General features: G+C 32.8%; 3 protein-coding genes across 3 annotated transcripts; all 3 read left to right on the forward strand.

Moving 5' to 3' along the window:
* Positions 1-20,944: 20,944 nt before the first annotated feature.
* On the forward strand, positions 20,945-21,912 carry LOC138355121 (death-associated inhibitor of apoptosis 2-like). The gene has a single exon (XM_069309843.1). It carries the CDS (start codon positions 20,970-20,972, stop codon positions 21,888-21,890), a length of 921 nt encoding a protein of 306 aa, XP_069165944.1. The 5' UTR covers positions 20,945-20,969; the 3' UTR covers positions 21,891-21,912.
* Positions 21,913-22,061: 149 nt separating this feature from the next.
* Positions 22,062-25,030, forward strand: LOC138356151 (putative leucine-rich repeat-containing protein DDB_G0290503). Its single transcript, XM_069311902.1, has 3 exons — positions 22,062-22,328; positions 22,515-22,707; positions 24,555-25,030. The coding sequence occupies exons 1-3, from the start codon at positions 22,062-22,064 to the stop codon at positions 25,028-25,030; spliced, it is 936 nt and encodes a 311-aa protein (XP_069168003.1).
* Positions 25,031-50,799: 25,769 nt separating this feature from the next.
* Positions 50,800-51,966, forward strand: LOC138356162 (S-adenosylmethionine synthase-like). The gene has a single exon (XM_069311907.1). The coding sequence runs from the start codon at positions 50,800-50,802 to the stop codon at positions 51,964-51,966; it is 1,167 nt and encodes a 388-aa protein (XP_069168008.1).
* Positions 51,967-72,089: the final 20,123 nt, after the last annotated feature.

The following is a 72,089-nucleotide window of genomic DNA, read 5'->3' on the forward strand; positions in this document are numbered from 1 at the left end:
TCAGCACATATATATTCCTATTCATTACTATTCCTCTAATACACATATACTTACCCCCTCTAATATAAAATTTTTGGTAAATATATAAAAAAATGGATGAACATGTTATTGATCAAATATTTAGTAAATACCTAAACCAAAGTGATTTGGAATGTATAAAACAGGAATTCAATCGTCCTATTTTTAATCCACGTACGCAACGAGAAATTATAACATATGTCGAAAATGAAGATGAAGAAACCAATAAACAACAATCTTCTCCTCCTATATCCACACTACAAAGGCGCAAAAAAAGTTTATTACTTAACCCATCTAATTTGAAGAATTACAAGTGTACGTTTGAAATAATTGGCCGTTTTAAGCTTCAGCAAGTCGGTCGGGAGGCACCGGTTACACCAGATTTGATAAATATATATAATGTATATTTAAATCGGGATGCCAATTTAAAATATATGACGCTGACGCGTCTAACCAACGTTCGAACACTAAACAAGTACATCGTAGGTCCCATTCTTGGACAAGAAATGCGTCTTCCTCGTACATCTGTTAATTTACGCGGTAACAATAAGCCTATTTTAGATAGCCGATTGATCTCTCAGACGGTTGCTAGAATATGGAATTTTTTTCAGTCTGAACATGCTTACAAAATTTTACTTATATACCATACAGGTCTTCGAGCCAAAGAAGCCAACATTGTAACTTATCGTAATGTAGATGCATATTACCCAGCCACTCAGACTGTCGTTTTGCCAGTAGTATACAGTAAACACGGTAAGGATCGCAACATTCCCTTATTAAAAGGAGGGGCTTCCACTTTTTTTATTCAATACCTCATTCCCTATGCAAATAAGAAGATGTTACGATTAACTCTACTGAAATATCCTGGGACAAATATAGCTGATCATTTGGATAAACCTATTTTTGATTCTAGTTACCAGAGTACACATAAAGTTTTTAAAAGTTATCTTTGGAAAGTTGCTAAAGAAAGAAATCAGAAATTATCTCCTAATGAAGAATATAGTGTTCAAGAAGATTTAAAAGGGGGCAGGTCTCCATTCACTCCGAGCTGATTTTGCTACACGTACTTTTAACAGTCTTTCAAGACAATTAGGTAAGAATCATATTTTACCTTTTAAAATTATTAGTGAAATTTTAGGACATTCAAACGTTACGGAATTTTTAAAAAGTTATATTAATCAAGGTGAAATAATAATGGAAGGTGGAAATGAAGAAGATGAAGAATTTAGTGGTGAGGGTGGCGTTGGTGAAGTTAACCAATTGCTTACAAATGATGAAAGTATTCACTGGGGTAGCAATGCACGAATGGCCCTACGACACCGTTATCGTCATATGAATGTAAATACAATCTCTAATTTGGAAGATCACACTTACCCATTGGCATCTAAAGAAGCTTCATCAACCATAAATAATAATTCTCTATCAATATCTAATAATAATAATAATAATAATATACTTACTAATACAATTACAAATAACCCTATTGAAAATATTGGTACAACTATTACTATTGACACTGCTACGACTAATGCTGCAGTTAATAATATTAATAATAATATTATTAATAATAATAATAATGATAATAATAATAATAATAATCGAATCGTATATATATAAATAAAAAAATATGTAAATAAATAATTAAATATATATTATACTATATATAACATGCAATCTTCTAACATTTATAATATATATATATATAAAAAATGGACAATAATTGTTTATTGTTAGCTTTCAACTACATTCAAAAAACATCTTATGAACCAAATGATAGTTACTATAATCCCCGTCTTTATAAAAATCATATTCTTTATGAAGCTTCTGTTTTAGTAGTAAATATGTCTAATGGTTTTTGTAATGTAGATAAATCAGCTTTTCATTTCCCTCTTAAAAATATTTATACATCTCTACATTTAAAGGCAGATGAAGATGAAATGATTAGTGATGATGACGATGATGATTTGAATAAGTGCCTAGAATTGTTAGTAACCAAGTTTAATGTAAAATATGCCTGGGTTTATGGAATTAATAAAATCCTTTTTAAATTACCGGTATTGCAGTATCTTACTATCTTTAATATAAGGAGTTCAACTATCTATAAATTTGGAGAAGAAATTAAATTAGATGAATATTCCATACCAAGACCTATACAAGTTTATAATAAACGTAATAATTTTCCACCACCTTCACATAGTATAACTAATCTTTGTCAAATGCTCTCCAAAAATTTAATTAGAGGATATCAAGATTCTTTGAAGACTATTAATTTTTATGCAGATAGTAAAAAGAACCCAGATTGTAGACATTTACATTGTTCTTTACATTTCAAAGCCACCAAGAGTAATTCAACGTGTGCATGTTTATTAAATGAAATAAATCGCCTCATTCTCATGTTTTTATCCGCCAGTCAAGATCTATATTTAACCGAATACAAAGAATATATTAAATGCAATCCAAATCACAATGAACGCTTTTGTCAATTCATGGCTGGACGTGAAGTTGAATTCAAACTACAAACGCTACTACTCAGTATGATTTATCCCGAAAAATTTCATTGGGACTGTTATAGAAATGAAAATGGGATTTATGTGTCAGTAAAACTAATAGATTATCCAAGGAAAAATATAGATAAATATAAATTAATTAAATGGCAAACTAGTCAATTTTCTAAGCTTATTATGACGGAAAAATCAATCAATCATCGAGATTCTAATTTCATTCAAAATATTATGATATTTTTGGGGTTTGATGAAATATATAATGTACATTTATTACCTTAGTAAATAAAAATGGAATCTATTATTAATAGTAATTTATATTTACCTACATCATCTGATGATTACTCAAGAATACTATCTTCAGATTCAATATCGTCATTACCTTTATTTTCACAAATTTCTTTACAACCCGAACCCGAATCCATACTTGAACCTGAACCCATACTTGAACCTGAACCCATACTTGAACTTGAACCCGATCCCATACTTGAACCTGAACCCATACTTGAACTTGAACCAAGACCTAAACCTAAAATGGAACCAGAATCAAAACTAGAACAACAAAAACAACCAGAACTAACAGATTTGCCATCTCCTAGACCACATTTCCCAAAAAAAGATAGAGGTAGTTTATATAGTCATGTATTTGATTATAAAGTGAAAAAGAATAATAAAGAATTACGACGATATCTATTGAAAATATACATTCAACAAAAATGTTCTCCTAAAAACAATGATGATGAAATGTCTAAATTTATTTATGAATTTGGTAATCAAAATCTAGAGGATATGGACGATGAAGAATTGAGAAATATTATAAATATGATAACTGGTACAAAATATATTATCAGATCACTCTTATGTTAAAGACTTCTTTCAATTATTTAAAAATGTTTCTGAACAAATTAAAGACATTGCTCTCCAGAAATATCCTCAGTATTTATCGTCAATAAACCTGATTTTTAAGCAGATTATAATTAGTTTACAACGAATTGAAAATAACAAGAATGAACATGTTGACAAATTATTAATGCTTCTTTCATTAGACATGAAAGATATGAAACACTATCAACCAACTTCTTCTAGTACAATAATAATACATGCCTTGGTTCAAACTGGAATAAGTTTAATTATGTCTGGTATAATAGAATTTATTAATAATCGGGGTAAGGTTCAGGCAGAATACGATGCCAATCAATTCTTTAATTTAAAAGAACATGATGAAGAATTAATGGAAAATGTTGAAGACAATGATGATAATCCAATAAGAAAAAGATTCAAACCTTCTTCATAAAAAAAATATTTAAACATCATATGTGTTCAAACATCAGGTACCTTAGAAAAATCTTACAATACATTATGCCTACTATACAGTCCATCTTGGATACATCAGTGACAATGAAACAGAAGTGAAGTGCATGTTGTATGATTATATAAAAGGAGTTGAATATCATCTGAGCCTTCAGTTTATTAGCAGTCAGGATGCCCTCCGCATCCTCTCCTTAAAGACAAACTGACATAATGGGAAATTACTTGGAGAAAGCTGAAACGAACCCCAAATCTAGAAGTCCAAGTCCCTTTTTAGAAGAGGAAACAATGGATGGTAGGTAATAATATGAATATATAGATGTTTATATACATTTTTTACAATATACCTTTTTTTTTCTTATTTTAATATGTTTATGTTTTTTTTTTTTATTTTTTTTTTAGAACAATCTACACAGCAGTTAATGTTGCCCCCCCCTCCCGCCTGAAATGGTTATAATAGAGGAAGATGATGAACAAGAGACGAATGATTTTGGGATATTGGAAATGGAACTCTGTATTATTAAAGAGAAGAATGTCGAAGGTGAAGAGAAGACTCACATAGTGTTCCAGATGCCAGCTAAAGTACCAGATTTATTATTAACGGGAGCGGATCCAAAGAATAATGTGTCTCATCAAGCAAGTACCTACAATATTCTCATGGCAGATGTGTCAGGATCCATGTTCATTTACTGGAATGGTGTAATGACAGGGTGGAACGAATATGTGGCACCTCATTTGGTAGGGAGAACGAATCTGTTCGTGTTTGTCAGTAAAGTTGAATTAAAACGATCAGAAACAAACCTAATAAATAGTGATTTTGCTTATGGTCAAACAGATTTCACTGGTGCCCTACAAACTATTGTACATGAAGTTTACCAATGTAAGGAGAGGTATATCAAAGTGTTTCTTATTACTGACGGCCATCATAATACAACATTGATTCAGCCAAGTCATGTTATTGACAAAATGAATGAGGTTGAGAATAAGATTTGTGAGGTTTTTGTGTTAGGTGTGGGATGTGACTTTCCCGTTCAGTATAGTCTGAATATAAGGTCGCGTTTGCACAATGGTAGTACCAATATGCCTTCACTTTTCTGGGCGAAAACGTCAGATGAATTAGAGGAAGAGATGAAGAAAATTGGTGGATACATATCTGATGGAACTTCACCGATCCTGAAGTTGTCAGTGAAAGGTTTCTTACTGCCAGGGGGTATAGCCAAGGACAAATTCTACCTGAATGAGTGGGTATATTTTCCCTGTGAACAAGAACAAGTGAAACAACTTAGATTAATATATGGTAATAATGGATGTCACATTTCACCCCAGTTTCGTCGTATATCATTATTTGAGTTGAATGAAGTATTTCGACAATGGAATTCTGTTATTATTCAAATTAATAATAAGAAAGAACCAGTTCCTTCAGATGTATTACCTTTAATGGAAAGAATTTTGAAATCAATTCAAGCTAGTGAGGAACTCAGTAGTAGATCTATTCGAGATCGGTTAGAACAAAAAGAATTTAAAAAATATGAATTAGAGTTACGATCCTTGCTTAATAAAATAAGAGTAATATTAACCACTGAAAAATTCCAAAATGAAAAAGATCTGGCTGAAACTATTCTGAGTACAACAGTAAGAGGTGGAAAATATGAAACTAAATGTCTTCAGATGAAAGGTCATTCAGATGAAGATTATAGAAATGATTGTAAAATGTTCATGGAGATTTATGAAGAACAAAAAAAGTTGATAATGCGCATTAAAAATGATCCAGATGATTATTGTCAAGTAACAATGACCTCCACTATATCTGACTTGCAAGGTCGAGATTTCCCCACGATGTTTAATAGTAATAATAAATATGAATTTTTAAAACTGTTTACGATCTCTGGCATTCCCGTGTATGCTCCACATAGTGACTCTGTAACAATCAATCCATGGTCATATAGTGTTAGAAGTATACTGAAATGGCCATATACTATCATGAGCCAGGTTGCCATAGAAAAGAGCAAAGTAGTGGAGTTGGTATCTGATAATAACTTTAATGCCTTAATCCCGATCTTTTCTCAAGATGCTTCCCAAATTATGGCCCCATTAATGGGTACAAGACTCTATGCGATGTGTGCGACTTATGCAATCACAAAAAATCCACACATTATTGATTTTGACATTCACATGGCAGCTTTAGGAGTGACCTGGATGAGGATTCTGTTTGAAAACCCAACTCAGCCTAGGCCCGAGTTTGTGCGATTGCGTATTGCACACATAGAAGCAACAGCAACATCGGGGTATCTCCACCGACCAAGTTTTAAGAAATATTGGCAAGTGCTTATCAATGACACGGCCCAAGCACTCATGACAGAGAGTTTTGAAAGAAATTTGGGGGAAAAACCCATAAAATGTGAGTCACTAATTAAACCTATGTTTATACTTTACTTACATCAACGAAGTGATGAGACTCCTCTAGAGGATAAAGTTGTTATCAAAGTTGTGAGGATGATTCTCTTAGAATACATTGCTCGTTGCCTTTCTAAATATAAGAAACAGGAAAAGAATTCCACACCCTTCACTGATTTCTTTGCCAAAACACTTGTTGATGAAAAGCTTAAAGAAGAATGGGTGAAGAACTACATTGCGACCTCAGAAAACCTAACCCTTAAGGATTTTTATACCTTAGAAGAGGTTGAGAAGACAGCCAGAAAACATTTTAAAGACGAGGACATGCAAAATATTAAGGAAAAGTTAATTGAACAGATCCCCATAGCTGTGGATATGAAAAAGGTAGAGAAGCTACGGGATGTTTTTCTGGCTGGAGATATATCTTGGTTTTCATTGCGAATTTTTGCTAAAGAAGTTGGTCTAAAGGAAGACGTTATTGACAATATGTTTAATGAATTAGTGATAACGTCCAAGCTTTAGTGACTCAGCGGGTTCACTAGGAGAATTGTCTCAATATTTACAAGGAGTTTGAAAATATAATTGTTCAACATAAAAAGGATTTGTGGTTGCAGGAATATTTATCAACACAGAGAAATTGTGCGCCCCATGACAAGGTCACAAATCCTAATAGAGGCTTCTGGACGAGGAGTTCAGGTAACAAATGATACTTTTGAAGAAGTGTATAAGAAATACCGACCAAATGTAGGGCTGTTGGGTAATGCTTGTCAGTGTCGAAATTGTCCTTTTTACCTGATACCCAGTAAAAGGTATAATCAACACTTACATGTAGCACGTCATTATTCTTCAAATTATCCTCATCATTTGCACTCGGCAGCCTATTTTTGCAGGCATGAAGACATACCAGATGCTATCTTGTGCCAAGAGTCTATTAGTAAGTCTCAATTAGATAATGCTTTCATTGAGGACCTTACATTTTTACTAAATATATATCGAGAAATGGCCCCCTACTGATGATTAATTATTTAATAATTCATCCAGGGCCACCCGATGTGGGTGGGCCAACTCAATTGTTATTATTTCTGTGACCACCTCTGTTGATTTTCCCCTACCTAAGCTTTATTAATTAAACTTGGCTCGTGCCATATTTAAGGTTAGTAGTAGTATCTATCATTCATGCCCTATTGTACTCACTACACAATTTTATGATATTAAATTGGGTGGTACTGTTTTTTTTATAATATAATTATTGTATTTATGTATGTAGTTAGAAAAATATATTTATTGGAATGGTTGATTTCCTTCATTTTCCCAGAGCATCTTCACACAAACTTTATAGCATATTAACACAAACAAGATTAAATCTGGCACACACACACACACACACACACACACACACAAACAAACAAACATTAAGGCATTCAAATAAACAATGTTTATTTATTATAAACACTTTAATAATAGTGGATATTCTATTTTCTAGTTCACTCTCTTGTTGGTTGGTGGAATCTTCTGTGTTAACATCTTACGCTCGTTCTTGAGGTACTAGATCACTCTCTTGTTGGTTGGTGGAAACTTCATTCTTCTGTGTTAACATCTTATTCTCGTTCTTGAGGTAAAACAACTCTTTCTTTTTCTTCCTCCCTTATATATTCTATTTTCTAGTTCACTCTCTTGTTGGTTGGTGGAAACTTCTGGTAGATAACAACATTCTTCTGTGTTAACATCTTATTCTCATTCTTGAGGTAAATCAACTCTTTCTTTTTCTTCTTCAAGTGTGTTTCCATTCTTTTCAATTTTTTAATCAACTCAGCTTGTCTCTGCCTAGGGTTAATCTGGGAAAGCATCTTCGTACAACTTTTTCTTGGAAGGGCAGCAAAGCGTGTGTGGTGGGCTGGCTGGATGGCCGTCCGTTAGTGGATGTAGTGAGAGTGGCCACGGATATTTATATATGTGGCTCAGCTAACACAGTGCTTCCGGCAACCAGCTATTAGTCAGAACCGGGACTTTTATGTGGTACTTATTACTATCTAGCTTATCTAGGCAATTCACAAACACAACGAAAACAACATATGTCCCATACAGTCCTGCCCTTTCGATAACCTACACTGAATACACTGAATAATAATTACCAAGGCAAAATTTAAAAAAATAAAAACATGCACACTTTTATTTAATGAAAATTACAATGGAATTAATATGGAATGAAACATGTCAACCCTTTGTGACCATTGAAAAAAAAAATCCTTATTCTTGCATCTTTCATATTGTTAAGCTAAACAATGTCCCAGGTTCTTTCCTAAGTCATGCATTTGAAAATAATTTAGTTTTATTATCTTCTTAGCATGAAATGTTTCAGGATTGTTGTTATGGTAGTTTACATATATTATGTGTTTCTTCATACCCTAAAAAGATCAGAATATTTGCTATGATATATGAATCTTGATAATTCACCCTTGTTTGCTTCATTATGTGTTTGTTAAAATTCCTAACCTCCCATTGAATCCAGTTATATTTATTTTTAACTAGAGAGTTTAGAATTGTTATGCCTAAATCCATTCCATTTATGTTTCTCCTACATTGCCAATGTATTTTCTCGGGCCAAACCATACTGAGCAACAGCGCTTGCAGTTTGTATTCGACTTCACGTTCAGCCATATATTGGCACATTCGTTCCTTATCCCTATGATTACTATTAATGTAATCTTTATATTCTGTCGTATATAGCTCTTGACTAGCCGATATGAACATAAGACTAAGGCGGTTTATTTCATTCAACAGACAAGCACACGTTGAACTACTCTCACCTTCTAAATGAAAATTACACTGTAGATCATTATTGCTGTTTTTATTTGTGGTATAGAAGGTAATACTCTTTGTGGAATCCTGGTATCCATTAATCAAATTTTGGGCGAGTAAATGACAAAGATTTGTAATACTATTTAAAACTGGTGGAAATGTATAAATATTACCCCGACGGTATAATACATTTCGAGATTCATTAAAAGATTTATTTATTGTTACTTTGTCTCCAAATGTGTGGATGTTCTTATTTCGGATATCGAAGACTGACAGATTTTGTAAAACAGGTAATTGGAATAAGATTTGATTATTTCCATAGACCCAGACATATTTTATATCATATTCTGACACCAAAGTTTCTAGACATTCGCTTAAGTTATTTCATTCTTCTTGATTTTGGTTTAATTCTTCATCTGTTATTTCATCTTTGTTCGTTTTTGTATTTATATCTAGATACCTATTAATGCATTTGAAGGGGAAATGAAAGACCGATTTATCTACATAACAATAACCATTAGCCATATTTACTACTGAAGCAGAGGCTTCGTATAGGATATGTCGTTTATGGACATATCCATTCGATTCAGAAAAAGTTTGTATATAATTAAAAGCCAATAAAAAACAATTTTCCATTATTATCAAACCTCTATTTTTTTAAAGAAACAAATGTATATAAGTATAGTTTAATATTATCAGATGATATAGTTTAGTTTATTGTTCATAGCGTTGTTTATAATAACAATACCTGTTGGTCTAATTGTAAAACTTATTGTTCAAAAATTATAAGTATAACCGTTAATCAATGCTTTTGGGGGTTCAAACCAGCATATGTTTGATATTCTGTTAAAATAAATTTTTTTATGAATTTATTATAACTAAAAAACAATAGGAAAAAAAGAAAAAAGTAGCAATGGGGTTAATACGAATTTTAGTTGCTATAATCCTAATTATAGTCGTTATAATAATTATTTATTTACGCGGAAAACGTATCAATGTCAGTAAGGCTATCAGACATGATCCGATTCATGAAACAACATTACAATCCACCATCAGTCCAACAACAACAAAATTCTCTGAAACATTACAAACCACCATCAGTCCAACAACAACAACAACAACAGCAACATCCTCTGAAGTACTTCAAGAAACAACATTACCATCCACCATCAGTTCAACAACAACAACAACAGAGTCCTCTGAAGAATCTAATATAATCATCTCAAAGTTGGAATCATTATTCTCCCCGTTTATCAGAGATATAAATACCTATAAAGGTCTCGTAATTATTCCTAAACCACCAATTTCGTATAATCCTAAGAATAGAATCGAAAGTGAGAATACAATCATTAAGCCTTTTAATAGCTTCCTTTTAAATTACAATAAAATCCACAGATATTTAGATAATAATATTGTCTCAAATAACACAAATTATGTATGGCAAAATTCTAGTTACGACAAGGGATATTACACCAAAAATCCAATTATTTTAATATTTCCTTGGAATATTAATGATTTGAAACCTAATGTTTATACAGATCAAAGTGAAATACAGGATGTTAAATTACAAAACCATATAAATGCAGTACGGACCAAATCACATAATAAAAGAAAAAAATTCGACATGGACAAATTGTGGATATCATGTACGCATGCGGCAAGTCAAGATATATTTATTCAGGGATTCTCTAAGTATGATTTTCCAATTAAAGAAAATTCATTACCACCTTTTGTGGTAATGAAACTTGAACTTCAAGATGGTAATAATGAGGAGGAATGTAAAATGGTGGCTAAGAACATTAATTCCTCAGAAACCTTTGCTAGCATTAAATTTAATATCTATGTGGAAATCTCGGAAGAAGAACAAGAAACAGGAGGAAGATCAGGACTCCTCCCTGATATGGTTTCCGATTATGAGTCCAGAAACGTAATATTCGAGAGAATGTAAAATTATGGTATCGTGTATTCAATGCAAGAAATAATTATTTTGAATGCTGAAAAATCAACATTGAATGTCCTATTCAAAATAATGTGCGTTTCATTTCATTTCAATAAGATAAAATTAACATTGGACTTCAAAATAGGTATTTTTTTCTCACCCCATAAAAAATGAGTGAAATTGTTAAACAATCTTGAGTATGGTACATTTCCCTGAGGATGGGACCTCAGGTTTAAGAGAACGTATAAATATAAAAACTTATTTAAACAATGTTTCTGCTAAAGATGATGATGAAACACGAACAATCATATTACTAAATAAATTGTTTCATTTATTTGATCTATCTGATCGATACATAAAATTAATAACTAAAACATATCCTCTTATTAAAAGTCAATATCAACAAAAGGAAACCATAGCTTTATTAAATAAACAATATGATGAGTGTAATATGGAAAAAAAATTCCTAGAGACTGCGATAGCAGAAAAAGAACGCAAAATACTCGATTTAAATAAACAAGTTGACAAGTTTACAACTGAAATAGAAAAACAAAAAAATATAATAAACAATTTAGAAATTGAAAACAATAAATATGAAGAAGAATTGAAAACCCAAATATTTAATTTAGATCAATTAAATGAATGTGAAGATAAAATTGAGGAAAAAGACAAACAAATAAAAGAATTTGATAATAGAAATATAGAAAAAGATAAACAACTAACTGAAAAAGACAAACAAATAACAGAATTAGATAATCAAATTAAACAGTTAAATATTCTAATTAATTCAAATAATACTGAAATAAAATCTAAAAACGTTGAACTTAATAAAAACCTACAACTATGTACCACACAATTATCTGAACAAAAACAAGAAATAAATAGAATAAATGAAGAATTAACTCAAAGTTATAGACATATTAATGAAAAACATCAACTAGAAGAAACTTACAAAAATGAACTTGAGAAATGTAACTATGAAAAACATGAACTAGAAAAAACCTATATGAAACAACTTGAGGAACAAAAACAAGCCCATCAGTGGCAATATGAGGAGTTATTATCACTCAAAACAAAAGAACTTGAGAAACATCAAAAAGAAGAAGAAACTTATAAACAACTTCAGGACCAAATGCTAAATAAATATAAGGAATTATTGGCGAATATAAACACAATAAATAATTTTAATAATACATTATTTAATAATTTAAAAAAAAATCTATATTATCAAATGATGATATAACTGAATGTTTTTCAAATATATTGTTTATAAATAATAGTTATTCAAGTGAAAAAAATAAACTAATTGAAGAAATAATAATAAAGATTATTGATCATTTTAATACAGAACACAAGAATTATATTCAACAAGAACACACAAATAGAATGGCTAAGTTAAATGACATTATTAACAATAGTAATTATAATAATAATGATCTACAACCGGAAAATATAGCAAATATATTATTTACTAATGAGGAAGAAAGAGGGTTATTTAATCATATACTAAATAGTTTCAAAACTAATATTACTGATGAAATAGTAGAAAAACACAAAAAAGAATTAATGCCTTATGTTGATTTAAATGTTGTTTTAAAGCGTCAGTTACAAGAACCAAATTATTTGGCTAAAATGTTAGTAGATGAACTTGCATCTATGGATTTAGTTAAAGAAAAGATAATAGAACAACTTGCGGATTTATACAAATATACAAAAGAAACAAATTATGAAGTTATAAAGGTATATACTTTTATTACAATTATATATACAATTTATCAGAACGAACTTAAAAAAGATTTTAGCATACGAAATATAAAACACTTTTATGTAATTATCTTGCAAGTGATTCACAAATCATATGGTGATACTTCTAAAATATTAGCCATTCAACAAATGCAGGAATCAGAAAATTCGATATTAAAACAAACAAATAAAGAAATGAATTCTAAAATGTTAGTCATGACTTCTGAATTAAAAGAATCGAAAATACATTTGTCGATGATTAATACAATTGACGTTTCTTCAGACTATGATGAAACTGTAGTAGAAAAGTTCACTTCTATTTTTAGAACTATTATTAATGAACTCGATGCTTACCTATCAGAGAAGTGCCGAAAAAAATATTTGTTATTAGCATTCGATCAGATTAAAGTAAAAGAAATATTTTGTAGGAATAGTGTTGCCAAAAATGAAATGAAACAATTATTCTATTCTCTTTCGAATCATATTTCTAAATTTATATTCTGCGCCCAGTTCTATAAAAATCTTGTTACGGTAATAAACGATAAAATTCTTATGCCTTCTATTCAATTAAACCTATATTTTTCACAAAACCTATATGACATCGATACTATGAAAACAGCTTTATTAAACTCCCAAAATATAAAGAAAGCTATTAAAACCCCTTCTGTTTTTCCCATTATATATAATATTAAGGGTTTAACACTGATTGGAGAAAAAATTAACATTAACGACGATGAAATTTACAAAAACCAAATAGTGTCTATTGATAACAAGGATAACAATTTAAAATTACTTACATTATTGAACAGTGATGATATTGAACAAGAAAAGAAATGGTTTATTGAAACACAAATAATAAAGAAGTATTTAAATGTAATCGGCGATGAAATCATTTTAAAAACAATTTCCTCTCAGAAAGTTTCATCACAGGAAACAACAAAAACATATAAAACAACAGATTCGGGGACAAAACAAAAAGATGCCAAACAACGATCAAAATTAAATACCCAAGACAGACGAAAAAATTAAATATTGACTCTGAAAAAGAATCAAAGAGGAAAACAGTTCATGAATAGGAGAGGAACAGATGGAAAGCAATTGGAAGAGGAAGTTGATATTAATCCAATAAATGACACCAGTTCATCAGTTGAAGGTAAAGAATGAGGATATTAAACCAATAAATGACACTAGTTCAATAGTGCTAGAAGAAAAGAAGGAGGTTGAAAAGGAAATAGAAGAGGATGTAATAATGCTAGACGAAAAAGACGAAAAGAAGGATGATAAAAAGGACTTTTTTTGTGGGGAGGGGGGGGATAATAATAAAAAAATTAAAAAAAGGAGTAGCAGGTCGGAGAGTAGGCAAATTAACTCAACTCCAAACAAAGAGGGAAAGAGAATAGAAAGATTTTAAGAAAACATTCAGCCTTTGATTATATACTACTTATCCATTAAATTATGTGTTTATGATCTAACAAAATAATCAGAATTAGAATTTAGTAATCGGCCTATATTAATAAAAATATAGAAAATATTAATGAAAATAACTTGTATTGATTCAGCAACCTATGGTGGAGGGAGGGGGATGGGATAGTGGTATAAAAGGAGAATTTCTGCCTATTTAAGAGTCACAAACCCTTGCTCTCTCTCCAGCTCCAGTGTCAGGTGTACAGTCTACTGAAATTAAGCAGTTTATCATTCAGTAGGGTAGTGGCAGGCGTCATTACAGTTTAACTGTTGATCCATATGCAGTCATCTAGTCCATCAAGAATTACATAACAACAAGCTTCAATAATCAATTCCTTACCAGTTCAGTTTATGAATCAAATCATAAAAAAACCACACACTCTATTTCTTATTGTTATAGTACCTACATTAACTACTTATGTGCGCAATGATCAGGTACAGCCGAAGCTGAAGGAACAAGTCAGAATATACCACTTCCTAAGCCATTTGGAAACATATAAAGAGAGTATAGTGTAAAATGATTGACTTGTAATTATTTGTCTCTTTCAGGTAAATTAACATTTAGAGATTGATTTTTTATTCATTATACTACAGTAAAACACAATTATAATAGTAATTTTAATTTATTGTTATTCGTTCTTTCCTCCCTCTATCCTCCCCCACCCCTTGTTTCCGAACTGATGAAGGGTTTCGAGATAACTACTAACTCTTCTGGGGAAGCAAAAGAACAAGCTGAAAGAGGCCAAGCTGCATCTGTCTTACTTGAGCAAATGTCTTGTTTGGTTGAATCAACGGTAAAAGCAAGGTCATCTTCTTCATCTTCTTCCTCATTATCGTCTTTATCGTCGTCCTCATCGTCGTCCTTATCGTCGTCCTCAGACGCATTCGAAAGTGACCGGTTGATTGACAAACTAAAGGGCTTGGTACTAAATAAGGCCATAAAGAGAAAGATGAAGAAGAAAGAAAAGGCACTAAGGAAGCTTGATTCTAGAAAAATCAAATGGCCATGGTCTTCAGATGGAGATGATGACACCAAGTCAGGGGAGGAATGGGAGAAGCAGGAGAATGTGGAGGAACGTGTCTTCGGTCAAGAAACAACAACAGGCACAGGTATGTATTTGTAATTAACTTTACTAATAAGAGGATTAATTTCAGTTGTACGTTATTTATTTTTTTGTGATTAAAAGTTTTTTTTTTTAATCTGTGAATTCCTATGCTCTGTTAAAATTTATTCGGTAGAGAATATATTAATGTCTTTCTTATTTGCTACTACACAGCTCCGCAACTTCCCAAAAAGAGATGGCGAAGTGACAGACACTAAATGGAAGATAGAAGTTGTTCAGACCATTCGGAATTTACTTTTTTTTTTTTTTTACCGAAGCCATCATGGATAAAATCACACAGACTGGAGAAAAAAATGAGGAATGCCTGTATAGCAGAACCTTGAAACCGGTTTCTGAATGTTGTTGGCTGCATTGTGGTGGCTTATTTCCCCAAGAAAATACTTTTACAAAATAAGCATGAATGGACAGTTCAATCAGAAAATAGTAGTAGTTGTTAGTCATTCTAAATAAATAATTGGGATAAAAAAAGGTAAAAGAATGAGATACTGAATATATTATATTATTTCCACAAATTAATTTATTTTATTATCCTACCCCAACCCAAATTTTACCAAAAGGACAACAGATTATTATTATATATATATATATTTTTTTTTTGTATTCATGAGATGTCTTTGTGGTCAATTTCAATTTGGCAGTTTTAATATCATTAATATACATGAAATAATTTTTCCGGCTCCCAGGCCCCCACCTTTTTCTAGTATTTGGGTAATTTTTAATTCAAATTCACTTTTTTACGTAACTTCTTCAACCCAGCAGCCAAAAGCACCCGTGTCGAGCAATAGTGGGATCGCATCCGTGAGTGGGCGTCCCGTAGCAGTCATACTCCCCAATTGTCGCCCACAAGTTAAGGTAAAGAAGCTGCACTGAAAAAAAAATTGAAACAATGCTTATTGATGTCACAGAGAGAACATCAATACACCTCAATCAAAAGAATATTGATTAGAAAAAACGATGAACACCACCAACCTCAAGCAGAAGAATACTGATTTAATAAAAAATTTTGGACCGTTGAAGGTTGAAGTCAACATTTTTAAAAGTGATATTTTAGATAAAGTGTTGAAAACCTTGTGATCAAACTCATGGCGGCGAAGTCCACCTAGTAATGTAATAGCTGGTTGCCCGGAGCAGTACTGTGTCAGTTGAGCCATATATATAAATATTCGTTGCCGCCGACCACACTCACTCTTATATTACATCCACTGATGGCCAGCTTCGCTGCTCTTCCAAAGAAAAAGTTGTCCGAGATGCTCTCTCCTCAGATGAACCCCAGGATGGAGAATTGGACACAAGATACGCTGAAAAAAACCTTGAAACTATGCTGGGAAGAGGAAGAGGAGACACTAATATTGAATATAGAGAAAGAGTTGTTACAAATAATCCACGACATCAAGCTGAACAACACCAACCTCAAGCAGAACAATACCGACATCATCAAGCAGAATGAGACAATACTTTTGAAGACAGACCAAGAGTTGTTACAATTAATCAGCAAAATAATCACCAACATCAAGCAGAACAACACCGACATCAATCAGAACAACACACTATTGAAGATGATAGAGCAAGAGTTATTAAAAATAATCACTTACCTGAAGCAGAACTATACCGACCTCAAGCAGGAGATTGATGATTTAAAAAATGAAATTAAAGAGTTGGAAGGCTGAAACAACCCGCCTTTCTTTTGAGGAATTGATATGTGCAACCACTTGGAAGTCATATTAATTTATAATGGGACCAAAGAGCCAATGTTATTCAAAACTTCCGCACAGTGACTGACATAGTGACTGACGTGGGTACATCACCGACCTGAAGAAGAAGAATACAAACCTCTGGCAGGAGATTGCTGATTTAAACAAAAAAAACTTTCGAACAGTTGAAGGCTGCCTCATTTCATTTTTAATTCCACTGTAATTTTCACTAAATAAAAGTGTGTTTGAATTATAAAATATATTGCTTTATTTTTTTTTTAATTTTGCCTTTATTATTCTAGTGTACATAGGTAGGGGAATGGGGGCACCTTTAAATTTCACTGTAATTTTTCACTAAATAAAAAGTGAGCCCAGAATGGGAACAGATGTAGTATAATTAAAAAGTAAGATGATAATGTCAGTATGGCTGGCACTAGTTCCGGTGAGTGTCAGTACAAGTTGTCATATGTCAGTATTGTGAAGACTGTCTAGATACGTGAAGGTGGGTTTGGAGTGAATGAGGACGACGCCTTGCACCCACCTCCTCCAAATAGAGGGGAGGGGGGACAGGAGACATTTATAGCTTTTTGGAGACATGATATTTAAGCTATCTCATTGATATATCAAGTGATTCTTCCATTGAAGTTGGGGAGGAGGAAAACATCTATTTGAAGCCGAGGAAATAATCATTAAATTTTGTGTGTAAAGTTACTTCACCCGATTATCCCACGCTGGGCTGGATGCCCATTCATCTTTAAAAATTCGTATGTACAAAGTAGTGGGTAATTTTTCTTCATATTTAAGAAAACTACGGATAGTTAATTGGATGAGGGTATACTCACACACAACATATTTGTGTTTTTTCAGGTGGTAACTTAAGTTGTCATCACACCCATTAAACAAAACCAATTCATCATCTTGAAATACTACTTTAATATGGTCTATTTCAATTTTTTCCTGTGATGAGGCCTTCGACATCAAAATCACTTGATAGGTATTTTCAAGCTTGACTCCATTATTTTGTCTCATGAATAATTCATATTTTATTCCCCACTTTAGTAGTATTTCTTCAAGTTTTATTAACATAATCTTTACAGATTCAGCTTCCCATATTTCATTGGGGTTCATTGCTTTGCCTGTAGGATTGGGTTCACTCGAAGTCTTATCATTTTCAAAATTTGCTGTTGTCTCGTTAATATCAGTCATAATGGTGATCTATTTCAAATCTGTGAATGTAAAAAAAAAAAAAAAAATATGTTAAGGCATATGTAACGTAACTGATCAATCAACATTTTTATCTAAGATAGTATAAGGTGATGCAGGACTAATAATTAGAGTAAGACCAAACAAGACCCTACCTTACCCAAACTAAGTCAATATAATTATATTATCTTATTATATTATAATATTATCAAAGTGGACTCACTAGATACAGCACAGGACTAGGGTTGTAACTGACAGTTGAATTCTTTTATATCTATCTTTTCAATTCTGACTTGAGGAGGAGGAGGAGGGGTAGGGGTGAGTTAAATCGCCTTCAAGTATATAAAAGCGTTATGCCCAGTATTATTACCTGTGTTAAGTGGTCTGATGCAGCATGCATATGTCCATAGTGATAACTATTTAATATTATTTCATTGTTGACATATACAACAACTATGGATTCACCACTTTCAATAAATATGTTAATGATGACCCTTGATAACATATACCAAAAAAAGATGAAAGAAAAACTTCCAGATACATTTGGAGCATCATTTCAGAAGATGATTTGTTATGCTGAAAACAGTTTAAAGTCTTCGGAATTGTAAGTATCATTATTATAATATGTTAATAATATATATCATATATATATTTTTATAATATCCATACCCCAATAAATTATTACTTCTTATTTTTTTTTCTTTTGTTTGTAGGTATGAAAATCTTTTAAAAACATTGAAAGAAATAAAGAAGATAAAAAGAATAAGTGCAAATGTCCCACATGGAATCCTATCCCCTGAAGACGACCCTGCTATTCTTCATGACATAAAGGTCAACTGCTATGGCCCTGATGACACAATCTACAACAATGATCCGGAAGTTCGAAAAAAAGTTCCTCGTGGTGTAACACTCTTGGAGTTTAAGGGACAGTTTGATTTAGTGATCTTTGCCAATAAAAAATTTACTGGTGGTATTGGTGATGAGGATGATAAACAACCGGAAACAAATGATCTATGGAAACAATATTGCTTAGAAGATCCCAGTACTACTACTTCTAAAGTAGTTTGTATGACTAAAGTGAATGGTGAATCAGCTCATTTCAGTGGCAGATACATTAATGGTAAATTTTTTTTAATTACTGGGAGTAAAACTGTTCATATGTTAATTGGAGAAAGGGAAGACATTGAGCGGTATGATGGAGAACGTTATGTTGTTGCTAAAGTTGTGGCCAGATCACTGTGGGATACATTGAATAATATGGATATTATGAATCGACATTTGGTATATAGTATCTTACACTATACTAAATGTACAGCTGTGTGTGAGCTTCTTCAACCTGACAACCAACATATTGTTAACCTCAGTCACTTGGATAAGCATCAACTCAACGTTATCTGTTTTACTCCATTGTACAACGAATATGAAGAGACTAGCCTTCTTGCATTACCTCCACACTACACACTCAACCTGTTTACGGCATTAGGCTTTACATCTCCTGCCTATTCAATAATTGAAGCTAAAGATGTAGTGAAACACCAGAATAAGGTAGGCAAACAAAAAGTCTATTGTACAAGGAAGTGCCAATTTATATTGTCACATTTTTCAATACAATTTCTTTTATGAAACTATATTATTAAATTATTTTTACAGGTGCGAAGTGATCTTTACAAAGAAGGTGAAGTTTTTTATTTTCTAAATGAGAATGAAGAAACAATTGGAATGATAAAAGTAAAAACAAGATGGTATGTAATACTTAGAGCCTTGAGGGAAAAAGCAGTTTATTGTTTTTTATCCAAGAAAAAAAACAAGCAAAATTGGAGTTTAGAGAATAATATTCACTTAACTCAATTACGACTAAATGAAATTCAGAAATGGCTCAAGTTCTCGATTTATATTTTACAAAGATGTAAGGTGAGTATGATGGGTAAAGCACCTACCTACTTTGTTTTCATAAAAAGACTCTCTTAAGAAATTAATTATTTGAAAAATTAGGTTGAAAAATAAGGGATTTATAACACTAATAAATAATTATCATTACTTTCAGGAAATGGGGACAAGTTTTCTACAGTGGCTAAATGAAAAAGTAGAAAAAAAACATATTGCTGTGGAAGATATTAGGCCCCAATTTCCAACAATATGGAGCAAGTTTCTTTTTGAAAAAAATTTGACCGACAATTTTGAAGATGATGAAGAAGAAGAATTAGGTGGTTAGTTACCATTAACTTTATTATACAGTGGAAGGCATTGGGAAAACAACCAACTCAGTTACACATTTTCATCTTGATCATCTTTAGAAGTCTATAGAGACAAATTACCGTCTTCATTACTGTCGAGAAGTGGACTAGGGACAATTAATAAAATATGTTTTCTAGTAACATCTGTGGTAGGGATGACATCTTTTAGACTGGAGTTTGTATTGATTTACACATGATATATAAAGTGTTCATCAATAAAAATAAGTAAGTAGTTAGGTAGTAGTGTAAAAAATGTAGTAAAATTTCCACAATTAAAATTTCTATTTTTATCACAGAATTTCCACTTGGTTCCCTATATTTTTCTTACCATTATTTCAGCTTTTTAAGGGATCTGGTAAAGGATTTCAGCTGATAAACTCTATAGTCCCAATTTTAAGTCTATGAGTCAACAGGAAGAGGAGGAGGAGGAGGAGGAGGGGGAGGAGGGGGGAGGGAGATTGTGTATTATATAAAGAGAGAGAGAGAGAGATGCCTCTCTCAGTCACTAACTAGTCAGTCTAATACAACACTCACATTTTGTTTTCATAGCAATGAGAGAAGAAAAAAATCGTTTGGAGACTTTTAAGGACTGTAACTTCAGTGTAAACAGTCATGTACTTGCAAAGGCGGGTTTCTATTATACTCATAAAGCAAATATTTTAGAATGTTCAATGTGCCATTTTCAAATTGATGCCACGAACGTAAACAAAGATGAAAATAGAATCATTGCTTTACATAAGAAAGAGAAACCAGAATGCACATTTAATCAGAACGTGAAAAGATCTATTTCTAAGAAGTTTGATTCATATGACAGTTTACGGTTTGAAAAGGAACGTTTGGATACCTACATAGATTGGCCACTTGAATGGTTAGAACCATCTGATTTGGCTCGTGATGGCTTTTACTATCTTCGAACAAATGACCACGTTGCTTGTGTCTTTTGTCGAGGCATTCTTGGTTCCTGGGAAAGAGGAGACACTCCCAGAGGCGAACATCAGTATCACTTTCCCCATTGTCCATTCATTCGAAACCAACCAGTGGGAAATTTTCCACTGATATTTAATGAAAAATTCGAGGGTTATTCCGTTCCACTGAGAAATAGTAAAAATTCGTCCTATAGACAAGGAATAGATGTCTGTGGTCTAAGTCCTATGACAGACAATGGAGTTCACCAACATACCATTGCCAAGCGAAAAGACTACTTAACACTTGAAAGTCGCCTAGCAAGCTTTAACAATTGGCCTGAACGTGTAACACAGAAACCAACTGAATTGTCAGAAGCTGGATTCTTCTATTGTGGTTTAAGTGATCATGTGCACTGTTATCATTGTGGGAATGGACTTCGAAACTGGGAAACTGATGATATACCTTGGGATGAACATGCTCGCTGGTACCCAGAGTGTACCTTCCTCTTCTTGATGAAAGGAAAAGAATTCATTGATCAGGTATGTCAGCTAAGTAACTTGAAATGAAGGTTGACTATTATTATTGTAATCTTTATAAAAGCCATTTGTAACATTAACTTTTTTTTTCAGGTTCAAGGGGAAAGGCCACCTTATGAGACAAACCCTTCAATAACCCATATCAATGAAGATCAACACAAACTTATTAAGGAACTAGACATAACTAAGCACCTTATTTCAATGGGTTTCCAGGAAGATCATGTGATGACAACGTATCATAATCAACTCAAAGAGAAGGGGTTACCTTTCTTTGACATTGCGTCATTTATTGAAGCAGTCTTACAGTACATAGAAGACGAAGTTAGAAAACTTCTAGTAAATAAATTGGCATTGGCTGAAGTTGATGTTGTCCCAAGCCCACCCATGTCTGATAGAAATGAGTTGGCTTCTGACACAAACCAACAAGTAGAATCATCTACAACTTTAATGGAATTAGCATTGGCTGAAGTTGATGTTGTCCCAAGCCAACCAATGTCTGATGGAACTGAGTTGGCTTCTGACCAAAACCAACAAGTAGAATCATCTACAACTTTAATACAGCCTATAGTAGATGAATTGGCATTAGCTGAAGTTGATGTTGTCCCAAGCCAACCAATGTCTGATGGAACTGAGTTGGCGTCTTACCCCAATCAGCAAGTAGAATCTACAATAGTTGATGAATTGACATTGACTGAAGTTGATGTTGTCCCAAGCCCACCAATGTCTGGTGATTCTAACCCACAACCATTATTTGGTAGAATAAGTGATCAAGTTGCCGCTCTCCCAAAATCAGAAGGTAAAATTAGACACAGAGTGATTGAGTGTAAGATTTGTATGGAGAATGAGAGTGAGTTAATGTTTTTTCCTTGTAATCACATGTGCACTTGTTTCAAATGTGCATCAAACATATCCACATGTCCAATTTGCAGAGCTGAGATAAAATATACTATTAAAGTAATTATATCATAGTAAAGAATGTTTTAGATGTGTGATAATGATATGATATGTACGATTTGAGAGCAACACTGCAAAACCTAACATGTTGGAATTTATGGAAATGAACGTGCAGATGTGCTGGCGGCTGAAGGTGCTGAGGGAGACCATATTGAAAATACTTCATACCCAAGACTCTTCTAAGAAATTAGAAAACATCATTGTCAAGAAAGTTGTGTTGGATACAAAAATATGTCCACACCTACAGTAATAAGGATGAGTTTAGACCATTTGCATAACATAATGTATCCTATCTATCAACCTGGCTGGAAATATATGAATTTCAAATCTTATTATTCCTATAATAAATACCTTATAATTATTATTGACGAAATATTATTCCTCTCCCCAGATATAATCTCAGATGAGGAAAAGTTGTAGTTTAGTTATACCAATGTGTGTGTGTGTATCCTTTCAAAATAGATATTTCTATTTTTTTTGTATTTAAGGTAGTATAAAAGTGTCACTAAGGTAGCCTGCAGCAGAACACAGTTTATGGATTAATTAGTGGTAGAGTCGCAATCCAAGCACTACATACTACCTCTTGATATAACTTTCTAGACAGTGAAAGTGAACAAACAAGCAGTGGTAGTTGCAGTACTACTCAATCTCTGGCGGAACTGAAGAAGCAAACAACCATTCCACATACTAGTCAAGCCAATCAACCAACTTGTCTGTCAACTGATCTACAACCACCCAACCAATCTGTCCATCAACTGGTCTACAACCACCCTTTTTCTGTTGGAAGTTTCTTTCTACGGAAGTGGATAACAATTGATCATATAAAATAAGAGAGCACATACTGTTTTTCATAATGGTTGCACCATATGAATTTGATGACATGCAATTGTCAAGGTCTTTAGTACGTGTCTCAGGCAGTGCCTATAACACAGGAGTCATTTTAGACTTAAGCAGAACATCCACTTTCGCTGCTACAGTTCCACTGGACCCATTGCCTCCGAAATTAGCAGGACCCAGAACACAACAGCAACTATTGCTGAATATTAATAAGCTGAAACATGAAAACCATATTATTCAACAAAATTTGTCAGTTTTGTATAAAATGTTTAAAGAACAGGAGAAACAAATTTCTATGTTGAGAAGGGGTATAAGGGAATGGAGCATCCAAAAAAGTTCCTTTTCCGAAACCACTATCTTCTCCTACTTACTCAACACACCCACCATCTCCTCCTCCAATTAATTCTCTCAATCCATCATCGTCCCCTACAATTTCTATGAGAATCAGGTAAATAAATAAATAATTTCTTTTACCTGTTTGAAAATGAAGCCCCACTCATCCTTCTTTTTCTTGCTTAATTTTTGTCACCTGATCGTAGAATTATATTAAATCAATAATTTAAAAAAAAATGAGTGAAATTGTTAAAATAATCTTGAATACTATAACATTCCCAGACAATGGTTCCTCGGGTTTGAGAGAACGTATATTCATAAAAACTCTTATTAACAATTTTGTTGTTGTGAATGATGATGATAAAAGAATAATTTTATTATTGAATAAAATGCTTCATTTGTTTACTATCTCTGATCGATATATTAAATTAATAACTGAAACATATCCTCTTAAGAGTCAGAATCAACAAAAACAAACAATAGCTCATTTGAATAAAAAATGTAATGAATGCGAGAATGAAAAAAGTGAATTAGAAATTAAATGTGGATATCAAGATGCCACAATAACAGATTTAAATACAAATGTGAGAGATTTAGAACTTACTATTGTGCAGCTTACAAAGAAATTAGGAGACCAAGAAAATGAAATAGAGAATTTAAAGAAGGAAAATTCAACTCTTCAAGATAATCAAATGAAGCTTAGAATCCAATACGATGATGAAAAGAAACAGTATGAAACAGAATATGCATTTATGTTAGATGAGAAAGACAGACAATTTCAACATATCTTCGAAGACAAAGACAAACAAATAAAAGACTTAGCTGATGAAAAAGAAAAACTAACGGATTTAATAAATTCAAATAATACTAGTATAAGTCGTCAACAACAAGAATTAAATAGGAAAATAAATACAAATTTAATGTCTCTTAAGGAATACCAACTAAAATTAGCCACATGTGAAAACGATATAAAGAACCAGAATATACAATTTCTGGAATGCCAAGAAGCCCTACAAAAATGCAAACTATCTGATAAATTTTTCTGATAAACTATCAGAAAAAGAAGAATATACAATACAATACAATACAATTTTATACAATTTTATTTAGGTAAGGTACATACATACAATAAATATTTACAAGAATTGTTTGACTTATAGGTAGAGCTAGTACATACAATGCCTAAAGCCACTATTACGCAAAGCGTTTCGGGCATAAATATAATAATTTATTAGTATCCCAAAGCCATTATGTTCAAGAATGCCAACAAAAACTACTAGATTGTGAAAATTCTAAAAAAATAAAGTATGACGAATATAATACATTAGTAAAGAATATAAATGAAGCAAATAAATATAATATTGAAACATTAGAGCGACTTTATACAAAACCTGCATTATCGAATAGCGATATAATTCATTGTTTTTCAAGCATATTTCCTTTAAATGATGATAATGAATCGAAAGCAACAGGAAAATCACAAATTGAAGCAATAATAAATAAGTTCATTCATCAGTTAAATACCGAACGTGATAACTACATTCACGAAGAACGTGAAAAGGACATTAGAGATAGGATTTCCCGTTTAAATTATATTAATAATAATGATCTACACCAAAATAATAATATTCTTAATATTTTTACTAACGAGGAAGAAAGAAATTTATTTAATCAAATATTAGAAAAATTTAAAACTAATATTATCGATGAAACAGTATATGAACACGAACGTCAAATAACACCTTATGTAAATGAAAATGATCATTTAAAACGTCAATTAGACGAACCTAATTATGTTGCTAAATTGTTAATAGACGCGGTGGCATCAATAGTTTTAGTTAAAGAAATTATAACCAAACGAATTGTTGACCTGGAAAAAGATCATAAAGGAACGAATGAGGAAGTTATAAAAGTTTATGCATTCGTTACTATTCTATATACATTATTCCAGAAGGAAATAAGGCAAGATTTGAATGCAAATAATGTACAATGCTTTTATTACATTATCTTGAACGTGATTCGTAAGTCCCCTTCTGATAATATTCATGAAATACTGGCTTTACAACAACAAAATGATTTACATGTTAAGACCTTACAAGAAGAAAATGAAACAATAACTTCTAACCTGTTGACCATTCAACAGACAAATGCTAGTCTCCAGGATTCCAACAAACAAATGCTTTCAGAATTAAGTGAGACAAGATTGCATTTGTCGATGATTAACCATGATGAGACTTCGGTGAACCCCATAGAATATGAAGAAACTCAAATGAATAAATTCACATTAATCATCCAAGCTGTCACTACTCAGCTCGATGCTTACTTGGCCGGGACATGCAACAATAAGTATTTATGATCAGCATTCGAAAAACTCTCAATGAGAAAAATGTTTTGCAAGAATGAAATGGCGAAATCTGAAATGATGCAATTATTTATTTAACTTTCAAATCATATCTTCAAATTTATATTCTGCGCCCAGTTCTATAAGAATCTTGTCACGGTAATAAACGATAATATTCTTCGGCGTTCCATTCAATTAAACCTTTATTTTTCAAGAGAAATGTATAACCACCAAGATATGCTATCTGAAATATTGAACATACCAATGATAAATGAAGCTATAGAAATAGCACCCGTTTTCCCAATTCTATACAATATTAGTAAATTAACACTGATAAATCGTACATATTCAATAAGCAACTATGAGGATAATAATCAAATAGTGTCTATCGATAACGAAAAGAAGAATTTAAAATCGATTGCGTTATTACACGAGGCTAATATGGAAGCAGAAAAATCGTGGTTCCTTAAAAACCTAAAAGTTAAGTACGCAAGTGTATTGGGTGATGACAGCATTTTAAAAGCAATCGCCTCTCAGAAAGTTTCTTCGCCTGAAACTGTTGAGAAAACAACAAAATCAAAAAGAGATAAAACGAACTTAAAAGACGCAAAACAAAGGACAAAAGATAAGACTCAAGGCAGGCGACAAGTCGAGGCATTAACAGAGAAAAAGAATCTAAAGGATAGACATATAAACACTATAAGGGGAGGAATAGTTGAAAATAAATAAGAGGATGTCGATGGTAAGCAGTCAACTCATTAGAGAAAGGAATTTTGTAAATACCTCCCCCCCCCCTCAAAAAAAAAATATAAAAAATAAGAGACATCAGAGATTGGAAAAGGGGTTCAAGTTCATAGTAAGTGTGAGTTTGTAAAGATTTGCCACCATTCTCCAGTGTGTAATAAGCCAAATCAACTCGATGAGGATCTTTGGTGTTATGGCCAATTTTCACACAGGCATTACTAACCTTGTAATTAACCGAGATTTCAAATGACAAGGTATATTTTAATTGTTTTGGATTTCATCTAGATCAGGTGTCTGATACTTTTGAGAAAAAATAATATCACATATTATATTTGTATGAGGAATAAGCTTACATTCTAATTCCATCTGAGGAAACAGCGTGAGTTCTTTCTGAAGAGAGCTTTTCGTACCACTTTTTTTTTCTTTGGAAGAGCAGCGAAGAGTGTGACTGGCCGTCAGTGGATGGCCGGCGGCCACGAATACTTATATATGGCTCAGCTGACACAGTGCTTAGTCAGAACTGGGACTTTATGTGGTACTAGTCTAAGGAAGATCAGCAGGCAATTCCCAAAAAACAACGAAAACATTGTTGATATTTTCAAGCTTTATTTTATGTCATATCCTATATCAAAATGGCAATTGTATAAAATGATGATTCTTCAGTTATCACAAAAATATATTTATTTTGAAAATGAACATGAGCTTCTGATCAATCATATCCATCGTAAAGGTGAGCTTATAAATGTCGATTACTTTAATGAAGTTATAGCCAGTGTAGTTTTGAAGATGGTATGGCGGCATTCAACTAAGCGACTCTCTAATTATTGAGTCACAACTGCAATATACAACAATGCTGAGTTGGGGGATGAGGGGGGGGGGGGCTAGAAGGGCAAAAGATAAGCGAGTGATGGTAGGTGGCGACGGAAACACTGCAGTTAGTCTTATTCAACTCCTGCTAAGAGGTCCACACCTTCGGGCCAGGCTCCACATCATATCGAAAGGTTATTATAGATGGCTCTCTCAGCTACAGAGATATTTAATATACTAATGTATGTGTGTATGTGTCTTATTCTTTTTCAAATAATTTTTTTTTTCTTTCACGGTAGTAACCTGTCCATCAACTGCTCAACCACCACCCAACCAACCTGTCCATCAACTGGTCTACAACCACCCAACCAACCTGTACATCAACTGGTCAACAGCCACCCAACCAACCTGTCCATCAACTGGTCAACAGCCACCCAACCAACCTGTCCATCAACTGGTCAACAGCCACCCAACCAACCTGTCCATCAACTGGTCAACAGCCACCCAACCAACCTATCCATCAACTGGTCTACAACCACCCTTTGTCTGTTGGAAGTTTCTTTCTAGGGAAGTGGATAACAATTGATCATATAAAATAAGAGAGCGCACAGTGTTTTTCATAATGGTTGCACCATATGAATTTGACATGAAATTGCTAATAAGGTCTTTAGTACGTGTCCGAGACAGTGGCTATAACAGAACAACTGATGGTTCGGTTTGTTTAGACTTAGGCAGAACATCTACTTTCGCTGCTAGAGTTAGAGTGGACCCATTGCCTCCGAAATTAGCAGGACCCAGAACACAACAGCAATTATCTAAAAGAAGCAACATTGGAGTAAATTCAACTGGAGCGGCAACTCCATCATCTTCCACAGTAGGTCAGACTGTTGTTGCAACAACTTCCCATGAACTCAGTGCAGAAAATGCCAGTAGAAGTGTAAGACCCGCCAGACTCAGAACACATGGACCTATCAGTATTTCCCAAGGAAGCGACATTGGAGTAAATTCAACTGGAGCAATAGGTCAAGAAAATGCTGGAAGTAGTACCAGACCCGCCAGACCCAGAACCTATGGACGTACCAGAATTTCCCAAGGAAACAAGATTGGAGTAAAAACTGTTTCAACTTCCCAAAAGCGTCCTTGTCCCCAAGACCCAAGTGAAGAAAATCAACCCATAACAACAATGAAGGAAATTCTTCTTGCAAGTAAAGGGTCCCGTATTTTAATCTTGACCCACCAACAGGTTCATCAATTACTTGCCAATACGTTGACCACAGAAAAACTTGTGCTGGATATGAATAATCTGATCCAAGAAAACAAAGTTCTTCAACATAAAGTGTCACTTTATCAGGAAATCTTTAGAAACAAGGAGAAATTAATTTCTATTATTAAGAAAATGGGAATAAAGGTTGCATAAATAATTATATGATTATTTAAGATGATTTTTTTTTAATTCATAACATGATAAACTCTGTCAATGTTTCTGAGGTCAATAGCATATGTTATCACAGAATACTTTATGCTGTGTCATATATATTATTTTGTAATGTGAATGTGGATTTGTGTGTATGGTTCTAGTTGAACCAAGTTTCATTAATAGTATATAAAAAAATATTAATATGCAGTATATATCTGGGCAAACTATTCCAGATTTAATCGATATAACCAATAATTTTTTTATATTTTTCCCCCATCATCATATTCCTCACCTTTTAATCAAGATATGAAAAATATTATGGCTTGTGTGAGTATTTTAGTTCAAAAATTATTTAGTGAAGCTAATGTAAATCAAGCAAATATATATGTAATAGATAATAATGATAATAATAATAATAATAATAATAATAATTATAAACCTCTGCCAATAAATATATTTAATATAAATTCATATGTAGAGGTAGGTTTACTAAGAAAAAATAAAGAATCAACCAAATTAAAAATACATTTTTTAACTACTAGTGATGAAATAAAAGCTATTTAAACTATTCAGTAAAAAAAAAAAAAAATATTTCTTTTATGTTGATATATAGAAGAATAGACACAAGGATTAATCAGTATAAAAGATGCTGTGTATAGACAATGATTTAAAATACGAGCAAGAGCGATTAGAAACATTTATTAATTGGCCTGTAAGTAACCCAAAACCCAAAGAGTTGGTAACTAATGGCTTCTTCTATCTGAAAAAAGGAATATAATGCGCTTGTGCATTTTGTTATGTCTATGTAAATTCTTGGGATGATATTTTAAATGATGACGATTATTTCAATGAAGATATAATACTCATTTTAAATAACAACACTATTAAACTTAGTGAATTTCATAGGAGAATAAGCCCTGAATGTCCATTTTTGAAGGGCGAACCAGTAGGTAATATTCCTATTGAATTTTCATCTTATCTCATAGAACCCAAGTATATTAAGTATAATAAAGATTTGGAATTTGAATTAGATCAAAAAAACAAATTACCCAAGGGGATACTCTTGCATAAAACTCCACATCATGAAAAATATAGTGAGGTTAGAGTTCGCTTGTCTAGTTTCAAAGACTCGTGGCCACTTTCAATAAAACATCCCAGCCCAAAAGAGTTAGCCCAAGCTGGTTTTTTTTTTTATAAAAAAAACCACCTCGTGGAGATGAAGTAATCTGTTTCTATTGGAATATGCATTTTCGAAATTGGAAAGAAGGTCATGATCCATGGATAGAACATGGGCGTTGGTCAACACAATGTTATTATATATTGATCATGAAAGGGCCTGATTTTATTAAAAATATAAGTTCGTCTACAATCACTAAATATCCTCCCAAAATATTTTCTAATGATATAATTATGCAAATGATGAACAAATTAGATATTTTAGTAACTATATCTAAAAGTTACAAACGCGATATTGTTAAAAGAGTATTTAAAGAGGTAGTAATATACTCTGGACGATCATTTAAATCATATGATCAAGCTATAACTATTATAACAAGATATTTATATATTAACCAAAGAAAATTTAAAAGGGTTAAAATCATAGAAGAAAATAATCAAAACGAAAAAGATGAAGTTGAAAATATATGTTTAACCTCAATGAATAATGACACAGTAACATTAACCAGGACTAATAATGAGCCTAATACAACTACTTATTGTATATCTGATCCCAAATGTGATCAGATATTGAGCTTTACTATAAAGAATTTAGGACGTCAACAACCCACAGTTTCATCAGATTGTCAACATGATAAGAATTTAATGAATACACGCTGTAATATCTGCCAAGATAAAGAACGTTGTGTTCTCATTTTACCCTGCCAACATTTTTGTGTCTGTGAATTGTGTCTTTTACAACTTAGTAACTGTCCAATATGTCGCAATTTAATTAGTCACGTAACTAAAGTATATTTTTCTTAATCTGAAATAATTTAGAGTAAAGGAGTTATTAAAAATGAAATAAAAAATATATATCTCTTTGATTTATAAAACAACAAATGAAATATATTTTTGGGTTTAACTAACTAATCTTTTATAACTTTCGTTTTACTTAAAAAAAAGGTCGCCTCATGCTGTAATGATGGTATTGTGGTAAGTGATAATTCTCCAATCTGAACTATTCATTAAATTCATGGTGACGTCCACCTAAACTAAAGTTCCCGTTCTAAATAATAAGGTTGCGACATAGCTAGCTGGTTGCCCAGAGCAGATGGCAGCACTGTGTCAGCTGAACAAGAGAATATGAAATTTACGAACAATGGCTGGTTTGTGCTAAACACAGCCAAAAATATGGATCCATTTATTTAGAAATGATTATAAAGCATTTTTTTTCTTGGAATAATAGCGAATGTATTATTTATTTTTTTTTGACCTGAAATCTTCAACTGTTTATGAAAATATTTCAAACTGGGGAAAAGGATAAAATTTTGGGGATACTGAAACCGAATGTTGGAATGTAACTACTTTGTATAAAGAGATGGATACCTTCATAACAAAAATACATTTCATTTTTTATAATTTGATTTATTAAATACAATTTTGTACAAATTTATTATAAAATTTTTTAGCTATCTGATATTCACGGAAGCTACATGTGACTGATTGGCAAGTAATCGGCCCAGTATTATAGATACCATTTAGCAATCCTTGTTCAGTTGTCACAGTCCCAATAATCACATCCACATGAGAACGTTTAATTAGAAGCTGTCGTCCAGCAAGATGATTATCATGTAATATTACTGGATGACCAAACATGTAATCACCTTTTTCATTATGAGATAAAACATACATTCTGATGAGAGCGTCATATGTGTGCACTGGATCTCTCAAGTAAGACAAACAGGCGTTTACATAAGTATTTTGGGTTAAAGGAACCGTGGATACTTTTTCCCAATACCTATCTAAATTGAAGAGGTTATAAATCATTTTATCTCCTTTACCATGGACATTAATAAGCATGTCCACTATTTTCTTCACTTTGTCTGTAATTATTTCTCTGAAGAATTTCTCATTATGGATACATTTTTTCTTGACAATTTTTTGTTGTTGTTTTTTTTATGATACCATGACTTTTATGATTGCCTTGGAACTTCCCGCCTCCTCTTATACAAAAGTATAATTAACATAAATCTATATCAGATTCCTTAAATATATATATGTGTGGTGAAAATAAAATTTGATTATCTTCTTTTAGCAACTGATGTGATAAAAATCTTTTCATCAATAACATTATAATATAATTTGTATATTATTTTAAATTTTGAATTATATCCTAGTTAGTAGATGAATAATTGGTGTTCAGGGAGAAAAGTAATCTGTAATCCCCAACTCATTATGATATAATTCAAATTGGGGAAAAGGATATAATTTATAGTTTTATCTTATAAGATAAAGGTATATTATCATCTCAGAGGATAAGTTATAGTTTGCACTCTGTATAATTTTTGTAGTGATGCTGAAATAGACTGTATAAAGAGATTGATATACTCACACTCACTGAAGGTCCTGAAAATCTAAGAGCTGTGGAAGATTTAAAATCAGTAGGTAACAAGAGTAATAATATACACGATTTTTAGGATCTGGACCAGTGAACATGGATGGTAGTGTGAAGTAAGTGTGACCGAAGTTTATTAGGGGGTACTTCTTTCTTAATGTTGATGATGTACTCTGGGTCACCTGATCTAAAAAAAATAATAAACATTATGGCTGATAAGACAAGCTGAATAAGTCAACCTAAGCTTATATTACGCCCTGGAGTCTGGCTGAGGTAACCTCGCTGTATATAAGATGGCGCGTGTCGCCGTCGTCGCCACCACAGTGTTCAAAACCACAGCAGTCTAACCAACATCCTACAAGAAAACTCATTCTCCAGCACCCGCTATTTGAGAGAATTAATTATCTGCAGTAGAATAATATCCAGTTATTTGAGAGAATTAATTATCTACAGTAGAATATAATAAGAATACCCACACCGTGGAGAGAGCAGGCAAAAAAAAAAAAAAAAACTGCTCATACACATTTGACAGGGCTGGCGCCTGCTACTCTGACGGCATCTCGTGCTGGGTTTTGTATGTGTACAGAAGAGCATGGAAGGGAAAGTATTCAAGATAATAGTCTTGTGTCTACTAGTTTCCACGAGAGTTGAGGCTGACACAATGGTCGGTCCCGAGAAGATCAAGGTCAAGGGGGACACTGCCGATTACATCCAGATCTCTGCTAATAATAACCTCATTGTTGGACATCAGAACCAACAATCAGCTGCAGGTAAGATCAGTCATCCATGTATACACACATACTCCAATTGAAAGTTTATTTAAAGTCAATAGTTATGACCAGATTCTTAGACACATTAAGTAAGATAACACAAATCAAGTGGTAATTTCTATATAAGAGACACAAAATATTAACTTACTTACGCCTTATTATCTGTTTTACAGGACTGTTTCTATCAGCAACGTATGATTCTGTCTCTCTGGTCAGTCACTCTGCCGGCTTCCCCAGTGCAAAAGAAGAAGAAGAAGAAGAAGAAGAAGAAGAAGAAGAAGAAGAAGAAGAAGGAAGAATAAAGTTATTTACCGATTGCATAACACACATTCTTCACTTACTCCAATTCTAACACAGGTTATGTCCTTGTGGCAAAGAGCCAGTTTTTATAGCTGAGGTGATTTCCAGTCACTGCAGTTATTTTTCCTTGTGGCAAAGAGCCAGTTTTTATAGCTGAGGTGATTTCCAGTCACTGTAGTTATTTTTCCTTGTGGCAAAGAGCCAGTTTTTATGGCTGAGGTGATTTCCAGTCACTGCAGTTATTTTTCCTTGTGGCAAAGAGCCAGTTTTTTTTATGGCTGAGGTGATTTCCAGTCACTGCAGTTATTTTTCCTTGTGGCAAAGAGCCAGTTTTTTATGGCTGAGGTGATTTCCAGTCACTGCAGTTATAGAGAGCTAGTTTACTAGTGTCACAACAATTATTTCCCTGTGGCAAAGAGTCAGTTTAATAAATAATAAGGCTTAGGTGAATGTATATTATTAAACAAGCATATTTAACAATAACAATATTTTTTTTTTTTAAATTTCTTCAATATTTACCATGGATGTACATTTGTATGCTAAGTTAATATTTGCTAACATTAAATTCGTCATGATAACGTTGAAGGTATTTTGATCCACAGATAACTCCACTTTCATTTTCATTTTTTTCTGTTTCTGTTTCATTATTTTGAATAGTTTCCAATTCAATGTGTTTCATGTCTGAGCGTATTTGAGTCAATTCTGTATGAATTCGAGCAGCTCCTATACTACGGAATGATACAAGTTCCATGGGTCCTGTGGAAAGACCACCACGTCGTCCTCGAACTGGTGCTCCGGTCAGTTCAGAAAATACAACTTCATCTGCTCGTGAAGTGTGCATCGTAGCATTTGCGCGGTGATTGGTAACACACATATAAGAACCTTCATATAAACTAGCTAAAACTGGCTCATTATCTCTATTTAAATATGGTTCACCCGTATAGGGATTCATAAGGATTCCAGTACAAGTTTTTCGACCCCACTGTAGATGTTCAATAACATTTTCAAAAGTGAGAGTAAAAGCTGCATCCATGTAATTCAAATTATCAAAGGTATTGCAATATAAATCTGGAGCTTGTCTTTTAAGTGAATGAGGGTTAACTAAAACATCAATGGGTACATTTGATGAAAACATATCACCCTGACTCATTAATTTAATGTAAGGCATATCCTGTTCACTAACTAATCGCAGATTACACCTTTTTGTGAAGTGGGTGTTTGTAACTTATCACCTAAAGATGGTATATATGGTGACACTGTTATCAGAGAAAAACGCCAACTTTGTAGTACTGGTAAATCTACACTATCTATTTTAAAGTACCTAAATGTAATGTAATTAGGATGATGTTCTTTAAAAGCTAAAGAATATTGAGATTTCTTCAACCGTTGTTGCCGCTCAAGGGAAGGGTGGTGTGGATCATTTACTGTAACTCGGTAGTCATTTCGACTCCCTTTTCCATTCTTCGTCCCTGTGGATACTGGAACAGAATCGTCATATATAGGCTCTTTTAAATCCCCAATTTTACCATTCCAAATAAGAGCAAGAGTATTGGCATCTATGTGAACGAATTCTATTTCTCCATTTGTAAACTTAAGCAAACTATTATCTTCTTGACACTTGGGATTAACCCCTTTTAAAATTCCCAACTGAACACCACGTTGAAGTGGGGTATGCTGATCAAAATAGGTCTGACAAAAAGTTGGTAGTGCATTCTGTCCTGATCCATAATTATATCGAACAATTGATGTTTCATAAGAAACACCTGAAAATAACCCACGGTCTATACTATCTTGTTTTACTGTAATACTGTCTTCGGGATTGTGCCAGTTTACTACTGCCACCATAGGATTTTGACAAGGAATGGGTAAAAGTTTACTCATTCGAGATGTTGTGTATAATGTATGAATAACTGTCTTTTGATGAATTTCACCTACAGAATGAGTATTGACAGAAATACCAGCATAATGACGATACGATTGCAGACTGTTACTAATTCGAGGGGGATGGGCAGCATTAGGACGGCTAATCGCTCGAGCATTTGGCCCCATAATATTAGGTATTTTTTCCCGGTCATAACCAATATAGAGTAATTCAAAATCCTCTTTGAGATCACTATTTTCTTTTCTGAGAAAAATCTGAGGTTGCATTTGAGGTGGTAAATAAAAAAATGGATTAGCCTCCATTTGAAAAGTGTCTATTTCCTTAGACGTATAGAGTTGGCCATTGGGTAAAATTTTATAAGACATACGTGGCAGACTGGTGCATATCCACAGTTGATTTTTTTTGTATTCTAATAATTCTATACAGGCGATATTTAATTTCAAAATATATTGAACAAATCGGTATAAATTGTCTACTCCAAATAAACAAACATATTCCCATTGAACTAGAGGCAAATGAGGAAAAAAATGTTGAGCTGCACAACCATTCTTGATCGAATCTAATGGGAAATTAAACAGTTTATTATGAATAATTATATAGACATATTTAGATTCTAACTGATCAAGTTGTGAAGGATTTCCCACTTGTCTTAGTTGAGGGAGATATGTAAATAAGAATTTATCAGGTTGTGAATTACACATGCTGGTAGAGGCGATTATCACATCAGGTATCATTTCTAATATGATACCACATCGTTGAGGAGTATCAGGTGTATTGAGTAAATCAATGAAACCGACCTCACTTACCGTTATAGATATAGGCTCTTTGGCTTTGGAATCTTTAGGCAATAATTTTTGTAATCCACATGCCACCAGACATATATTGGCATATGAATTAGATGAATAATTCCGACTAAACCGACCAATTTTATTCCATTCATTATTCCCACTATTATTAAATGAATTACCACCATTATTTTCATTTAAAGTATTTATACTTGCAGAATTGCTTAATATTTTTGTTTGCGTAATACTCTCATCAATATGACCACACCGAATAGCAGTGGCTTTAACTTTCAAAGGATTAATTGCAATCATAGCTACTCGTGGTCCTGATAATTTTAATCTTATATCATTGTTCCCTTCATTCATATTATTATTATTATTATTATTATGATTGGATGTATAATTTTCCAAAATTTTAAGATTATTTTTGTTAGCATCGCTCCTTTTTAATCGATAATATTCCATTAAAACTGTTAAATTTTCTTGAGAAAGTGAATGGTTAAGATCTTTCAAAATTTTAACCACCTTGTTATGGAGTAGTGTAGCATTTACTTTGCGTATAGCTAGATTTAAAAAAACAATTAATAAATATTTCACCAGTTGTAAAGATTGCCATATTTCCTAAATGATTAATATCCTGGTTTATATAGGAAGAGAGAAAAGGCCATTTTTTAATCTTAGATTCTTCATAAATAATAACTGCTTTTTCTTTTCTGCTAAAATGAGGACGTCGACGATCTGGCCATATTATCGACTTGATGGAACATACAGATTCACTCACAATGAAATTGCCCGGATAAACGTCAAAGGGGAAGTTTTCACATATAAGACATTTAAACGGGAAATGTGTATTTGGGGGGATTAGCCGATTACTTTGCCAGCACTTCCATTGTTCATAATCAATAGGTCTCTCAGGATCTTCTACCAACATTTGCCACATTTGACCACTTTTCATTACAGGCACTGCAAAATTATACTTGGCATAATCTACTAGTCGCTTGTCATTATCCCATTCAGGAAGTTGTAGTCCTACCCCTAGTACCAATTTGCGATCTAGATAATATTTTATAAATTTGGATTCATCACTTTTGGATTTTAGTAGATATGGTTGATTACTCAGATGAAATGTTATGCCAGGGTAAATTTTAAATAACTTTTCAAAACTATCATTTTCGATTTGAAGCTTATTGTAGAGACTGTGTCTAAGAAATAATTCTAATTCAGCATCGGCTGAATCAATGATCGAACATTTAGGACAGGGTTTAAGGTTTCCACCAGGTAAAGCCCATTGTCGATGCCGATAATTGAAAATACCTCTTGTGTTAATCATTATTATATAATAATTATATGAAAATGAAATGTAATTTATATTTTAGTTAATAAAAAAAAATATATATTGTAAGTATCTTTTATCCCTGGAATTGAAATACATAGTAAATAGATTTTGTTGAGATTTTTATTACAACAATAGTCTTAAAACGTAAATAAAATAAAAGTGTAACAATTTAATTTTAATTCGGCCTATAAACAATTATGTATTTTTTTTTTTTTTTAGTCGTTACGATTTGAAATATCAATGAGCCATCCTGCTATTATTTTACTAAGGATAGGTTTAATCAAAAATATAGTTAGTAAAATAATTATTCCCAAAATCCAATTATTTTCCCAAAGACTTACTAAAAATAGAATAAAAATAGTTATTATTAATATTTTTTCCATCTGATAATTTATGTATGAAGTTATTTTCTTTTCTTGTAATGATCTTATTTCTGTTTTAAAAGAAGGAATTTCAGTTTCTATTGCAGCATTTTGATGGTCACTTATAATTTCAGTCTCTAATTTATCTTCATTTTCTCTCGATGGTGATGAAGATTGTGTGAGATTTCTTTTTCTTGTTCGTATAGAATTTTCATGGATTAAATTGGGTGGTATACTTAGTGTGTCCAATGTCATTGTTTTCCTATTTTTTATAGTATAAAAAAAGTTACGTAGAACCCACGAGTGTGTGTACGGAAGGTGTGAGTGGTAGGTAGGTAGGAAGGATACAATGAGGAAAGTAAAATTTATTATTTAGGTAGAACCCAAACGAGTGTGTACTTGCTGCAGACAGGAGGGATGGTGTGGGTGGTGGGTAGGCAGTAGGGATACGATGAGGAAAGTTAAAGTTTATTATTTGATGCTCAATGCAAATATTCTTTCTCATCTTCTAAGTTATCATCATTGAGTGAGGGCTAGGGAAGGTGCCAAAATCTTTCCCCATCTCTAACAAAATTACCAATTCTGCCTCACCTTCATCCCCTCATAAATGGGAGGATGATGATCTTCACCTTCAATCGACAGCTTCATTATCCAAAAACCTTACATCGCAGCTCGTCACAACCTTACCTAAAGCATCAAACAACAGCAATATTAATCAGATAAGTACAACCCTCTCCCTGCGCCAGATATTATGGAATTCAGACACAGAAAGTTTATCAGAAGGAAATGGTTGTGGTAAGTAAGTGTGTATTTTAGTTTTAGTTTTGGACATCAAAATATATTTATTATTTGAAATTTGTTGAAAATTAAGCTATTAAAAATGAATGTTCCTGGTTTCATGGGTTTACGAAAATCCTTGAAAAATCATAAATTCATTATTTTAATTTTCAGGGATTGGTGAACAGATGAAGTTAAAGATGTAAAGTCCAACAACAGTCTTTCCGAACTTCATAGAAGCCGCTCTTCTCCCAACTATATGTGATTGTAAATACTTAGTTATGGTGTTTTTCTTCATGTTACTTGATTTGAAGATTTTTCAGAGACTGACTCTGATAAGCACCTCAATCAATGGCTATTTGAATGATAACATACTGTTTTGTATAGTACTTTAAGATTGATAGAAATATTTTTAATATATGAGAGAAGGAGCTTGAAAAAATAGAGAGACTGATTTCATTCCACATCCTAGTTATATTGTATTTTAGTAAGCAATATAAAATTCGGCAGTTTGGTCGAATACAATTGAACAATTTAAATAAATGGCAACGAACATATATAATCATGGTTTTATTGGAATTTTGTCCTAAACAATTGTATTTGGAATGGTATTATAGAAAACTAAATTTCTATAGTATTTTTTTTTAGAAGGGCATAAAAGGAGATTAATTCTTTTTTTTTTTTAGTCTTATAAAACTTAACAATGAATCGACGTCAACAAATTTGTAAAGACTTTGTCGATGACATAGTTCAGGAGGTGATTGAACCATTAAGTAATCTAGGTTCTGGGTCTGATAAAAATGTTGATAGTAATTTTATTGTTTTAAAAATGAAAGAAGATCCCTCTAAATTTGTAAATACATTACTGGATTCTGTTACTAATAATATATTAGACTATTATTATAATAGAAGTCAAAATGTACCATTGTCAACTGTTCCATCACCCAAAAGAAGAAAAACAAAAAAAAAAACATATATTATCAAATGAAGAGGATGAATTAATTAAAATTGAAATTTTAGGGAAAGCAGTTTTAAACATTTTTTCTCTTCATAATGAATATAATCGTATTAAGGATAGTATTGTAAATCAACATATGAAATCAAAATCACCCAAAAAACAAAAAATACAGTTACCACCATTATTAAAGGACGATGAAACTGTAGATATGATCAAACTCTTCAATTCCTTCCATTCAACCGTTTTGAAATACCTTTTGAAAACAATACATAAAATAATTACAGAAGTTTATGGAATAAAACTCTGTGAAGATTTAACTAAGCTAGTTAATTCTAAAAGTTATACATATTTTTTATTTGAATATTTTCTTAGACATCAATCATCAAGCGACGATATTAAACGGCAGTTAGAGTGTCTTAAACATTCAAGTATACTAGTCTATAACTGGATAATTCAAAATTGTATTGATATTAAAATTATAACCCGAAAATGAAAGTTAAATGTAATTTAATAATCGATGAAATATTAGCAAATGCTATTTTTGTAAATGGTAGAGAAATTCTACAAAATAAAATTTTAATGGCCTATGCAGCTCATAAATATTCGATGTTTAAAAACAATGGTAAATTGTATTCTGCTACGGAAATTATACATTCATGTATCAAGACTAATCGTAACCTACCCCCTCATAAAATTTCTATTTCATTTGAGGCTATAATGAGGGTAGGACAGAATACTGACCAAAATTTAATTTGTAAAAATACTCATTTTGTAGAAGAACGTGAATGTCGGCGTCATGTGGATATTGCACATCCACTTATTCAAGCTCATTTAGCTCCCTTGGGTGAACTATCCATGCAATATATTTCTAGGGTTTTAGAAATGCGGATTGGAGACTATCGCCTAATTATTGAACCACAACAGAATAGATATTTTATTCAATATAAGAAATTCCGTGACAAAAAAGTGGTTTTTCGTTTAGATTCCCTCACATTAGAATTTGTTTATATTAGTGATGAAGGGGAATCTTTTTACGATGCCCAGTATATACAACATAATAGTAGTGATGATAGCAGTGGGGAAAGCATGTTAGTAGGTATGGCTAGCTTTCTTGATGGAAGTGATCTTTGTATAAAAACAACTTACCTCCTAGATTATTCAACCAAAACAGTTCTATATCATCGATACATTCCTAATGATCATACCCAAATATTCCCTTTCACTTTAGAAACAGAAGATTTACAACAAAGTGAGACGGAACCTGCTTTAACAATGAATACTGAGGGTGTACCTACAATATCATCACCTTCGGGAACTTCAATTTACTGGTATACTTCTTGGAGATTAGAAGCTCAACTTCCTTTAAATCTTAGTATGTATCAACATGTTCATGAAGATAGTACTCCCCATCATCCAACTCCGTCTGAAAGTTTGAATCAATCTCCTGTTTATATATTCCCTAAGTTGGATGGTAATAATGGAATTTTACGTTTTTACCCAAGTCATTATGTTATTTCAAATCCTCTGATGTTATCGACATCACATCCACATTTAATACCCCAACATATTCTCCATTCTTTGATCGATTTCATTTTTACAGTAGAAACTGATCTATACTCTATAAACAACAATTCATCTTCCTTTATGGTACATAATTATCGACCAGTTGCCATTATAGACATTGTCTCTACGGCTTTTAATGCTGCAGAAAGGATGAATATATTACAAGTATTACGAGGCCATTTTAGAAATGATTTAGCACCTTATTACATCTTCTTTCAAGGGGAATTAAGCATATCCAATCCATCAATATCCCATCATTACCATTTGAAAATTTTCATGATGGTGAGATATATGAGGTGTTGTTAAATAACAACAGAAACATTATAAAGGTTTGCCGACATCGCCCAGATAAATCTCGAGCGAATCCACTTAAAACAGTTAATATTATATTGGGTATTCAAAAGTTAGAAGAAAGTTTTTTGGAAGTATAATCAGGAGTACGCTTGTGCTGGAAGAAGAAGGATGGTGGATGGTTTGTTGTCCAGGGAGGAATCATTGTGATTTAATGAAATCCATAACTATAAATAATTTTTATTATTATACTCCATATTAATACAGTTTAGAAATTATATTCCTAACTAGCTAGTTAGCTAACTTAGTCGTTTTTTTACCATATTCGACAATATGATATATGTGTGATTGGTAAGAGGAATGAACATTTTCATGACGGGTTTGTAAGAAAAAAAAGGGTGACTGGTTGCGGACCGGACCGAGGGGTTGCTGGGCCCCGGGGTTGTCCTAATATGGCCTCAAGCAATTTGACCACCACCACCAGGACCAGGACCTTCAAGAACAATACTTCCACTACTAGAACCAGAACCTCAAAAAGCACCACCACCACACCAGCCAGGACCAGAACTACCAAGAGCATCACCATTACCGCCAGGACCAGTGCATCCAAGAGCGCCATCATCACCGCCGCCAGAACTTGCGCCTCCAAGAACAACACCACTAAGGCCATTGCTGCAAGCACCAGCTTATCCATTGTAATCTGTGATAGAATGAGAGAAAGATATTCATTATCTGTATATTTATAATGGTTTCACGAAATTAATCACAGATAGGATGGGGTGGAGAGCCAAGTGCAAGTACCATAAAAAAAGTATCTATCTTACATTATTTAGATGAAATTTGGGAAAATCATAGATACCACTACTCACACTTTATCCACACACACACACCAGTGACAACTCCTACCAGAACCCCCATCATCATCATCTTCTTGTAAATCATCGCTGTTGTTATTTATTTGAAAATTATGCATTTTTGGTTTCAATTATATACATTCAAACTTCCCACCTATGTCTTTTTCTTACTCAAAATGTAACATTTTTTTTTTTTTTATTTTTTTTAAGTGATTTTTTCTTATAAAGAAAAATCTATTGTAAATGGGATATAAAAAACTATGAATAAAAAATATAGAAATTTTCCTTTGGGAAAATTTAAGAGTAAATTAGAATATCGTGTATATAAATCTATATTTTATCATTTAACAAAAAAACAAAAAATAATAATATCAAAGTAGATATAAACAAAAGAGGACTATTAAAAAATAACAAACTATTTGAAATTGATATATATTTCTCAGATTTACAATTAGATATAGAAATTCAAGGTCCTACTCATTATATAGACATTGAACAAATTAACAGAGATTTAAAAAAAAAATGTTTAATAATATTGGGATTATTTTGTTATATGTAGGATTTAATACTGTAAAGCATGATATACTAACATGTTTAAATATTATTACTAAAAAGATAATTAGTTAAAAAATAAGGTATGTAAATCAAATCATATATAGATTTTTCAAGGAAATCCGGCTGAGTCGGTCCATTTATCAGCTGGGCAAGTCTATTGTAATGTATATGATGACAGGATGTAAGAGAGATACCCCCACACTATCTTGTGTATTCTAATAAGGGACGGAGAGGAGATAAGTCGGTCTGAGCTGGGTTAAGAGTTACTCCAACGCGCATCTTTAGCTAATCCTCAAAATCATCTCTTGAAGGTATTATATGACATTTACATTATTTATATTAAAAAATCATAATCTTGTTATTTACCATTGTATTATATATATATTTCTGAGCTTATAATATACAAAGACCTATTTTTTTGTCATTTTCAGATAATTATAAAATGATGGTGATGTTGGTGGTATTGTGGGTGTTGGTTGTTGGAACTGTATTCAATCAATCAATCATCGTGGGAGTGTGATTCTTTATTTATGTTTTCTTTTCAGACCTGAACCTAAACGTGTACTTGTCAAATAGAGGATAATGGAGGAGAGAAAAGAAAAAATGAAAAAGGAAGTTCAATTTAATCCACATATAACGATACGATATTTATATGTATGGGCATATGCCTATCAGAAAGCTAGAATAGATGGTAAAATGTGGAACACAGCTGCTGCAGATCGGGATTCGTTTCAAGATGCGATGTGTGAGCACTTCAAAAATTCTAAATGATGCAAGAATATTTGACAAGGATCATAGAGAAAAGGTTTATTTAGAGCGAATAAAAGAGATATAGAAATTAAATATCCTTTATTTAATTCCTATCTTATAAAATTTAGTAGTATAGAGGGGGGGGCAAAAACTGGTTGTATCATTTTATTTAAAAGTTAGGTAACCACCTAACACTAGGACAATTTGTCTTAACATTATATTATATTGATCATGTCTTCGTTATCCATCTGACCATTACTATAACACCAATATATCAACATAATAAATATTAACAAAGCCAAAACTTTGTGAATTTTACACATCATCTCATTTTCATTGATTGATTTACTTCCCACATCTTGTTTGTTAGATGAAGATTGACTTGAAGAAACAAATAATATTTTAAACTAACACTTGGAGAGAGAGAGAGAGAGAGAGAGAGAGAGAGAGAGAGAGAGAGAGAGAGAGAGAGAGAGAGAGAGAGAGAGAGAGAGAGAGAGAGAGAGAGAGAGCAGGTCTAAATAAACCCTTGCTCTTCTTGTTGAGGGCAGTCACCTACTACTCAGGCAGTGTTATTGTGCTGGGTTTTTCTTTGACAAAACACATCCCAGTGAGCCATCCTCTTCTCTTCCCTTCATTGTAAATATATAAATATATAACATAGGGTAGGAGAAAAAGAGAGAGAGAGAGAGAGAGAGAGAGAAAGAGAGAGAAAAATATATTCTCAAATGGTTATTGATCAGTTAAATAATTACAAAAACATAATGAAAAATACGTCACAAATAACTGAGTAAGTAACTATAGCCTGTCAAGTCTGTATCAGTCTGACTGGATTGGTATGTAAAAGAGTTTGCCAGGCTATGCAAATCATTACAGGTTCGCCATACTTCATGGACACTTCATTCTGAGTAGTAAAACAACAATCACACAATCTAAAGCACATTCAACATTTAATGTTTCTTCAACCCCAACCCCATACATATGTTGTATAATTTACTTAAGTCTATTATAACAAAGTTAATTATTAAGTAATAAAAATAAAGTATATCATATTACTATAATGTAATAAGAGTCAATGTATATATTATAAATCAGAATAATTATATAAATTAATTAATTTTGTTTTCTTTTCAGGTGGAAGTGAGATAATTCTCTTAGAGATGTCACTTGATCAAACAAAAACCCATACAACAAACAATTTTTTTTTATGTGATGTATGTGGAAAAAAATATAGTACAATAAGAACACTAACAGTCCATTTCACAACTCATACAAAGAAGACTATCCTTTTTACAATTCATACCGGTAAAACTCCAAAGTGCAGTGAATGTGAAAAAACAAACAAACAACACATTAGAGAAAAATGGTTTTCATGTGACGTATGTAGAAAAAAATTCCTTAAAAAATGCGACTTGACTAGACATATGGGAACACACAGAGTAAAACGGTTAAAATGTCAATTGTGTGGGAATAGATTTAGGGATGAATATAACTTGACCCAACATTTGAAATCAATCCACATGATTCAGCCTTTGAAAACAAACAGTGAAAAAAAATATGATATATGTGGAAACAAACAGCAAATCAGTCCCAAATCTTTAAACAACTTTTTTACTTGTTTTGAATGTGGAACTGTATTTAAAAGCATAACCAGCCTGGATGAACATTTGTTGGAACAGTTTACCAAAGATATATCAGCTTTAGATTTGATAACTCCAGACATTCATTTTCAGACGTTTTTTGAAAACTAATAAGTGTATTGGAACATTGACCAAATCTTTAAACAACTTTTTTACTTGTTTCTGGTGGTAACTGGCACCTCAAGGAACATATAAAAGGAGTAGAAATATTAATGAGATTATTAATTCTGTCGGAGTGAGAGTAAACACAGATATATATCTCTCCTACCTGAACTTCTTTTCTATTACCACCACATTTTCTTGGCATATATCATGTTCATTTTGGATCTACACTAGCTGCTGGATATGACTTGTACAGGTATAGTTGGAATTTACTTTTTTTTTAATTTATGACTTATTTATATTTAAATATATTTTAATTACCATATATATTTTAATATATTTTAATTAACAATCTACCTTTTGCTTCATTGCTGCCTACGATGTTACTGTGCCAGCACAAGGAAAAGGTGTAATCAAGATAGATATTCAAGTAAAAGTACCAGAAGGTTGTTATGAAGAATAGCTCCAAGATCTGGTCTTACTTTTTTTTTTTTTTAATCACATTGATGTTAGGGGTGGTGTCATTGATAGTGAAATGTTTCTGTGGTTCTCTTCAATTATTCTAAAGTAGATTTTATTGTGAAAAAGAGAGATCGAATTTCACAACTAATTTGTGAACGAATATTTATTCCTAATTTGTTAGAGGAAGTTTAGGACATTGAGCATACCAAATGCCCCTGTGCCGCAAACCTTTTTTTTTTTTTTGAATCAACAGACATTAGTAGTAGTAGTAGTAATCAAACAACTAGCTAAATATACAGTGTGAATTAGTGATTCTCAACAATTACAGTGATAAGAGTGAGTAACTTATGTGTTGATGAAATGACTGAGGCGGTCTGCCTAAGGAGGCGGTTGTTATTTCCTAAAACATGCCTACTGAACTTCAATGAAAAGATGGTGTGGAATGTACGTTTAGCTATGGAGTATCCAGATCTTAAACTAGTGTTCAAGGAGGGTCAGGGTCTTCATCAGCCATATATCACGGTTGGAACAGAAGAGGTCGTTAAACATTTAACTACAGATGGCTTTCAGAATATTGTGATGGTTGTTCCAGCAGAAGTTATTTTCACAAAGGTCATACTTTTCAAATATCCAACTTACTTGGATCCCGATCATCTCCTTTACAATGACAGTGTTGTTTGGGTAAAGAGAAACATTGTTCATTATAAAAAACAAAGTCAGGTTATAGCTTTAATAAAAGGTGAGGCTCCTAAAAAAATTTTTGTACAAGGACTAGGCTATAGAAAAGTTTCAAAATACCAAGAGAAGCCAAAATTATGCCTGAAGTGTTATTATTGGGGGCATTTGGTTTGGAAATGTCAGTACGACCCCAGGTGTAAGTACTGTGGTAATAAACATGACTCTAAAGAGTGTACAAAGAAACAAAAATTTCCATTTTGTTGTAATTGTAGAGGTAAGCATACTCCTTGGTCTTATCTATGCCCCATGAATCCTACAAATGCTGTTGCAGGGGGGTGGTATTCTGCCAGCTAAGGGGAAACAAACTAGCTAGGCCCACACAACTGAAAGTCCTAAAGTCCTGTAGTATACAAATGTAACCTAATTACTACTATTATATTGAATTTTTTGTAGTAACTTTACTAAACTAATCTATGCCTTTGAGATATATATGTATGTATGTAAGCATCTTTCCCATTCAAAACAATATATAATTAACAAATTACAATGTTCGATAATTAAAGAAGGATAATTGGATTAATAAAAGAAAACAAATTAAAATAAATATTTTTTTTATATATATTTGATTTATAGAGGGATATAAAAGAGGATGTTCTCCTGTTCAATTCACTTGACACAGATGTCAGTAGCATATTATATACCTTGGGCAAAAGTTTATGTTGTGACCACCGGGCACACTGATTACCTTTGTCGACATGAACAATTTGAGAAAGAATGAGTCAAATAAAAGAAGAAGGTGGTTATCACTCAGACGAGATATGAAGCCAATCTTCATAGACAGGATGAATGACTGGTTCAGGGAATACCAAATCCCAGAAGATATTGATACATTTGTTGATGACCTTAATCACCAAATTGAAAGTTGTCTTAGAATTCAGCGCCGTACGCCTCGACGAAGACCCCCTCGGAAGAAAATGCCTCGAGGCAAAGATCCACAGAGTAAAGCTGAAGAATTAATTCACATGTGGAGTAAGGCAGCATCCTCCTCCTCCCTCTCAACGGAAATCGTCATGGAACAGCTCCTGCTACAGAATGACAGAAGAACTAGAATAGCGAGAGCACAGTCTAGTGAGGACGAATATGGAGAACCTATCACAGCCCAGGAAGTAAGGGCGGCTGTTAAGAGAGGTAAAATTACAGCACCTGGTGAGGATGGCATTACCTACGACATACTTAATGCACTGTGTGAAGTGCCTGGGAATCCACTACTCCTATTGTTTAACAAATCATTCCTAAATGGAGTTCTGCCCACACAATGGAAACACGCCAAAATTGTTCCCATACCAAAACCGAATGACCCTGGCAATTACAGACCTATCAGTCTCGTGTCATGTACTTGCAAGATGCTGGAAAAGATCATCCTAAAACGACTGTTACACAAAATAGGTAGGTTTGGGGAAGGAGTCAATGGATATGTCAAAGGACGGAGCACAGCCAATTGTATAATTAATTACCTGGTTAATGACACGGCTAGGTACTCTGTATTTGTTGACATAAAAGGAGCCTTCGACAAAGCCCAGGGGATTGCGATCCTGGACGAGCTTGCATGTATGGGTGTCAAGGGGAGACTCATGAAATGGATTGAAGACTACCTCACAGGGAGGAAAGCTAAGGTCTACTTCAATGGAGCAATCTCAAGAACAATGAATATGGAACTCGGGACCCCCCAAGGAGGAGTCTTAAGCCCTACACTATTCAATGTACTTATGAATGCAATTGCCAATATTGATTTTCCTGAAGGAACACAACTAGTGGGATATGCAGATGATGTCCTAATACAAGCTCCCACCTTTGATAAAATAAAACAGGCCATTGAACTCCTTGGAAGGAAATGTATTGAGCTCGGTTTCACTCTCTCCACAAACAAGACAAAAGCATACTCCCATCGCAAGCGGAGAGAAAATGAAGAACTGCAAATTAATGGTGTAACACTTGAATGGGTTGACCACTATCGGTACCTTGGCGTCACCGTCGGCTCAAACAAGGGAAAGAAAGAGGAGCTCAATCAAATCATAGGAACATGCAAAAGTCGACTCAGGGAACTGAAACTGAAAGCTATGACTTGGAATGATGGCCATGGAGCCTCTATTGCTGTACTTAAAATGATGTACACAAACTATGTACGCTCCGTCATTGACAATGCAGCACCTGTTTTATGTACTTATTCACAAAGTGATATGAATAGGCTAGAAAGCATACAGGATGAAGCCATTTCAATCATTCTTGGAGTTCCAAAGAAAAAAACTGCTGAAATGTCCAATCTACAAAAAGAGTTATTATCCCTTCCCAGTATTAAAGAAAGAATTGTGGAACTGAATGCTAAGCTTGCAATTAGGATTGCCAGAGATCCCCATTATAATGACATGGCTAAAAAAAAATTGAGCTCTGTGCTACTTTCAGGGGGAAACAAGAGAAGCAAAAAATGGCATCACAGAGCAGTCGGCTACCTTGAAGATCTTCACCTACTTCAACAAGCTCGTGAGCTCATGCCTGTAGAAAGATTACCTCCCTGGGTGGATCCCCTGAATGACTCGTGCAGGATTATCATCAATGATATGGTAAAGAAAAAAACCAACATGGTACCCCAAGAAATAAGCCACAAGTATCTTAAGGAAATTTATAATGAAGCTGGAGATGAACTAGATCAAATCTTCACTGATGGGTCATCTAATCCTATTAATGGCCGGGCGGGTGCAGCATACACGGTAATTAAGAAGGATGATGTATTTTTTCCACCAAAAAATGAGGAAAAAGCGCGCATTGAGAACTATACCTCTTCAACACAAGCAGAGTTAACTGCCATTGCTATGGCGTTAAGGTATATTATTGAACAGAATACTACTGGTGCAGTGATTTGCACCGATTCGAAAGCAGCACTGCAAAGCCTAAATAAAGATCGGGACGAGAATCTTTCAATAGTAGCTGAAATTAAGAGAGTTGTGAAGGTACTAACCAACCAGGGAAGAGTTGTCAAGTTCCTGTGGATTCCCTCCCATGTTGGAATCTATGGAAATGAACGCGCAGATGTGTTGGCAGCTGAAGGCGCTGAGGGAGACCATATTGAATACTTCATACCCAAGACTCTTCTAGAAATTAGAAGTATTATTAGGGAACATCATCGTCATCTCAATCATTATGAACCCCCCAAAAAAAGAGAATGTGGTGGTTGCGGGAGAGAATTAATAATAGAGAAAAAAATCTTGGATACAAATGTCCACACGTACAGCAGCTTTTTGTTAACAACATATAATAAAGATGATTTATAATGTATCTTATCTACCATTTGACAGAGGCTGTTTACCTTGGAGACTGGTTGGAAATATATGAATTGAATTTCAAATCTTATTGTTCCTTCTATTACATTTTTATATATGACTAATAAATACTTCTATAATTATTGACACAATATTATTATTATCCCTTTCACCAGATGGAATTATTATGTTCATAAAGAGTTAAGGATTACAGGTTACCAAATTATACATTCACTCTTCCAATTAGAATGAGTAATAATGGTTTTTTTTTTAATGGTTTATAATCATTTCAAAATAAAATAAATGATCCATATTCTTTTTTGACTCACAGTTTTGTTATAAGACAGAGCAGCTGCACACTTGCTTTACAGTTGCTCAGTTGCTCTCTCTCCACGTGACCAGGTTAGCGTTCTCTCTCTCTTTCTCTCTTCACACAATTAGGTCAATGTTTTTAATAATATTCCTTTACATAACGGATTTTTATTTAGTTAAAATCTAGCCAAGGAAACCTGGTCCCAAATTCAAGAGTACTTAGAAGTAACATTTTCGTTCCCCAGGATAGTGCGCTGAGAGCATGGATGGAGATCATGAGACGTTCCTCTTCACCAGTGAGAGCGTAGGCGAAGGCCACCCCGACAAAATTTGCGATCAGATCAGCGACGCAGTGCTTGATGCCCATCTTAGCCAGGACCCTGACGCCAAAGTTGCTTGTGAAACGTGTACCAAAACTGGTATGATCCTGATCTGTGGGGAGATTACGTCCAAGGCCCAAGTTAATTATCAACAAATTGTGCATGATATTGTTAAGAAAATTGGTTTTGATGATTCACGAAAGGGCTTTGACTACAAGACCTGCAATATTCTTCTGGCCCTGGAGCAAAAGTGTGCGGAGTCTGCTAATGGTGTACACATCGGGCGCAGTGATGACAACATTGGTTCAGGGGACCAGGGACTGATGTTTGGTTATGCCACTGATGAGACCGATGAGTGCATGCCCTTAACTATTATGCTGGCACACCGTCTCAATCAGAAGATTGCCGAGCTGCGAAGAGATGGGACGTTCTGGTGGGCGCGACCTGACTGTAAGACTCAAGTCACATGCCAGTATGTCTTCGATGAAGGAGCTGTTATTCCCAAAAGAGTGAACACTGTTGTCGCTTCTGTACAGCTCTCGGAACAAATTACTGTCGAAGCTTTGCGTGACGAGGTTATAGAGAAGGTCATCAAGGTCATTATTCCTGAAAAATATATAGATACTCAAACGAAATACCACATCAACCCTTGCGGAGAATTCATCATGGGTGGACCTCAAGGTAACGCTGGGCTAACTGGTAGGAAAATCATCGTTGACACTTACGGTGGGTGGGGCGCTCACGGCGGGGGAGCGTTCTCTGGCAAAGATTACACAAAGATTGACCGCTCAGCGGCCTATGCCGCCCGATGGGTTGCCAAGTCACTGGTGAAAAACAAATTATGTAGACGCTGTTTGGTTCAGGTATCTTACACCATTAGTGTTGTGCACCCCATAAGCATCAGCATCTTCCACTATGGCACCTCACAGTACACATCAAAACAGCTTCTGAAGATTGTTAACCACAACTTTGATCTACGACTAGGACATATTGTCAACGAGCTGGGCTTAAAGAGACCAATTTACAGTGATACCTCGTGTTATGGACATTTTGGACGGCAACAGTTCTCTTGGGAGCAGCCCAAGAAGTTGACCATCCCTGAATTTTAGAGTCAAATAATTCTTAAGGATGACTATCATTTTTACGTTTTTCATCAAGTCCCTGTTAATATGGGAGAACACTATGTCTATGCTTGATTCACAACTCTCCTAAACACGAGAGTGAAGTTATACAACTTTAGAACGCTTTCCCACCAGGAGACTTGAACCCTAGCCAGCACAGAAGCCTGGTGGGAACCTTTAATTTTATATTCAATTGATAATTTTATATACTTTTTTGACGTTTTATATACCAGAGTATATAAAATCTCCGGGCCTTTTATATATCAGAGTAAATAAAATTAAAATGACCCTATAAATAGATAGAATTTGTTTTTTTATCTTATAAGGTGACCAGCGTCTGGGTCAAGATAAATACGTTTTCTTCCTTTAAACTGAATCCAGTTTTTATCTTTTCGGTGGGGGGTTCTATGTGATCCTCCTCCTCCTCCTCCTCCTCCTTTTACTGTTTGTCCTCCTCCTCCAACTGTTTGTGATTTTCCTCCTCCTCCTCCTTCTACTGTTTGTGATTCTCCTCCTCCTCCTCCTCCTTCTCCTCCAACTGTTTGTGGTTCTCCTCCTCCTCCTCCTCCTTCTACTGTTTGTCCTCCTCCTTCTACTGTTTGTGATTCTCCTCCTTCTCTTCCAACTGTTTGTGGTTCTCCTCCTCCTCCTCCTCCTCCTCCTCCTCCTTCTACTGTTTGTGAAGTTTTTACCTTTCCTACTCCTTCTCCTGCATTTTGTAATTCTCCTCCTCCATGTGATTCTTTTGTTTGTTCTTCTTTCTCGACTTCCACATAAATGTTAAATTTAATGCTAGCAAATGTGTCTGAGGAATTAATATTCTTAGCTAACATTTTACATTCCACCTCATTATGACCGTCTTCGAGTTCAAGTTTCATAACCACGAATGGGGGTAGTGAATTTTCTTTCATTGGGAAACTGTCCGAATAAAATCCACAATTAAATATATCTTGACTTGCAGCATGGGTACATGATATCAACAATTTGTTCATGTAAAATCGTTTTCCTTCCTTTCGACATTTTTTACGTGATGCATCTAAATTGTTCTTTAATTTGACGTCTTATATTTCATGTCGATCTGTATAAATATCAGGTGTGAAATTATGGAAATTCCATGGAAATATTAATATAATTGGATTTTTTGTATAATATCCCCTATCAATATTAGAATTTGTATATAGTTTATTTATGTAATATGCAGAATAACAATTGGTAAAGTTTTGGATTTCATCATAATAACTAAGGAATTTATTAAAGGGTTGAATTAGTGTCTTATCAGTTTCAGTAATAGTTTTAGGATTATACGAAATTGGTGGTTTGGGAACAATAAAGAGACCTTTATAAGTTTTTATGTCTTCGATAAATGGCGAGAATAATGATTCTATAAGTTTGGATTTCATTTGGGATTTTCGAAGTTCAGACGAATCTGTGGAGGATTGTAATAATTCTTGAAGTAATTCATGAGGTTGTTCGACGGATTCCATTTGACTGATGACGTGAGGAACGCCAGAGGACTCATTTTCACTTGTTTGTAATTCTCCTCCGCCTTCTCCTTCTCCTCCTCCTCCTTCTCCTTCTCCGGCATCTTGTAATTCTCCTACTCCTCCTCCTCCTCTTCCTCCTCCTCTTCCTCTTCCTTCTCTGGTGTCTTGTAATTCTCCTCCTCCTCCTCCTCTTCCTTCTCCGGCATCATGTAATTCTCCTCCTCCTCCTCTTCCTTCTCCGGCATCTTGTAATTCTCCTCCTCCTCCTCCTTCTCCAGCATCTTGTAATTCTCCTACTCCTCCTCCTCTTCCTCCTCCTCTTCCTCTTCCTTCTCTGGTGTCTTGTAATTCTCCTCCTCCTCCTCCTCTTCCTTCTCCGGCATCATGTAATTCTCCTCCTCCTCCTCCTCTTCCTTCTCCGGCATCTTGTAATTCTCCTCCTCCTCCTCCTTCTCCAGTGTCTTGTAATTCTCTTCCTCCTCCTCCTCCTCCTCCTCCCTCTCCATCGTCTTGTAATTCTTCTGCTCCTCCTTCCCCTGCGTCATGTAACTCTACTCCTTCTCCTGCGTTGTGTAATTCCCCTCCCACTACTCCTGCATTGTGTAATTCCCCTCCCACTACTCCTGCGTTGTGTAATTCCCCTCCCACTACTCCTGCGTTGTGTAATTCCCCTCCCACTACTCCTGCGTTGTGTAATTCCCCTCCCACTCCTCCTCCTACATCTTGTATTAGCTCAATGGACTCTGGTGTTGTGTCATGGCTGATGGAATTGTAATTGTTTTCCTTTTTATATAATTTTTTAGTATTTTTAGATTTTTTCCGTGAATTAATGACTACTATAACTGTTAGGAAAATAATTAATATTATTAACATAATAATTGTTGACAGTAGATTATTCATTCTTAATTTTCTCTTTTTTTAATTATATGATTTTTAATTCAGATATTTTTAAAAAATAAAGTAATTATGCAACCAAAGTCAAATATGTTATTGTTTTTATCCTGTTGAGTAGTTTTCCAGTATTAAGTGATATTGGATATTATATTAAATATTGGAATACCATTCAATATTGAATGAGTAATTCAATGTTGAATGAGTCATTCAATGTTGGATTGTTTTCCAGTATCCAGCACTATACTATATACTCTATACTATGTCGATATTGATCAGTTTTCTGGTTAGTATCCAATGATATTGGATAGTATATTCAACATTGAATGTGTGCAGATGTGACAACAGTCACAAACACCCTGATGGATAGTTGAAAAAAAAGAGATTTGAGTCCCTGATTAAAAAAAAAAAGACTACTACTACTACAACCCTACTTAAATTACTTACTGTTTTGCTTACTGAACACTGTAATACAACAGGTGTTGATGCAAACTCTAATCCAAAAAATGTCGTCCCTACCACAGGTGTTATTAGAAAACATATTTGCACTGGTTCCATATCGTCATCTTTTAATTATTTGTTCCAGAGTTTGTAAAATTTGGAGCCATGTTATTCTTGACTCGTCATACATGCCATTCCGCACTCTTTATCATCGATTAATATGGGATTCGTATACTCTTTTCCCTAGTCCACTTCTACATAGCAATGAAGATGGTAATTTGTCTCTTTACAATGCATCCTATATTGTGAAACAATTATGTTACATCAAATACAACATAACCGATGGAAGAGACTGTATGAGAGACCTTCTAAAGATGATCGAGACTAAAATGAATAACTGGTCGAAAATGGGTCAAGAAAAAAAAGACTCTGAACTATTTGAGTTATTGAATGATCATCCTATGTTTTCATCAACATTAAAAACAATGACGAGTGTTAATCATCCTTTAAAAGGTATGATAAACAAAAACAAAGTGTGGTCTTTAGTAACAGCTATGACAATGTTCTCTCGGGATACAGATGAAATTTTACAATTGTTAAATATTTGTCTTCGAATGTATCCCACGTCAACTGTTCTGGATATTTTTTATGGATATACAGTTATTTTTCTTTTTTCTTTTCAAAACTTACAGCAATCTAATATTAATAATTATAAGGTACATTCTGCACTCTATCTGACCGAAAATATAATTCTTCAATCGTCAGAACAAACATATTATTGTGAACAGGCCCTTCTAATCAATCGTGTTCCAAGTAAAGGTGAAATTACACGTGTCGATTATGTTCCTGGAGTGGATATAGTCAGTATAGTTTTGAAGATAGTAAAGCGGCATTCATCTTTGCAATTTTTAATTATCGAATCGCAGCCACAATCACCACTTGTACAACAGTTACCGCAAAATGCTATTTGTTCATTTTCTATGTTTAATTCTTTTTCTTTTTCTTTTGATGTATTGGTGCTTATGCCAGATTCTTCTGATATTAATAGGGAGGAAGACTGGAGAAAAAAAGTGAAAGAAATTTCAGTAATCAAATTTAGAAACATTTTATCTGAACAAAATAAACCCTGTTATAATTTAAATATTAATGTATATCTACTAATGGTAAGTAAGAGGAATCAGGATTTATGTTGGATTATGTATTGTATTTTGGGACTACGTAACTTTATAATTCCTGTAAGTACTGAAATGTGTCAGGTGCAAGAAAGGAATTGTGAAGACAATGTTTTAGTTATTTGTTCATCTATTTCAAGTATATATATGTACTGTTATGACCATTATTGTAATTCTTATATGGAAAAATTTTGTGTTATTACAATAGATGGGAGTTTTTAAAGATTTCTAGATGATGTTCTCTCTATATATAATTTATATGACCGACATGAATATGATGGTGAATGCAATTGTTGGTTACCACCTTCGTTAACTTACAGTGAGATTTATAGTGCCTATGCATTATCTTATCATAGAACACCAGATTTTATATTTTGGTTAAAAACAAAATGCACCTTTAATGGTGAATATCATCCAAGTTATAATTATTATATCATTTATACAGATATGTTAATAACATTTCAAACTATGCCAACATTTTCATTAGTTCGATTATTTAAAGGAAAAGATGTAATTTGTGAACATCATATGATTGCAACAATCACTAACAATTTAAAATTTGATGTATTGGAAATTGAATTGAATAATTCATTTGAAAAAGATATTAATACAATTCTTGGACAACAATTGGCGACATTTAATGAAATTAATATAAGTGAACGCCACTACTGTCTTCATTGTTCTAAATCTCTAAAGGATGAATATTTTGCTCTAAAACAAAAAATAAATTGGTGTGATATGGTAGCGGTAAGATTTACACGTTTTAATAGTTTTGATTTAATATGTGCTCAATGTGCAAATATCAATGATGAGGAATAACTGTATATTAATATTTTATTTCATCCTATTTTATATAAAAAAATGCACATTTAAACTGACCATATATTAATTATTATATTATAAATATAGATATGTTACAACAGGTTGTCAAACTATACCAACTAACTTTGTATTTTAGTTACCATCTCAATGAGGTTTATAGTGTTTATACATTATCATAGAACACCAATTTTTTTATTTTTTGATGGTTAAATTAAGTTTTGAGTTGGGGTCAAGGATGGCAGTGGCGACACTTCACTGATGAAGAAGATGATGTGTTCATGGACGCTTGCAAAAATAAGGACGTCGACAATCTGGCCATATTATCGACTTGATAGAGAGATTCTTGGATGCACCCCCCTCCCCCTCCCCTACCTCCACGTCTTAGTCTCACTATATTTTATGGAAAGATAATAATAACACAAATGAGATTATAATAGAGATAGTAATTATTGTATACCTGAGATGGAAGGTATATAAACAGGCAAATTATGATGGTTTATAGACCAGTTCATCTGCTCCTGTAATCACAGTAAGTACTGTTCCTGAGTGTAGTCGTATACCAAAAACAAATTTATTTACCATACCATTTGATTTTTTATTAAATAAAAAAATAATGGGAGATGTTATTACTGAATCACAAGTTAAAATTTTAGTTGGAAAATATTTTATTGATATATTAAATTATTCAATTAATCTTTATAATTATAATATAAAGCATATTTATTTGCCAATGTTTGATATGTTAGATAGTGAATTTAATAATATTATATCAGTTATGTTTGACACATATATAGATATATGTCAAAATATTGGGTTTTTAATAATAAATGGAAAATGGGATCATTACCGATGTGAATTTATTCTTGATTTTATTCGAAGACAATTCAGTTATTATTTATACAAACTCCTAAAAAGAATTCATATTATAAAATTATACATTATTCTCTTAGAAAATACGTTACGATATCAAGGATGGGCTCTTATGGAATCTATTTGGACTATACAAGGAAAAATACCTTATTCTCTAATTAGAAAACCTATATTGAATGAAAGATGTATTAAACCCATTCTTCTGTCCCATACCGATATATATGACCTAAAAGATAATTTAAGTAATGTATATAATCGATCACCTACTGTAAAATATGTAAATGAAGTAACAAGAATTGTTATATATAATTTGTATAATTTACTTATGAAAAAATTTAAATATGTAAATTGGTTAGAGACTATTCTTCTCTGTTCTCTCCCCAAACAAAATCTTAAAAGATTAAACTGCCTTCCTAAAACAAAATCTGAAAACAATTTAGAATGTTTAGGGGATATTCTTCGAACTATTGATCTTCATATATATAAAGATGGGGAAGTCTATAAATATAAGAAACATCGCTGATTTATGTATGTGTGTGTTGTATGGTGTGGAAATAATCTAAATCATATTTTTTTCTTTTGTCTACAGGATGTTTAAGTAAGAATAGACTTATTGATTGGCTTCCATCATCATCATCATCATCATTATCATCATTATGTTGCTGTTAGAAGATTTCATTTGGCAACCACTTTCATATGAAATTCAACTGTATTTAGATGATGTTTATAGTACACACATATTTAACCTGTGGACAGTTCTTTGTGGTCTTTTTTGGTATTATTCAGGGCTTAGAGAAGTGAATTTTGTTGCACTTCTTTTTTGCCTAATATGTGAAAGAAACAGAGAAGTTTGCAGGAAGCAAGTTCAATATATGGTTATATATTTCTGCTTAGGAATTGGTATATGTACTATAGATGACACAAATGTCTTATTTCTAGTAGCATGTTTAATGATTACTTATTTTATGTGGAAATTAATCTATGGAGTACATGGTTATTATATGGTTTTAAGTATGGGATTAATGTTACTCCTTTTTTTATATGAACTGTTATCAGGTTATATTAACTTTATTTTATTTAATTATTCTATTTTACAGTACATATATCATAATAATCAAAGAATTTCCTGAAGGCAACCAAACAGATTTATTTCATGGTGCATTTTTACATTTAATAGTGTTAATGATACACCCAAAGAAAAAGAAATCCTCTCTACCTAAGTTAGTAAATATTGAAGTTGATTTAGATCACATTCTGTTGCAAGATCTTTCAGTTGCACATATTCCATTCTGGGGACATCATATAAATAATAAATTTTCACCTCAATTCCACCCTGAACTACCAATAGATGGTTATCCACGTTCATCTTTCTTTTCTGAAGATGAACGATTATCTTGGCAAGGTGAGATTGCTTATTTCCAGCCGAAATCTACTGTCTTAAATTGTGCATCAAAAATAAGATTAGAACATCTTCAAAATATTTGTAATCATGCTAACGATTGTTATTGGCAAGAGCACATTTTTATTTTTGGAAAGCATATACTTACCAAGAAGGAACTTGATGAAGTAATGAGTTTTATAAACCCAAAGGACACTGTGGTGTCTATTTATGCTCGTGGTGGATGGGTTGAGAGTTTTTTGCTGAATCGAGGTGTGAGCATTATTCCAACAGAAAACACAGAAAGATTAGAGTATATAACTGCAGTTAAATGGTTACCAAACGGGTATATTAGGCATATAGTTAAAGAAACTTGTATTAATAAAGAATATTCAAATGCCAATATACTTATAATCAATGAACCAATTGGAAATTTTTATATGACTATCGTTAGTATACTTAAAAGTTTCAAAGGACGACTAGTGATAATGTTTGGTTCCAACTTTCCTATGGTTATTAAAAGTGTTTTAAATGAAAAATACATTCATGTACAAACATCTAGTGTGCCCATTTTTATTAGGTCTACTGTTCATTTTTATATGAGAATAGACATATGATTATTGGAGTTGTTATTGTGTGGAAATATATAATGAGAATTGATGACATTATTAATAGTTTTGATTTTTAAAATTAGGCACCCCCAAAAAATTCCTGGCTTGTACTAATGTGAGGTTTAATTTAAGGTAAATAAGTTAATAAAGGATGATTCTGACTTTAATTATATACAGTTATAATTACCCTCAACATCTCAATGGTAATAATGATTTAAGTAAATAAAGCCAGTGACAAGTCACAGAAGTACAGCCAGTGACAAGTAAGTCAGGCAGAACAAGCACACCCAATGACAAGTCAGGCAGAACAAGCACACCCAATGACAAGTCATGCAGAACAAGCACAGCCAGTGACAAGTCATGCAGAACAAGCACAGCCAGTGACAAGTCAGTCAGGCAGAACAAGCACACCCAATGACAAGTCATGCAGAACAAGCACAGCCAGTGACAAGTCAGTCAGGCAGAACAAGCACACCCAATGACAAGTCAGGCAGAACAAGCACAGCCAGTGACAAGTCTGAGCTAAGTTTTTATAATTGCTGTTATACAAAGCTTAAAAGAACAAGAGGTCATAAAGTTTTTGTGATGATTAAATTTTTTTTAGAAGAGTTGTTTTTTCAAGGATATTTTCATCAATATATATCAAAGGTTAGAAGAGCTTTAATTAAAAATTAGGTAACTGTTACTTTAAGCACTGTAATCTGAATGAAGTTCATCTTGTGGGTGAGCTGATAGATAATTTATTACCAAAGTTTTCTTAAGACCTCTATCCTTAACAACTTTCCAAGTGTTTTTTTTAAAGCTGGTCTCCTTATTTCTTTTTGCCTGATGCTCTTTCAACTGCTGTACTTCGTCCCGTAGGTAATTTAATTCTGTCCTCAGAGCTTCAACTAAAACCAATAGTTCAATCTTTAAAACATCCATAATGTATAATAAATAGCATTAAAACGGAGGAGCTTTGGCTAGCACACTCTCTCAGTCTAGGATGAAAGTAAAATGTTCCTCGAAAAAAAGGTTTCATTTTATTCTTTTGTAACAAAAAAACTTATTATATTCTCGAAACTCCACTACACCCAGCTTCTACATTCGAAGGACTTTGCTGCATATGGTAAAAATATTTCATACTATTATAGTTGCACTTGAGCTTTAGCAGATTCCAATTCTTTAGTAGATATATAAATTTGTTAATTTGTACTAAAAAATATATACAGTACATGGTTTAACTAATTCAAATTATTCTTTTATTTATTTATAAATCCTACTGACAATGAAGAAAATTTTATTTTCCATGTCTATAAATTTAACAATCAAAACCAACTAAATTTTAACAACTACTTTTCTTTTTTTTTTGATGATGATGATGATGATGATAATGATGATGATGATGATGATGATAATGTTGAGGAGGAGACTGACAAAGTCAATGGGGTTGGAGGTTCTTCAGATAATATTGGGAATGATTGTTTTATAGTTTGTATAACCAAATATTTTATTCGCTTTGCAGAAAGTTCTTCCTCCTTTTTCTTTTTCTCTTCCTTCTTCTTCTTCTTTTCTTCCTTCTTTTTTTTCTTTTCTTCCTTCTTTTTCTTTTTCCTTTCTTCCTTTTTCCGCTTCCTTGTTATTTTCTCATCTTGGTTTGAAAGAGATAATAAACTCACTTCCCTTGTTATTTTCTCATCTTGGTTTGAAAGAGATTATAAACCCAAAGTGGATGATGAATTTCCAGATGTGGATCCTGCTCCTGAGATAGATGGTGACACTGTTGGTGGCAATGAATGTACATGCTTTAAATTTCCATCAGCATGTATCTGAGGTACATCATAGCTTGTATTTGTATTTGAAAGCTGTTGATCTTTAGATACCAATAATTGTTGTTGTGGTTGATTAACATATACATCTTCATTCCAATCTGAACTTGAAATTGTATTTAGAGATAAACCCAAAGTGGGTAATGGATTTCCTGCTCCTGAGGTAGATGGTGACACTGTTGGATCAAGGAATGTCAATGAATGTTCATTATATAAATTTACATCATCTACCGGAGGTGCATTGTAATAGGTATTTGAAAACTGTTGATCTTCGTGTACCAATAATTGTTGTTGTTGATTAACATATGCATCTTCATTCAAACCTGAACTTAATATTGTATTTTCAGGAAACGACACCATTAGTTGTTGATAATCATTATTAATTGATTCACCTGTTTTACTACAATATTTGTCAATTATATAAGTCAGATCTGTTTCTTTTTCTTCTTCTTCTTCAATTTGTATGTTAGGTTGATGATAATTACACTTCAAATTGGCTGCTGGTAAATTGGTGGTTTCTGATATTAGTTGATAATTTGAGCTTGAAGTAGATGGCAAATAAATGTTGTTATTTTTTTCTCCTCTTGTGGTGTTAGTTTCTGAGGGAAAGAAGACATCAATGAAATCAGGAATTTGATCCAAAAAATCTTCTTCTCTATGTTGTTGCTGTTGTTGTTGTTGCTGTTGTTGTTGTTGTTGCTGTTGTTGTTGTTGTTGTTGTTGTTGTTGAACATGATGAACTCCATTTTCCTGAGTTTTGTTTGCAATTCTTTTAAATGTTGTTATATTCTTCTTCACCTTATTTTCCAAAACTGATTCTTCATCATCAGATTCCAAAGCAGCAGGAGCAGCAACAGCAGTGGCAACGATGGTGGTCAGGGTAGTACTAGTAGTAGTGATGGTGGTGGTGGTGGCACTAGTGGTGGTGGTGGTAGTAGTAGTAGTAGTAGTAGTAGTAGTAGTAGTAGTAGTAGTAGTAGTAGTAGTAGTAGTAGTAGTAGTAGTAGTAGTAGTAGTAGTAGTAGTAGTAGTAGTAGTAGTAGTAGTAGAAGTAGCAGATTTATCTAAATCTTTGTTTGTCAATGACCCTAATTCTTCCTTATTGCCTGTATCATGCTCATTATTATCTTCTTTACTGTTATCACTACCACCATCATCATCATTATTATTACTATTACTACTACTACTACTACTACTACTACTACTACTACTACCACCGCCACCACCACCACCACCACTACTACTACTACTACTACTACTACTACTACTACTACTACCACTGCCACCACCATCACTACTACTGTTACTGTTACTGCTGCTGCTGCTGCTTCTTATGCTGCTGCTGCCTCTTCTTATGCTGCTGCTGCCTCTTCTGATGCTGATTCTTCTGCTGCTGCTGCTGCCTCTTATGATGCTGATGTCTTTTCTGTTGCCACTTCTACTTCTGCTGTTTCTTCTTTTTCTATCATCTTCATTATCCTTATCATCATTATCATTATTTATCTCCTGTAATAATAATGATGTAGTTGCTGATTCAGTAATGTTAGTTGTAGTTTTAGTGACTGAGGGAAGAATATTTTCATTTCCTTCGTTTTTGAATAAATTCCTGATTTGTATACCTAAAAAGTAGTCTTCTAAAACTTCCCGTTTATCTTGATGTATAAAACCAGATGAAATTATTTTTTGTATGATAATTCTAGATAATCTATTCTTATCTATATCACAATTCTTATACTGAAATTGGTTCTTAATTATGTAATGTAAACTTTCCAGTATTATTTTAAAAGATTCTGTCAAATTCATATTCTTTGGAGAACATTTGGGTTTCACTTCATTCTTATGTAAGTCGATTATCTTCAGTATATTATTTCTATACTTTGGAAGTGGGAATTTTACTTCACAGCAGTTACATTCCATAATTGGAATGATTTCATTCTTCAATCTAAACCCTTCATGTATGAAAATTTGTTTATTTCTTGATATTTGAGTCTTTAAATTTTCATACTTGGTTTTAAATAAAAAGGCTGACTCTTCAAAAGATTTATCATCATCATCGACATCATCATCATCATCATCATCATGCTTATCCTTTTTTTTCATTGCCTTTATTATATATAATATTTCATTAATTTTATCTAATGTAGTTGTATATACTACAAATGGTGCTCTCTTACACTCATGATCTATTATTTTCTGGAATGATATAAATATGCCATTACATTTTATGCAAATGTACCAACCATTGTTATTATCCATGTAAGAAAATGTGGATAATTTTTCCAACTGATCATTAGTTATCCATATTTTATATTTTTGTTTATCTTCCAATTCTGGATAGGATGGGGAGATAAATTTTTTTATTCTCTTATGGTATTCTTGAACATAAGTCAGTGTTCTTATACTAGAGTACTGATGAGTCCCCTTTAATATAAAATATTTAGGGAGACCATCATAGAGTTGTTCTTCTGATGTAAATGTGGTGGGTGGCTCATTGGGGAGTGGATCTCGACGATTCACGTTGTTCTTAATTGGAGCCATTGAAAACAATAAAGCAGAAGAATCCCACAGGCTGGAGAATCATGCATGTGTATACAACTGGCATTGAGACAAGCTGTAGCTGGTTAGATACATCTTGTAGTTTTTAGGTTGTGCAGTGTGCTCACAGAGTAAATCCGAATCCTAAAACAAAGAAAAAAGTGTCACTTTTTATTTTATTCGTTTAACATAAAGATAAAATAATAGTATATTATGCTTGTTTAACTTTTTTTAAAAAATATATAAATTTAAACAAATATATTTAGGTCTAGATAATAATAAAAAAGTTCAAGGGTTAGTTGTAAAAACCATGGAATATGGTTTTTTAACTAATTTAATGAAACATGAAAATATTGGGATTTGGCCACACAACCAGAAGAAAACTCTAATCACTAATTGGAAAGTTAGAGAGGTTAGAAACTTACTAAGAGCAATAGAATATTTAAATTTCATTAGAGGTCATAAAAAGATTAAGGAAGAGATAGTAGGAGATAAGGATATGTACACTTTATTAGGTTTAATTGATCTTGAAACTTGTGTTTTAAATTTACACAAAATATTAATGAGAGGATTGTTATCACCCGAAAAATGTGGTTATGTAAGTACCAATATACGCTGTACAAAGATTAGTAATAACACAAGTGTCAAGGGTTTGTATGTATATCCACATATCCATTCAATTCAGGATGGAGAAAATCGTATTTTGGCTATTTTGGACAATTACAATTCTACATTGACCCAAAAAATATTCACATTTTTAGGGCCAGAGGAAGAATTTGAATGGATTTTTAAATTAATTTCATGGTTTATCCTAGAAATGCTTACTCTCCATCCTTTTTCAGATGGAAATGGTCGTTTGACACGTCTTTTAGTCAATTATATATTGTCAACATTAATGCCATTTCCAACATCTATCATGGGGAATTTAGAATGGGCTATTATCCATGATCGAAAACTAAATACAAAAAAACAACGCCCACCTCTTAACATACTCAAATTAGTAATTGAAAGTGTCTTGTTCAATTGGCGAATGTATTTTTATCTGTTATCTGTGGTCAGAAAAAAATAATGAAACTTTATATTATATTTATATGTTTAATTCTTTATTCAATAATATTAAATTACATTTATAAGAAAAATATGAGTAATAATCCAAAGATAGACTCTAATTTAATATTAATGTCACATCCTCCATATGAAAAGATTACAAGAGAGATGGATTGTACTATTAACAATATAGCATGCCAGAGAAATGAAGACTGTCAAACATTTTGCTCTTCTTCTTTAGGAGTTACTTGCATTAATAGTGTTTGTAATTATGACACTGATCATAAATGTTTAAATGGAGGATTTCCTATTAATTATGTTGGGGAAACTAATTTAATAGCCACCATATGTGCTTGTATGGATAATGGACACTATATCGGTGAGCAATGTCAATACCAAAATTCCTTTCGACCAACGTCTCACAAAAGCTTCCCTATTAGCTAAAGACGGATGTATATTATTTTAAAGTAAAAAAAAAAAAAAAAGATTTTCTCATCTATAAGTATACTACAATTTCACTATGTTGCTCTTTAAAATGAATGATCGATATTATACTTATCCACTTATTCAAAATTATGATCCGTTAAAACGAACTTATCAAGACTCACATATCAATCCCAATACTGGGACTTTTAATAAAATAACTCGTGATCTTCAAACTATAAGTTGTACTTCATCAAGAAAAAATAAGACGAGTTTATATGGTTTTGGATCACTAACAGATATGTGTGGGAAAAGAGAAATTGATTTGATTTTATTAACAAATGGAACAGTTCATCATTTATATCGTAGATTTTGGGAGACAAACACTATAAGTGGTTCCCATGTCATACGTCTACCTAGTTTAGATTATATACATTTTATCTTGGATGTTGATTTAAAAAAAATGTGTACTCTTGAATCATTTCCTTTATCGACAGCTGTGTACCTAGAATATCTAACACTTAAACAATCAGGGTTATCCTTACAATTAACAACATCCATTGTTAATGGACAGATCTATTATAATACAAATTATGTCATATATGAACTTGTTTCTCATATTGTTTATTATTTTGGTCTAGACTGGCTACCAATTTATATTTTAGGTAAATCACAAACGTTTACTCAAGGATTTCATCTTGAAATACCCCACCTAACTCTTTCCTATTATGATTTTGCCCTAATGTCCAATTCATGTAAAGAACTCTTACCTACCCTCGTAGATATTACTACCAATTATAGTATTTTTGGCTCTCAAAAAATTCAACTGCAAACACCTTTAAACGAAATGGACCACTTATTTACCATATGCGGTTTTCCACAAAAATAATATTTACAATATGTCAAACTCACCACCCTCATATATTTTATCAAGTATGGGTGAAGTTTTTGACTTCTTTAATATCTGTAAATAAACCTTCATGAACCTTCATCCATTAGAGGATTCCCAACTATTATCGGGTTGGATGATGATACATATGCTCTGGATGTTTTTCAGAAAAATGTTCAAACATTTATGCAAAACAAAGAAAATATTGATGACGCCGAAAATTATTTTACTATATATGAAAATTATGATAATTCTAGGGAGAGAGATGAAGAAAAAATACCAGATATAACAGAAGAAGATTTTTTCATGTTTTCCAATGTTAACAATATTATCAATAAAATTATAGTGGGTTTATTTTTTGTTACACTTAGTAAGGAATATAAACTTTCTATATATAAATCTCTTCATTTTCAAGAGGAACAACAAGAAGAGAATAACCAACTCTTAATTATACTTGAAAAATATCCAAATAGTTTTATACATATTAACGAAATTCCGCATTACCTGATTCTTCTTACAAATGACAATGACGCTGAGGCAAACTTTGACTACGATAAAATACAAATGACAGCAAATCGTATTGAAAAAGTGTTTACAGTTCAACCTTTAAGGCAAACATCTATTCGCGGAACAGTTGCCAGTAGCAATATCAGTCGAGATACCAATTCTTTCCTGAAACGAATTCAGCCATTTACCATTGAACATATAACCCGTTTATGTTTGCAGAGTAAACAACATCTTCACACTGTCTTGTGTCTTTTAGCATTGTTATATGTTAAAAAGATCCGTCAAAAGTCCCTGGGAATGACATTTCCTGACTACAATTATTTTATAGCCCAAATAATTAGAGATTTAAATTTTAATCACTTAGATACTGGACCACTTTATGAAATCATCTATCTTCTTAACCGATATCAGGAACACCAGCAAGTAAAAGAAGAATTAGAAGATTGGATAATTTTGTGTCTTCTAAATCTTCTAATTGTTAGTGATGTGATATCAATGAAAAAAGCTTTTGATCTAGTAGAAAAAATTGATTCTCAAAGATTGGATTTTGTCATGAATATAAATGTGGAAGAGTTTGACAGTGACACTTATCGGGTAGTACCATCAGCTAATAGTAATTCACGTCCTACTAAAATTCCTCGGATTATAATAGCTTTTTCTTTCCTACAGAATTTTGGTATAAAGGAATATAACAATTTTTTAGCTATATATAAACCTATTATATGTGATAAGAATTCGCACCAGATTAATGTTTGGGATAATACTACTAAGAAGTGGTCAGTAGCTAATAATCACATAAATTCTTCTTTACTAGCACCAGACCTAGCTTACATTGCACGTCAAATTATTTTAATTGATAGCATACTACAACAACAACAACATCAACAACAACAACAACAACCACAATTACTGGAAAATGAAATGTTTCTTTCACTTACCTTACCACCAACACCACTACAATCCAACAGCAACTTATTACCACCTCCTCCTCCGTTGTCACCTTCTCCATCAATAACCTCATCAACTTCTTCATCGAATTCAGACTCAAACCTTCCTTCTCCTTCAGCCAAAGGTAGAGTCAAAAAAAAAAACTACTGATTCTACAAATAATAATAATAATAATAATAATAATAATTACAAGAAACGAAGTCTTATTCAGAATAGTCTTCTAAATTCTATAAAGAGTTTTTATGCAAACATGAAAATCTTGGATATACCTCGATATTTTATTGCTTCTTCTCAATGTTATATCATCAGCGGCAGTAGCAGTAGTGAGATGAACCAAATTTTTTATATCCTACCACTTCCCCTGTACAAATCATCAAATAATACAAATTCTGATACAAGACCAACTATTTATGATTGGAGTGAAGTATTGAAACTATTAGATCACATACCAAAATGTACCTTTTTTATGCAGCAATGTAATCCAATATTAAAAGATATTCTACATTACGAAAGCGAAAAAAAGAAATATTATAAGAAGTTGACAGTTGAAGAGAAACATAAAATTCTCTTACTTAGTCATGAACAATATCATATAAACTTTATAGATCGATTTTGGAATGATGGTATGAATAGATTAGCTCAACTTGTCAAATATTATGTGCTAAAACATATGGTTACTTCTTTAGAATCACTAAACCGAGTTTCAGAAAATATTAATATAGAAAATAAATATCAAGATCTTCTTAATAGACTCATTGAAGAATGCGGTCATGGGATAAAAAATCGTAAAATTCCAATGAAAGAAAGTATTTACCATCTAGATGCTATTTTAAAAGAAAATCTAAAGGTAAATGGACGGTTTATACGAAAAGATGATGTTGGTGAACCAGTGAAACCTAATTGTAATTGTCAATTAGTTGATATTTTGTTAACACTAGCACAGATCTTTTGCTATGATGCAACTACTATGATTTATTTTTTTTCACTAATAGTAAAAGCATGCCATCGACAAAATGACAAGAAGATAACTTTGGGTATTGGAGATTCAAATTCAGGAAAAACTGCTTTATTAAATACTCTTACTCTAACTCTTGGTGATTTGACAGGTATTCTCTCAGTACATACAGCTCATAAGGGTCTCCAAGAACAGACCCATGATTTAGGAAGAGGTGGAAAAATGGTTAGAATGTGGTACATGGATGAACTGAGTACGACTAAAACCCTTAATTCTCTGTTTTTAAAGCAATTGAGCGGTCATGCCCAAATGTGGATTCGTCAAAACTATATGGATGGGGATACATATAATTTAGCAACACCTATTTTTTTGTTTGGCAACAATTGCCCAACTTTCAGCGAATATGACTCAGCCTTGATGCAACGACTTCGTTTCATTTCATTCCGTGCGCGGTTTGATTCTGAAGTGCCTACGTCATTTCAATATTCAATTTTTCCCCAATTTCATCTCATGACTGATGATCGAAAGAAAAAGCGTCTGACTGAAGGAATGATGGCACTCTTTATTCATGCTAACTGTCATGATAAACTCAATTCGCCCTGGTTTGTATCAATGAACCAGACTGTTAACTTTCTCACACTCCCAATTAACATTATGGAGGCAACTGAGTTATATTCACCAGAACGTGGAATTGTAGCCCAAATAATGGAAGAGTGCCATCTGGTAGAGAAACCATATAGTGGGTTTATTACCCTACATCGTCTATCAGTTCTTTTGCGTAGTTTCCCCTACGTAGTTTCCCCCGTAGTTTTAAATTTTTTTTAATTTGGATGATTCGACTTTATTAAATTTAGAAAGTGTATGTAAAATTATTAAAAAATATTTTTTTTTTATAAAATATATAAAAATAAATAGTATAAAATAAATGTCCAGTTCAACTAGGAGTCAATTAATTGTTTTTAATTTCCAAAATCGTAATGGAAAAGAAAAATATTTCCAAATAAGAATTTCAAAAACATATTCAACTGGTATTTTTAATAAAAAGTTTTTCCCACTGTTAACAGTAAAACAAGAAATACCACTAAGATTGTTAATTCATTACTATATTTCACTTAATATATTTACAGGAGAGGGATTAGGATCAGTAAAAAAAGGGGGAATGAATTATGGATTAATTAGGAGATTCAAAAGAGCCAAAGTAAGAGAAGATAGAAACAGTCCAACAGAAGATGATGAAATTCATAGAAATGTCATACAAGATAATATTGAAGATGAAGTAGACGAGATCAGTGGTCCGGGTCCATCTAATGGAAATAAATCTTTTTATGGTCTACTCCAGAAGGGTGGAATAAATGCCCCCTCTCATAGAAATCTCAATTCTTCTTCTCGTCCAAGGGGTATTCAAAACAATGGTACTTATATTTTCCCTCAATCGGAATCCAATAAAAATAACTTTATAGTTAGAAAAATATATCAAATCGCTGGATTGGGCTTTCCAGGATTCAAACTGAAATTTAATACACGTTTCTTTGACATGAAAACTTTAAAACAATATTTGTCTAAATACATTGAACAAATACCTAAAAATGAAGGTTTTTCGTTAGAATATAAATTCATAATATTATATATTAGAATGTTAACAAATTTATGGAAATTTTTAATGGTAAAACAAGACCGGAAGGATCAAAAGTTAATTTATAAATATCTTATTAATGAAATTGGTAAGTTAAGAAAACATATTCAATTTAACAATAAAAAGTATATAGATAATAATAGCTTATACATGGTAAATTTTATTGAAAAAGCAAACATGTATAGTAGTGAATTATTTTACAAATTTGTTAGAAAATTGACGGACACTGTAATTTGTGATCATGATATTAAAGAGATCAATTCTAGAGATGCCACTAAATTACACTTCAAATTACTTACTGTGTTTGATTCACTAACTGCTGCTACACATCAACAGGCAGTAGTACGTTTACAGATATATATTTTGTACAGTGCATTAGACTATGATAATGCATCTTCCCAAAAAATGAATACTAATAATATTAAGTATAATTTCAGATATGCTAAGATCAATAGAGAGACTTGTGAAATTAATGACACTGATATCCATAGAAATATGGGTGATGATGATGATGAAGATTCTGATAATAATGTTGATTTTGATGGTAGTGGAGATACCCAAGGTCCCTTAGTAATTTTAAAATGTCGAAAAATTAGAAGGAAAGATAAATAAACTTTACTTATTATTTCCTCAAAGTTGAAGAGAATTAGTGACCCTTGCTCTTGAACCAGTGCCAGTGCCAGGGGCAGATGGGTGAGGGATGGATGACTGATGATGGGTAAAGAGTGATAATTGTATGCATGACCTGGGTATGGTTTTCCGGTATTCCATGATAATTTAAGTTTTTTTTTTATTCCTAAAATGAATATATATTGTAACCTTACATACTATATATTAAGTAAACGGTTTATTCAAAACAATATTATTTCAAGACATGGCTATCAATACAGATCAGATAACAATTAAAATTTTAGATTTATCACCTGACATGATACAATTTAAAATAGAAAAAATAAATTTAGCTCTAGTAAATGGATTGCGGCGGATTTTTATAGCTGAGACTCCTACTATAGCCATTGTTTGGGTTCAAATTAAAAAAAATACAACTATATTAAGTGATGAGTTCATTATTCATCGTCTAGGTCTAATTCCAATACCTTCAGATGAATTCATTAATAAATTAAAGATTCCATGGAAATGTCAATGTATTAACTTTTGTACGAAATGTGCAGTAGAATTTATTTTGGATGTTAAATGTCGTGAAGACAAACAATACCTCATAACAACATCTGATATAATACCATCTTTTCACAAAGAAATCCCAATTCCTTTGGTTAAACTTAATAATGGACAAGAATTTTGCTTAAAAGCATATGCTATCAAGGGGATTGGCAAAAACCACGTCAAATGGAATCCGACAATTAATATAGATTTTGATTGCTGTAACAACACTTCTTCTTATTTTCTGGAAGATTGTAATAAACGAAAACAATTTTATTTCAATATTGAAAGTTCAGGTGCATTAAAGCCTGAAAATATTATGCTAATAGGCCTAGAAACTTTAAAAAACAAATTAACCTTCTTATTGGATAAATTTAAATGTTAATACTGTAAATAGAATACCAGACCGGGGTGTGTGTGTGTGTGTGTGCAAAAAAAAAAAAAATGGAATAATAAATGATCAAATATTTATTTTGCTTTTAATCATTCAATAAATGCATTAAGACAGAAATTATTGAGCAAGAAATTGATTAGAA

The sequence above is a fragment of the Procambarus clarkii genome, chromosome 6, assembly GCF_040958095.1.
Source record: "Procambarus clarkii isolate CNS0578487 chromosome 6, FALCON_Pclarkii_2.0, whole genome shotgun sequence".
Taxonomy (NCBI): Eukaryota; Metazoa; Arthropoda; class Malacostraca; order Decapoda; family Cambaridae; genus Procambarus; species Procambarus clarkii.

What these genes read in the sequence shown, in the direction of transcription:
- LOC138355121 (XM_069309843.1), top strand. Translation starts at nt 20,970, where the DNA reads ATGAGAGAAGAAAAAAATCGTTTGGAGACTTTTAAGGACTGTAACTTC.
- LOC138356151 (XM_069311902.1), top strand. Translation starts at nt 22,062, where the DNA reads ATGGGTTTCCAGGAAGATCATGTGATGACAACGTATCATAATCAACTC. An exon ending in TGGAATTAGCATTGGCTGAA is followed by an intron (nt 22,329 to 22,514) that starts GTTGATGTTGTC and finishes TACCCCAATCAG; the next exon opens with CAAGTAGAATCTACAATAGT. An exon ending in GATTTGTATGGAGAATGAGA is followed by an intron (nt 22,708 to 24,554) that starts GTGAGTTAATGT and finishes CCACAATAACAG; the next exon opens with ATTTAAATACAAATGTGAGA.
- LOC138356162 (XM_069311907.1), top strand. Translation starts at nt 50,800, where the DNA reads ATGGATGGAGATCATGAGACGTTCCTCTTCACCAGTGAGAGCGTAGGC.